The following is a 72,089-nucleotide window of genomic DNA, read 5'->3' as shown; positions in this document are numbered from 1 at the left end:
ATGGCAACCATGACTTTCTCTAGCATGAGCCTTAAAACACTTCCAACCTCTGCCCATCACTTAGTTCCGAAGCCACTTTCACATTTTTAAGTATAGCTACACCCCACCTTTCAGTACCAAAACTTATGTTAATCTGTTGGGCTGCCCTAATAAAATAGTGGTACTAAATCTCCTATAGTTCAAAGGAAAGGATCACAAAAGCAAAATTTATTGCTCAAAATTTTATGAGCTCACTAAAGAGAAAAACAACCATAGACAAGACATATCTTACATCGAAACAAAACACAGTGGTTCTACTATGTCTTCGTAGAGAAACTAAGCACAAAACAAAATATCCCTTTTTTAGTTCCTAAAGAAAGCTAATGGCACCACTGTCCACATGTTGATCCTGTTGTACACTCACTAATTCTCACTGAGAAAATACCTTTTTAATTAGCAAGACATTTTCTGAATTCTTGGCTTCAGTTAACCACCTCACTCATGTGTCATTGACCTTAAGTAAGGTCAATGAGAGTTGAGGGCTGAGTGTTCTATTATAGCTTTTACTAGGAAACGATCACAAGACATGCTGTATTGCCTGAGGTCAATGGAATAGTCTTTGAGAAAGAAGATCAACATGAATAATTCCATAAAATGTCTCCTTTCCTAAGCTCACAACTTCAACATTTTAAACATTTGATTAAAATAGTTCTAAAAAATCATTGTCTTAAATATTAGTGAAATAACTGAAGGCTTCTCTAAAACAGCATCTGAGTTCATCAAAGAGTGTTTATTAAACATGTTCTTTAACCTACTTAACATGAGCTTCTTTAGAAAGGGGGCTATCAAATCATCCCAAGCAGAGTGTCTGAATCTATCATCTACAGACTGGTAAGGTGCTCTCATCCACCTATAACAATGTAAGAAGTACACACAAAAACTATAGGGACATATGTATGGAAATTATTCATGATTTTTTATAAATATATCTAATGTGGTGAAAATTCCCTAGCATCAGTTCTTGAAAAAAATTTTTCCCTCTCTTTCAGATTATGAAACTTCTAATTTTCAAAGATATATGTATTTTAAAACTTTGTATAATGAAATTATGGAGATCATTAAAATTTTAATTTGTTTTAATAACTTCACTTACCAAGTGTTATTCTGCAATGATATATCTAATTTTTAAGTAAACATTACTTTGTAATCAAAGTCATGAGAATTACTTCCTAAAGATACAATACCAAAGATTTAAGTACAGATTTTATTGATAAGTTTACAAAGAATTAAGATGTGCTGTAAAATTCTGAAAGGGTAATGATCTGAAGGGCAAAAATTATATAGCAGATACACTAGCATATAGCGAAATCTCTCCTGTGTTTATATTTTCAAACTTTATCCCTTCTCTCCAATGATACATTCAACTCATCTGGACTTTGTAGGCTACACTCAAATATCTCTATCACACTTGAGATGTTAGGATCCAATAAGCTCACAAAGGTTTTCATTTATATTTTTAATTTTACAACCTGGGATCTCAAAGCTCACTGTATACACTCTTGGGTTTAGTTAGAGGCACCGATGATTTGAGCTCACTTTGCAAAACGCTCCACTTACCCGGTGTTGTTTCTCAGATGATAGCTTAAACTCTCAGATGATAGCTTAAATATGCTGCGTGTTTAACTAGACACTTTCACGTTGTTTTTAGCATCACTAAAGTAGTATAAATATTATAATGCATTTCCCATTGTATTCTAACCTGATTTCAGACCTCATGTGCAAAGCTAGTCTATAATAGTGCTTATGTCAAAGTTGTTGGGTGTGTGTATTCATTTTTATAGCTATTTGCTTTGCACTTTCATCATTTGAAACACAACACAGTATGTCTGTGAAACACAGTCAAATTTTGCATGCATAACCCCCTGCAATATGCAAAATCATTAAACTTTGAAGCTCATAGGGTTAGTGTTGGTAACTTAAGAAGAAATGTGTTTGGAACTTTACCAAACCAATAATGTTCAAAATGTAGTTTAAAACATTTGTTAAAGTCATAATGTGGGCATATAAGCACATCCTTAAAACATAGTCATGTTTTGTATTTACTGGACATGCAGAGAGATCAAAGCTTTTGTCATAAATGCTTCCAGTAATGTTTGAAGCCCTTCCTTGAGGTAGAGGTCTGTTTTTTGTGTTTTTTTTGTTTGTTTTTTTTTGTTTGTTTTTTTTGCTTCTTAAGAGTATAAAATCACATGCAAAAAAAAAAAAAGACCAATATATGAATAGCATATTTAGAATCTTAACCAGTGCTTCCTAACATTAAATTGTACATTTAAGGCTTTGATATAAACCATGGTTAAAATAATGAAATGATTGTCTTACTTTATGAATGCAGCCTGCCAACATTTATTGCACACCTACCCAGTACAGAGTATTGCAGCAGGTATAAGTCTGCCAGAATATTAAATCTGCAACTTTAACATTCTTTAGCAAAATCTGCACTTTTTCGTGCATGGAAATTAGTAAAACTCTTTACACTTTTATTATGCATCTCAAAACATATCTAACTTGACTGAGCTAAAAGTTAAAACTCAGTACCTATAGATTCTTGTCTGACCACTAAATGTTGTAAAGAATAAAATCTTAGGTCATTTTATAGGTTCAATTGTTGATTAAAAGCCCCACTGCCAAATGTTTAACACATAGGATATGAATAAACACATATGAGTCCCTTATACAACAGGGATGTTTTGAAATCCCTGATAAAGTTCTTGATACTTTAAAGTCCTTGATACAGTCCTTGATTAAAATAGGATTCGGCATCCTATTTTAATCTGATATATTCCAAATTTTTCTTCCCAAAAAACGGTCAGTTAGGAAGGAAACGATGTTTCACATATATAAATCCAAAGGGAACCCATTTGCAGAAACTCTTTACCTCTATGAATAATTATAAAGATAAAATGCTATTAATGATCTATGCTTCCAAACAATAGTTGGACAATCAGAAAGTTACGGTAAATATGAAGAGCTTGTATTACAGATCTGTGTAAATATTAAATGTACGTACTCATAAGACATTCTCTGGAAATGGGGTTATAAGAGTGTCTTATATTTTTCATCAGTTCATTCTGATTATTCATCTTCTCTATGGACTAGGGAAAGACTGAAAATGAAAGTCCATAAACAAAGGAAGTTACATTCCTCCATCCCACTCTACTACTAAATCCCAGAAGGGGACTTTAAGTGCAAAGGACAAGGAGAGGTTCTGTGCTTATTAAGAGCAGTACAGTCGGAAATTAGCAGGCAGCCAGCAAGTAGGATTTTTCCAATTTGGGGGCTTATACAAAAGGATTTTGTTTTTCTTTGTTTAACTCACACTTAAGCAGAAATATCTCGTTTTCAAATTGCAAAGATGAGACAGAGGAGGTTAGGAGATTGAGATGAGATGTTTTGGCAAAGAGGTTTCAACCTTGAACATAGAAATTCAGACAATGCAAAAGCAATGGCGATTTTGCCCAAGAAGGAAAAACATCACTCCACTGTGAATAGTTAGGAAGTGTTCATTTTGAATTGTCACAAATATTTATACAGAATATAGAACAGCCTTCCTGTATTTAATTGCATTTTAGGAGGAAAAGGAAAATCTAACAGAAGTCATAAGCAGTTGTTGAAATGTTCCACAGTAGAGTATATGCCTTTGCTGAGAAATGAAAGTTATATTATGTGCTACCTTTTCATCTGTTGCATGTCTCTGCCAGCTGCAGAGACATGTCAGATGCCATTATTCTGCAAATTTTACTCTCTCCCTCCATCGCTAACCTCTTGTTGACAGTAATCAGAACTTGATGGAGAGGCCTACGCAGGTGTGATATGATAGTTGGTGCTAGTGTGATATAGTATGTGACAGTTTTAGTATTACATCCTGTAGGATGATACATCATCAAATAATGTTTCGGATAATCTTTAGTCTTTCAGCAGAAATGTAATTGTTACTCATCTAATAATATTTCCAGATGGCACAGTCGGTGAAGTATGGGCTAAAAATAAAGGATGATTGGGCTAAGAAGGTGAAGCCAGAGCAAAATGTGAAATAAAGAAAAGCAAATGACCAGGGATTAAGCAGAGGCACAAAAATCTTTCAAAACCAGGATTCCTAGTTTGGGCTGTAGTGACGAAATAAAAAAAGAAAAAAAAAGTTCAGTGTTATAAAATAACATTTTTATAAAGTTAAAAGATAACTTGAAATGCTTCCCTCATGCATAGGTTTTGTTTCTAAAGGGCAAGAGTTGCAGAAAATGTAAATTGTTTTTCTTTATAAATTTCAAGTGGGGTATCCAATTCACAGAAATGACAGTCTTGCAGACAGCACCTGATGATTGATATCTAAATATTGCAATATACTATTCTATTGTTTTTCACAAATTTTAGTTTGGCAAAGAGTACAACTCAGGTTTCTTATCAAAAATCATCTGTTTGCCATTGTTAAATAACATCTACTTTCTAACTGGCATTTTATTTATACGCTGGAGGATACAAAGACTTATTTACTGACAAACTTGTCAACTCTTTTCGAAGATTCAGTGCATTTGCTTTATAATAGAGGGCATGGTCTTTTGAAGTATTGAGCCTCTTAGTAATTACAGTGCTTCCTGGAACAACCAAGCATATGACACCTACAAGATGCATTTTCCAAACTTACAAGCAAATATTTAATGAGCAAACATTCTATGACACTTGAACATCCTGAATTTCTATTCAGTAAAAAAAGTTTTTCATGTTTTGAAAATGAAAAAGTGAATAAAATTGCCCTAAATATTTTATGATCTCCAGAAGCAAAGTTTATATAATGTTCTAATAAATTATCTCTTATTTTTATGCTACATGCCCAAAAAGTTATAGTTTCTTATGAAGTGGCAGAATTTGTATTGCTTTATTGTTAGACAGATTTCACTTCCTGGTGTTTTTTACCCCAGTTAAATGAGTTGGGACAATCAAAAGTCTCAGACATCAACTTTTGATAATTTTTCATAAAAAACAATGAACTTAAATCCTTATCTTTGACATAAGAAGTAAAGAATGATGACTAGTTTGGTGAAATTTTTTCATTTCCATGTATTATTTCTATATAGCAAATGCACAGCATAAGAATATGTGTATAAATATGTTGCTTTTTTCCTATCATTTAGAAATGATATTGGGAGGCCGAGGCAGGCAGATCACAAAGTCAGGAGATCCAGACCATCCTGGCTAACACGGTGAAACCCCGTCTCTATTAAAAATATAAAAAATTAGCTGGGCATGGTGACGGGTGCCTGTAGTCCCAGCTACTCGGAAGGCTGAGGCAGGAGAATGGCGTGAACCTGGGAGGCGGAGCTTTCAGTGAGCTGAGATCCCACCACTGTGCTCCAGCCTGGGGGACAGAGCGAGACTCAGTCACAAAAAAAAAAAAAAAAAAAAAAAAGATAATGGGTTCAGGTAGGTTTTCTAATGCAAAACCTGAGTGCTTTATACATTTCTTATGTACCTTCTAAGCACCTCTTGAAATTACAAATGGAGAAAAATTTCACTTTAGCATTTTTTAGAGGTAAAAAATTTCAACTTCTTGGAGGAGCAATAAAGTGATTACATAAATTCATACAAGTCTTAAAGCAAATAAATAAGACAGAGAGAAAGAGAAATTAGAATATTGCCTCAGATATTTCTAATGCCTCAGGATTTAATTTCTGTCAATATATTAGTGCTATAAATTAAAAGTAGCTTCAAGTTTTTAATTGACTTGATTATAAGCCAACACAATTTATTCATAATAAATACCTGTCCAAATATTGAATTTAAATTATTTGAAATATTTAAATTTATCTATCTATCCATCCTAGCCATCTGTCTGTCTCTGTTTATGTCTGCTTGTGTGTCTGTCTGTTTCCTTAAGGCCAAGGAGAAGGAAAGTAAGGGGTCTTGGTGGAGAGGGGTAGTGGAGACTTACCCCATTCTCCATGGAGCTAGTAAAGTGATTTCCACAGTCTTACTTCCAAATGAATTATCAAGGCAAGAAGGATGAACTTCACATACTGAGCCCAATTTAGATCTCCCTGTGTTGAAAAAATAAGCTAAGATTGAGCCCTAAAAGTTTTTCTTAGAAAAGTGGTTAATCAGTTTGATTTAAACATTCTAACATGTATGCATAATGTAATTCTTTGACAGCCATGGGAGATTGGTTCCAACACCCTGTGAATATCAAAATTCTGGAATGTTCAAGTCCCTTATATAAAATGGTGTGATATTTACATGTAACCTACGTCCTTCTGTACACATTAATCTCAATATTACTTATAATAACTAATACAGTGTAGATGCTTAGATGTTATGTACATACCTGTTATACTGTATTATTTTCATTTGTATTATTTTTACTGTTGTACTATTTTTTAAATTTTTCTTCAAATTTTTTTTATCTGTAATTGGTTCAGTCAGCCCAAAGCAGAACCCAAGAACGTGGAGTGTAAAGTATATATAAAAACATCATGTTGTGTATCATCAATATATATCGTTAGCCATTTTCATTTAAAATAAATTTACAAAGAAAAACTGTTGGGCTTTTTTCTTAATTTCTTTAATTAGAAAACCACTCAAGGCTGTTCGATACCTTAGCTGTAATTTCTATGGATGTTAGGGGAAATTCCAAAGGTATGAGATAAAATGAGGTAGTATTAAATATGCAAGTTGTAAGGAAGGATTGTACATTCTGTTTTTTTGTATACATGTGTACTAAAATTTTTAAAAAGTTATGCTTTTGTTATTAATTTGAACTCTGCATCCATTATCTTATAAAATCTTTACAAAATAATCTCAAAGGTGGCCTATCACTTTCACAAATTTAGATATTATAAGATCACAACCCAGAGAGGTGACTTAATTTGCCTGATGTCACACAGCTGCTAATTGGGTGAACCTCGATATATGAACCAAGCCAATTTTTCTCCAAAACTAACATATATGACCTTGCTAATGAGGCCCTAGGCTGAAGATTTTAGTAAATTGCTCAAGAACAAACCAAATACGGATATTCTTCAACACCCCTTTTTATCTTATTCTGACCTGTGCCTCACTCAAGATCAATACACAGGTTGAGCATCCCTAATTTGAAAATCTAAAATTCATAAGTTTTTGAGTGACCACATAATGCCACAAGTGGAAAATTCCACACCTAACCTCATGTTAGGAGTCACATATTTTATTTATAATATTATAGAAAATTACCTTCAGGCTATGTGTATAAGATATGTATCAAACATAAATGAATTTTGTATTTAGGGTTCTACCCCCAAGATATCTCATTACATATATATAAATCCCGAATCTGAAACCCTTCTGGTCCCAAGCATGCCAGATAAGGGATACTCAACCTGTATAAAGAAAGGAGTGCAATGAAACTAGCATCCTGGATTTGGGTTATACATTTATCTACTAACGAATAATATTCAGAGACATGTTCCAGAATTTCAATTTTAGCACACATTTTACCCTCTTGAAATATCCTAGAGGAGAAACATTACTAGAAGTCTATTTTCTCTTGCAATTATTTTTTGCAACTACTTTTATGTAAGTTTAACTCTTCCAAGAGTAAATACATATATATATGTATTTACATATATATAAAGAAATATATATATATATTTATATATATAAAGAAACCAGTTCTTTGCCTAGTTTAGAATTTATTGATCAATAAAATTTCATGGAACTATGTACAAATATCCAGGGCAGTGCACTTAACCAAATCAAATATTTAGATGTTCAAATAAAAAAAGAAGAAAGGAAGGAAGGGAGGGAGGAAGGAAGGGCGAGAAGGCGAGAAAGCAAGAAAGAACTTTTGACTATCATTAGAAGTCAAATATCGAAGTCTGGGAGTTTTATGGCTGGATAAAGTTAGTCCCTCTCTTTGGATATTTCAGCGTTTCATTCCAGGTATGAATAACCCCAGAACAGGGAGACTCTCTGCAAAGTACATTAGCTCTAAATTACTAATAAAAAAAACAGATTTTATTTAGGGGCAGAGTTGGTATGGGAATTGAAATTCCAAGACCCCACATTATTTTCACTTAGGGATATTGTGTTAGGCAACAGCAAAGAAAAAAGGAGCAGTGGAAAGGCCAGTAGTCTTAACATCTGACAGCAGAGCGTGTTCGAAGTGTGAACCATAATTCTCCCAGGGACTGGAGTCTGGATGTCCGCCTGCTTGATCCAATCCCATAATGTAAGAAAAGAAAGGCAGTTGACAGAAACAAGCGATTTTATGTCTCTCTGTATGTTTTTTCTTCTCCCCTCTCCCCTCCCAAATTGCCCACTGCTATTCAGGTATTCCATGTGAGGTAGACAAAGGCAGTTTTCATTAGTTGGGTCCACATGTCGTTGTTCCTGCCCTGCAACAAAACAAGCAAACCAAAAACAGTGGCTTTCCCTCGCCTCCCCTTTCTACTACGTCGCTGTTATGACTAATTTCACTGTTGGGAGCATATTGAAGCAGCGAAAAAGCAATGCGGTGCTTTGACTTAGTGTATATTAGGAAACTGTGATAAAAATGGTAAAACATTCTTAGTCTTAGAAAAACTATCTCCTGCTCCATCACCTCCCTCCTGGCCTCATCTACCAAAAAGACTCATATTTATAACTGTTTTTATGATACCATGTTTTCTGACGTCTTCCCCATAAAAAGGAAAATTCTGAGCTGTGTAAAATACTAGCATGTTCATTAAACGTATTTTCAATGTGTTTCAAGCTTTTTAATATACAGAATCCTTTATTAGTTTATAATTACACAGTACGTATGGAGCAGAAGAAATGCTGAGGTCTGCAGTGCTGTGAAGTGGAGCCAATCAGCCGCCGAGGGAGCCGATTCGGAAGTCACTGTGCATAAAGATGGGGTAGGATTCCCTGAGACCCACAAGGACATGTTGAGGGACTGGGTTTGTTCAGCAGAGTGAAGATGGAGACTGGACATTCAAGTTTAGTTGCAGCCAACAAAGGGCACTTTTAGCATCCATGCATTGACTGAGAAGGAGGAGAGACGAACGTAGTGGAAGGAATGGAACTTGGAAGGAAAAAAGTCATTTCGAAAGGAAGTGTGAGTCTGCTCTGGAATGTGAAAATAAACTAACCAACGAAATCACTTCTTTCTCAATCTTCAAGAAAGCATTATGGATAAAATCCACTTGGTGGATGCAACTCAGTTTTGAGTCTGGCTTTCGGACAGGGACAACACAAAGGCAAGACGACCCACAACAAGCCCTTCATTCCTGGATTCCATGTCCAGCCTGGTAGCCTTACTTATCACCTGGGTATAAGGGAGGCCGTGAGTGTGGTAGCAATGAATACTTGGATTTGTTTTGCAACTTCTCTACAATTCTTCATGATTCTTTAGAATCGTGGTTCTCAAAGTTTGGGACAAGATATCGTTGCATGTTGTTTCAAAATTCTTAAAACTTTTAAAAACACTTTGAATTCAAAAGTCTCCCTGTCTCAATTATATGTATTTAAGACTATAATTATGCTAGTCTACAGTGTTATAAATACTTGAAAGCTAATCTAACAAATAATTTAATAAATAAATTCAAGTTCATTTCAGATGGTATTAAATATAAGTGTATATATCTCACGCAGCAGCTCCTTGTGAGCATTAGCATGGCAGAACTCTAGGTATGGTCAAAGGAATACACTGCATTTGTAAATATCATCCATTAGAATTAGTTTGCTAATATTTCAGATCAATGGGTCTTCCAAAATTCCATATTAAAAACTGTAAATAGTAAGAATCTTCCAAAAAATAAATCACTCTGAATCAGAAAAGAGGGATATAGGTTTCAAGGAGTGGATAGAATATTTAAAAAAAAGAAAAAAAATTGTAATAAAACAGTTGTTACATTCTGAATGTGGTGATATTCTATACTTGCATATGACAAACAAAATCCACCTCAAAACACTAAGTCAACATTGCTTTGACGGTCCCTCTTCTTTTGTGAAGTTTTTATAGAGGAATATGCTTTCTTCTGTTCCTGCGTGGATGAGAAAATAATAAAAAGAAATTCCTAGAACAAATATGGGGTACATGATGGGATTCATAGCCATGTGACAATAGTAAGACAAAGGCCAGGAAATAGAGAGAAAGCTATCAGTAGTAAATTCAAACTTCAGACAGAGTTTAGAATCAGCCTAGATATGCAGTTCAGAATTTTACTTTAATCAATTCAAAATGAGCAGAGAGATGGCTCAAGGGACAGTTGATACAGATAAGAAGAAAAAAGGAAGCTATGAGACACTGTCTCTACAAAAAATAGCTGAAGAGAAAGTCAGCCAAGCATGGTAGTGCAGGCTTGTAGAGCCAGCTACATGGGATGCTGAGATGGGAAAATTACTTGACCTGGGATACTGAGGCTGCAGTGAGCCATGATTATGCCACTGTACTCCAGCCTGGGTGAGACCTTGTCTCAAGAATAGTAATAATAGTAATGATAATTAAACCATATATATTTGTATGTATATCAAACATATATATGTATTTGCATATATATGTACACACACACATATGTAAACAATTAAGCACCAGAAGAAGCAACTTCAAATGTATACAGGCTGATCTAATGTCCTCTTTTTCTTTGTGGCTGAAAAAAATTAAACATATTTAAAAAACCCATGAGCCTGAGAATTAGAACAAAATTCTAATAGAGATTAGCATGAGTTAAGAGCAGTCTGTCTTGCCTACATTCAGAGGATGGACTGAATAACTTATAGACAAGACTGCAAATCCAATCAGGCTTACCATGTCTACCAAAATGTCTCTTTGAAGTTTCCCCAACAGAATAAGAAAGGGACCCAAGGCTCTTGTTCTTAATAAGCTGTCAAATAAGAAGACGGTGAATTTTTTATGATGAGAACTTTGAGCTATATAAAATCTTTAGTTTTAGATCTAAACACATGATCCTTGAGTCAGGAAAGAACTTTAATATCAACCTACTTATGGTTATAGCTTTACATGGTGTTCCCGGGAATCTGAAGAACAAAACACGAGGCAGTGGACCAGTGTTTTCAGCATCTTCTCTAATTTGGTCCCAGTAATGATTTTTAAAATTGTCTTAGGTCCTCCATCTGACACTTTAAATTCTCGTATTTCTCATTCTGCTTCAGTCATTGCTTAAATTAGTTAATTTTTGTAAAGCGTTTAGAACACAGCCTGGAACCTCATGAGCTTTATTACATAAATGTTGTTAAATAAATAAAAACTGTCTTCCCCAGGCGACTCGGAGTGCATGGTCCATGAACCTTGGCAACTCCCTTGCTGAATCCCTAAGCTCGTTTCCTCAATTGTATTCTATCCCACTCCCTTGAAAAAGGTCTAGAGTTTAAAGTTAAAAAAAAAAAGAAAAATCACTGACACCTCTCTATCTGAAACAGGGCTAACAGGCATTCCTGGGAAAATTCACAGAACTAGGTGGACAGTGGTCAGTCACATGGGAATCCTTGAACCCTCCACTTCACTCCAGATTCTCTCACAATGTGTGGAGGGATTATTAAGGGTCTTCAATCCTCACACTTGCACTCTAACGCCCCTTTTTCAGCAGCATTAAAATAGGCTCTACTTTCTCCGAACAAAACAAATGCTTTATTCAACATTAAATTCTCTTTCAACAAACTCTCACTTTTCCTCCCTTTCAGAGACAAACTTGGAGAAAAAATGTTCTGGCTGGGAGCAGTGGCTCATGCCTGTAATCTCAACACTTTGGGAGGCCAAGGCGGGCGGATCTCTTGAGCTCAGGAGTTTGAGACTAGTCTGAGCAACACAGTGGGGCTCTGTCTCTACAAAACATTTATATATATAGGATACATTTATATATATAGGATATATAAATGTGTGTGTGTATAGCCTGGGGTGGTGGCCACACCCACAGTTCCAACTACTTTGGGAGCTGAGGTGGGAGAATTGCTTGAGCTTGGGAGGTCAATGCTGCAGTGAGCCATGACCATGCCATTGCACTCCAACTTGGGTAACAGAGACCCTTTCTCAAAAAAATAATGTTCTAAACTTTGTGTCTCTAGTTTCTCAGCTCTCCTCAGCTGGGTTGATAGTTTTTCTGTCGTGAACTTGACCCTGTCGGCCTTCACCCTTCACTTTTTGCTCCCTGGACCTCCACACTCAGGGCTGACCTTAGGATTCTTCTTTGCCTTCAGGCGCCTGCGCATAGGTGCTTTTGTCTCTGTCATTGTTAGGCACTGACCTGTGCCTCCTCTGAGGCCATAAGTATAGGTCCTTAATCCAATAGGACCTATGAGAATCCAATAGGACTCTCTTTTAAGAAGAGAAAGAGATACCAGAGATTCAAGTGCACAGAGAAAAGACCATGTGAGGACACAGTGAGAAAGACACCGTCTGCAAGCGAAAGAGAGAGTCCTCAGGAGAAATAAAATCTGCCCATTCCTCAATCTCAGCCTCCCAGCCTCCAGAATTGTGAGAAAATACATTTCTGTTTTGTAAACCACCCAGAATGTCGTATTTTGTTATGGCAGCCCTTGCAGACAAATACTATCATCTTCCTGTTTCTATTCCTATAACCTTACATGTCCCAGTGTTCTGTTTACAGTCAACTCTCCTCAGCGTCTGCATTTTCTCCACTGGCAGCTGCATCCACTTTCAAGTCTTCAGCTGTCATCTCTGTGTGACTCACTTGCAAACTGGTATCTTCAACCCAACAGTTTTCAGTCCTAATCTTCCAGCAGCACACTGGAACACCTTCCCTCATGGGCCCTGCAAGTCCTTCAAATTGAAAACGTCTACAATTGAATTGATCATCTCAGCTCCCGCCCCGCATCCCCAAATTACTGTTCCATCCATTCCTGATCATCATCATTTGTTCCTGTGCAAGCCAAATCCTCACATCCTCACCATGCTCCCATGGCTGATAAATAATGAAGCACTGAGTCTTTTTCTTTTTTTCTTTTCTTTTCTTTTACTTTTCTTTTAGGTTCAGGGGTATGTGTGCACGTCTGTTACATGGGTAAATGGCACATTGCTGAGGTTCGGGTACAACTGACTCTTGTCACCTAGGTAGTGAGCATAGTACCTGGTACGTAGTACTGGTAGGTAGTACCCTCAATTCCCCCCACCTTCTAGTAGTCCCCAGCATCCACTTTTCCCATCTTTATATCAATATGTAGTTGTCAGAGGTATCTGAATCAGAGCAACTCCATCTTGAATAGAGGCTGGGTAAAATAAGGCTGAGACCTACTGGGCTGCTACATTCCTAGGAAGTTAGGGATTCTTAGTCGTGAGATGAAATAGGAAGTCAGTACAAGATACGGATCACAAAGACCTTGCTGATAAAACAGGATGCAGTAAGGAAGCTGGCCCAAACCCATCAAAACCAAGATGGTGATGAAAGTGACCTCTGCTTGTCCTCACTGCTCATTATCATGCATTAGCATACTAAAAGACACTCCCACCAGTGCCATGACAGTTTACAAATGTCATGGCAATGTCAGCAAGTTACCCTATATGGTCTAAAAAGGAGACAAACTCTTAGTTTCAGGAACTGTCCACCTCTTTCCCATAAAACTCATGAATAATCTACCTCTTGTTTGCCACATAATTAAGAAACAACTATAAATATACTCAGTCAAGCAGTCCAGGCCACTGCTCTGCCTCTGGAGTAGCCATTCTTTTATTTTGTTGCTTTCTTAATAAACTTACTTTCATTTTACTCTATGAACTGGCCCCTAATTTTTTCTTGCATGAGGTCCCAGAACCCTGTCTTGGGTCATTGTTAACATACTCACTGTTTAGCTCCCAATGAGAGGTCCTTTAATGTCTACCTGAACATCTCTCTCAAATTCGATCACCCCTCACAGTTCACACCACCAGCCACCCATCCATTTCAGCCACCCACATATCTCGTCTGGGTTACTGCAACATATTCCTACCCTGTTTCACACTGACCACTGCTCCCCTGATGGCTCTTTGCCACTGAGAAATATAAATCTGATTATGTTTAATTCCACCTTCAAGTATTTCGATTCCATTTTAATATTTCTGTGCTTAAATGCCTTTTATGATGACATTTGATGCACATCTCCTTTTTTTTTTTGACAACCTCTTATAATCTGTATCCTTCAACTCTGCATTCCCTTCCATTCTTCTTGTTTGAAGAAGATAGTCTCTTGAAGTTTAAAAGAAGTCGATTTTAAACAATTTAAAGATTGATCTAGGTAATATGTGTTGTCACCCGAGGTGTTACAGATTAACTTTTAAAAATGTGGAGATTCATAAGAACCTAAGCATTAGAGATAGGGATGGTGGCTCCCAATAATGGCAAGAGGTATAGTATATACTAATTTACATATTAGTAATGCTTTCTTGATTGCAAAAAAAACAGAAAATAACTCTTACTAATACTTTGGTGGGAAGGGCACAGCAGTAGCTCACGGAATGAAAATAAGAACTCAGTGAAGCAGAAAGCTACTGAAGAAACCAGAAAAATACTAGAAAATCAGCAGTAGGAACGTGCGGGTTTTGCCTTGGAAATTCTGCCTTTTCTGAGACTCTGCATAAGTGACACAGGCTTTCTGCCTCTCCATTCCACATCTCTTAAATCTGGGGATGGGAACTTGATTGTTATAGCTGGAAACAAGTGTGTGCCCCGGGTCAAACAGCCAAGTCCTTTTGACAGGGCCTTAGGGCAGAGACAGGGACACTGGCACCTTCATACTCATTTGTAACTGAGCCATCTTCAGAGGACTAACTTCCATCGAGAAATACCCTGATTGGGTCTATTACGTTAGTTGTTATTTGCTATAAATTTTTGTTTAAAACAAGAACTGCACAGCATTGGTCTTGCGCACTTTGGGGTTGAACGAATAAATGACATTTTCAGAGTGTGCTTTAGCAAGTGACGTTGGCAGAGGTATCATATTACAAGAGTTTAATTAATTATTCTCATTGCCAGCTGTTGGAGAAGAAAAGCGTAAAAGCTTTCTTTTGCTGTGCAAAAGGATTTTTTCTATGTGTTTTCAAGACGATTCATAATATAGCCTGAATGGACAAGAGGAACAGCATTTTTCTATATTGCATTAGAGTGAACATGTCATTTCTTTTATATCGTGAAGTGGTATGTGAACGGGGTCTGTAGATTGTTTTTGCCTTCCTAGACATGGATTTTGGCCTTTGGCATGCCCACCTGCTGGGGCCACAGTCATCAGCTTGACACAGGAAATGTGGGACTGCTGAGTGGTACTATTATAGCTTCTTGTCTGGAGCCCAGCCTGCCAGTCCCCTGCCACCCATCTCTCCAAAACCCCTTAACTGGAAGCTACTTGGGAGCTTTTTGTTACTGAAAGGGCTCTGAGAATATAAAACAGCTGGTCATTTCTAATGTCTTAAAGATGCGCACATGCTCACTTTTTATTTAATGTCCTCCCAGTAATTCGAGCAGATGCTAACTGCAATGCAACATGAGTCATCTGAAAAGTATGTATCTCAATAAGATTTTGAAAAAATAAGAACTTTATATAACTTTTTTATAAACCAGGCTAAAAATATATATACAAGCGACTGTAGAGCCCAGGCAGATTTCACCTAAAAGCAAATGCTTAGTGAAAATTTAATTGCATATGCCTGATGTCCTTCATAGTAAAACCTGTTGTTGTTTTTTACTGAAATAGGGGAAAGTAGTTTTAACTATCCAAATGTAGTGTCCTCAAATCTAATCAATTTGCAGTGTGACAAAATAATCTGGTGCATTGCCAATTCACCAAGGTGTTTCAACCATTTGGAGATAATGCAAATTATTTAAAATGTAATTATTTCAAGTGTTTTAGAAGGGATGTAATTAAATGGCTTAAATATAAGAAAACGTATGTACCGAAACAGTACATTGAAACAAAAGGAGTATATATTTACTTAATTTTTAAATGAGCTAAATATCAACCACACTACATTTTACAGCCTTACAAAGGTGACTAAAACAATCATTATCTGACTTGCAACTTTATGTGTTCATTTTCAACATGTCTTCTAACATGAGCATGTCACCTAGACTTTGACATTGCCTCACTCATTTTGACATTGCCTTTTCTCTCATTAAAACATTGACATTATTAAAAGTCTCTACTACATATGGCTTCTGGGATCACAGGTATAAATACCCATTGCTTTCAGAGAAAGAATCAAAAATAAAGTCATGACTATAAACTTTTTCTTCCCAGTTGCTCTGTATCTAGGTCCTTATAAATAAAACATTTGAATAATGCAGAATTACAAAGAAATCATGCCTCTGAATTAAAGAATGTAAAACGTAGATTTCGATGTGGCTATGAGTAGCATAAAAATAATAATAATTAAAAAATAGCTACTATTTTGAACAAGATAGAAGTTTCCTTTACCACATGAACCTAGTTCTGAAGTAGCCATACCAGAGGTATGGATGCAGTGTGTAGTGGCAGAGACCTCGGCTTCTCCAGCCACGTCATTTCTTAATGCATAATTTCCACTCCCAAGATCATCCCATGATTGGAGATGGCATATGAAGCTTTGAGTAATCTGACTACAGAGTAGCCAATAGTGAGAAGTGTACACTCTCTTGGTTTATCCCTATTGTTCAGACCAGTTATGCCACTCATAGCTACCAGAACATCTGGAAAATGTACTCAAGTAGTTGCCTGGGGATGTGTTCTTATACAGAAAGGCACCAAGAGATACTGAGTAGATCCATCTAATTCTCCTCATCTCAGTTTTACTCAACATGATACACGTTGAGCTTTGTGATGCTGCATTCACTGTACAGAATAAAGGAAATTTAAAATCTAAAAGTCATGGGCAGGTATGGTGGCTCACACCTGTAATCACAGTACTTTGGGAAGCCGAGACGGGTGGATCACTTGAGGGCAGGAGTTTGAGACCAGCCTGGCCAACATGGTGAAACCCCATTTCTACCAAACAATACAAAAATTAGCTGAGCATGGTGGCGGCACCTGTAGTCCCAGCTACTTGGGAGGCTGAGGTGGGAGAATCGCTTGAACCCGGGAGGTGGAGCTTGTAGTGAGCCCAGATCGCACCACTGCACTCCAGCCTTGGTGACAGAGTGAGACCTTGTCTCAAAAAATAAAATAAAAAAGTAAAATAAAATATAAAAGTCTCAGTAGGGTAGATAAAGGAATGCTAGGGTGGAACATTGAAGTTATTGTTTGTGGAGCCCAGTGCAAGGTTTCTGTTTGCAGAGGCTGGTTTAGGAAAAGCACGTTGTTGTATTTTAAAGCATCAACTCTAAGTTACTGAAAGAAGGCTTTTGTCTCTGGCTCCATAATGGAGCAATGAACAAAGGTTTACATTCCTTGACTGGCACATTTAGCTGCTTTTTTCATAAGGGGTTTTCCAAATCGAGGCACGGGAGAGTGAAACCTAAGTGAAAGGTGCTGCCTTACTGGACCATGAGGCAAAAATAGAAGTTCAGGTCTGATAAAACATCTTGATCCCCAAGAAGAGGAAATACAGAAGTAGCCAAAAAATCTGTATGTGGATTTTCTCCAAATTGCTAGCTTACCCTTAAGCTATAAAGGTGCAGACGAAGTCACCAGGACACCCAGGAGAATACAGTAGTCAAGAGAATAAGCATCTGAAGTCAATTTCAGCACTCACTCTTGGAGGTTGCAACCAGCCAAGGTGAAAAGATCTCGGGTCAATACTCCAGGTTTTCTATTGAAGCCCCAGAATGGCTGGGACCTAGACAGAAAAGCTACAGGCAGGAATAAACTACGTCCTAAGAGTAAGAGTAAAACGTAAGTAGATCAGCCCTAAGACATTCTAAAATCCCACTCGTAAAGTTTCAGTGAATGTAAACGTGAAATAAAAGGTCACTACATACTTGAAAAAACCATCCATCATGAGAAAAGCTAAAAAGATAATTTCAAAATAATTGTATAATCATATGACTGAAACACAGGTTTGGAATCATTAGATACAGAAAACAAAATAAGTTGGTATCATTCAGGATATGCTAGATTAATTTGTGGTGACAGATGACCCTAAAAGCCAAACCTTGAGAGGACCAAGGTAAACCACTAGTATTCAAACTTCCAGAAGGATATTTAAGTAATAACAGAAAAGCTCATAAGCATTGAACTATGTAATTACTATTTCTGATGTTCTCTATTACTTTGTGTAAATCTATATTACCATCTACAATTATTTCCATTCTGTACAAAGTACTTCCTTCACATATTTAAAGACTTTTTTTTTTTTTTGGCCTGGTGTGGTGGCTCACACCTGTAATTACAGCACTTTGGGAGGCAGAGGAGGGCAGATCACTTGAGCCCAGGAGTTTGGGACCACCCTAGGCAACATGGTGAAACCACGTCTCTACAAAAAATAACAATATTTGCCAGGCGTGGTGGTGCGCGCCTGTGGTTCTAGCTACTCTGGAGAGCAAGGTGGGAGGATCGCCTGAGTCTGGGGGGTGTCAAGGTTGCAGTGAGCTGTGATTGTGCCACTGGACCCCAGCCTGGGCAACAGAGTGAGACCCTGTCTCAGAAAAAGCAAAACAAAACAAAACAAAACAGAAACAAGAAAAAGAAACAGAAAACAAAGACGACATTTCTTATGGAGCAGGTGTGATGACACTAATTTTTCAGGTTTGCATGTCTGAAAATGTCTTTATTTCACTTTCATGTTTGAAATCTATTTTCGCTTTTCATGGGCTTCTGGGCAACAATGTTCATGGGCAACATTAAAAATGTTGGTCAACTGTTTGCTCACTTGCATTGTTTATGATCTACTGTAATCCCTGTTTCTCTGTATATAACATGTCTTTTTCTCTTCTGCTTTTGAAGATTCTCTATAACTTACTTTCAGTAATTTGATTGTGATATACAGTTTTCTTCTTGCTTCTTGTACTTGGGGATTTTCAAGCCTCTTGCATCTCTGGGTTTGTAGTTTGCACCAAGTTCGAAACCTTTTTAACCATCATTTCTTCAGATACTTATTGGGCCTAACTTCCCCCCTGCCTTGTGAAAATCCAATTATGCACATGATATCAATAGATTGCTTGAAGCTCACCCACAGTTCAATGATACTCCTTTTTATGATCATTTTCTTCTGGGGTTTTTTTTTATTTTTAGATGGAGTCTACTTTGTCCCCCAGGCTGGAGTGATCTCGGCTCACTGCAACCTCTGCCTCCCGGATTCAAGCAATTCTCGTGCCTCAGCCTCCCCAGTAGCTGGGATTATAGGCACGGCTACTTTTTTGTATATTTATTAGAGATGGGGTTTCACCACGTTGGCCAGGCTGGTCTCAAACTCCTGACCTCAGATGATCTGCCCACCGTGGCTCCCAAAGTGCTGGGATTACAGGCATGAGCCACTGCACTCTGCCTGTTGCTTATTTTTTTATGGTAATTTTTGTTATGTCTTTAAATTCACTAATATTCTCTTCAGCAATATCCAATCTGCTGTTAGTTACAACCAGTAAATTTTACTTTTCCGACATTATAGTTTTCACCTCTAGAAGTCTGACTTTTGCCTCTCTTGTATCTTCCAAGTTTCTGCTTAACATTGTGAATATACAAAATGCAATTTTAAGAACTGCCCTCACGTCTTTGTTTACCATTTCTAACATCAATGTCAGTTTTGAGCGAATTCAATTGATTGAATTCCCCGTCCATTTTGTTTTCTCGCTTTGTTGCATGTGTGATCATCTTTGATTGGATGCCTGACACTTGACTGTACTGTGTTGAGTACTGAACATTTGTGTTTACTGGCATCTGAGGAGATCCTGCTGAATGACCTTCTTGCACTTTGTTCTGCAATGCAGTTAGTGGAGACAGTGTGACTTGTTTGGGTCTTGCTTTTATGCTTCGTTACATGGTTCTGAAGTAGAGTTACATCGAGGGTTAATTTTGCACACTAAAATGGGAGGAGGCTGGGCGCGGTGGCTCAAGCCTGTAATCCCAGCACTTTGGGAGGCCGAGACGGGCGGATCACGAGGTCAGGAGATCGAGACCATCCTGGCTAACACGGTGAAACCCCGTCTCTACTAAAAAAATACAAAAAACTAGCCAGGCGAGGTGGCGGGCGCCTGTAGTCCCAGCTACTCGGGAGGCTGAGGCAGGAGAATGGCGTGAACCCGGGAGGCGGAGCTTGCAGTGAGCTGAGATCCAGCCACTGCACTCCAGCCTGGGCGACAGAGCCAGACTCCGTCTCAAAAAAAAAAAAAAAAAAGGGGGGGGGAAGAAATTCTTGGGTACTCTTCGTTACATGGTTCTGAAGTAGAGTTACCTCAAGGGTTAATTTTGCACATTAAAATGGGAAGAAATTCTTGGGTACTCTACTCAACATGCTTTGGATTAAGGTTTTACAGTGTAGTTTATGGAAGAGGCTCTACGCCTGCCCTTGTGTGCATACTGGGCAATGTTTGATTTCAGCTTTTGGCGTGGTTCTTTCTCAGACCTCCAAACTTTGCTCACATGGATGTGCTAATCAACACTTTGATTAACATTCAAAGTACTTCTGCATATCTCCAGATTTCTCCCTCTCTCTTCCACTGTGTCCTGAGAACTCTACCTACTTTGGGGCCTCATGACTCTCAGTTCTAGTCTCTTCATTTTAGGGAATCTTCTGGGCTGTTCCTGAGTTTCCCCTCCATAAGTCACCACCTTGAAATTCTCTTGAGAAAAAAAGGTAGGGAAGTCAATAGAATCCTCCTGTTTTTTTTTTTTTTTTTTTTTTGCTGTCTCTCAGGAAATATAATTAGGTCTTTCATTGCTTAATTTTGAGTATTTTGAAACTAGTCTTCTGTATATTTTTATCTGATTTTTGTTTTCATTTTTATTGGTGGGGGCATGAATCTTATCCCATTTATTCAATCTTGGTAGGAAATGGAAGTCTCACACAAGTAATTTGAACAGGGAAAATTTAATAGAAATAATGTTCACAAGTACTAATGTGCTTAAGTAACAAGAGGGTCAAAATCAAACACTAACAGGTAGAAAATCTGCAACAGCAGAAAGTAGCCACCACCTATTTTAAGGAGTATGAACAAAGGAAGAACTTAAAACACTAGAAATGCCTAGTTCCCTACCTCCCCAAGGCTTAGATTCAAATCCTTTGGAGAAGGTGTGTATGGCTGTCACAGAAACAAGCACTCAGCTGGTGGTTAAAAAGTTGGTACAAACTGCTGGCCAGGGCTGATCCACAAGGCTGATTAGATGAGAGAACTGTTGAATTAATCACTTATGCCTCATATCCTTTTTTTTTTTTTTTTTTGCACAAACAGTACCCTGGAGGCAGAAAAGGAAGCACTTTCCTTTGCAATGGCAGTAGAAGCCTCTCTAGTGCCCTCTATTGACAAAGCCTAATAGATCAGTTATTTAAAGAAAAACTTCAACAGAGCCCAGCAGTCAAACGTGTTACAAAGCAGAGAGAACGGTCCATTTGGAGCTGAAAATTGATAGATTGGTAACAGGGTCAACGGAATATGCTGTATGGCAATAATTAAGAATGATGTGCTGCTGTATGAAGCGACTTGAATATCATAAACTTAAAACGGAATAAGAGAAACCAGGCACAGGAGAGTATATGCTTAATAATTTCATTTATATAAATATCACAAAGAGGTAAAGATGATAATCTCTGCAGGTAGAACTGGAATAGTGTTACATTTCACAGAAAGTCATTGAGGACGTGTATGAAAATAGCTTCTGGAGTGCTTGGTTTTTTTATTGCTTTGTTTTCATTTTTATTTTCTATTTATCGATAAATTAATATTACCCTAGAAGAGGAAGTACAGCGTAATATTTTTGTGATACAAAGCAAGCAAAAGAAAACAATATATTGCTTATACTTACACATATTAGTAATTAAGCCATGTTATATATTAGCGTGTTAATAATACATATGAAATTCAGCATAAGGGCTTTGGTTTGGGGGAAGGTGAGTGGAAATAGAGTTAGAGCAGAGGCAGTTATTGGTAATATTTTAGATTGTATGAGAAGCTCCCAGGGATTATTATATTTGTATGCTTTATAACATAATGATATAAGAAAACTTTAACTGAATTGTGTAAAAAGTTCAAGAAACCCTGAAAATTGGACAATTTTGAAATTGTTTCCAAAAGAAATCAGAAACCTTCTATGCCAATTCTATTTTAAATATACAGAGCTATTAGGGGCAATTTATACCCACATACTCTGTGTCTTCAAATGTAAGGTGATTACTCCATTTTTGCTATTGGAATATCCAAAAAGTGCTTTTTAGCTTATATGAACATACAATATTTGCAGAAAAAAAGTCCTACAAAGTGAAAATGTCAAAATTATTTTACATGTGATCTATTCAGTTTCCTTCATATTGCAAAAATCATGTATTATTTAAGTAGTAGATTATGTATATGTGTATATATATGCATATATTTAAGTTACAGTTAATGAATGGATTTATCTAAATCTACATATAAATCTTTAGCATCATATCTTTGTCATGCTAAAGTTGCTCTATTAGTTTAACTGCACATGGCGAACATACCTATTTGATTACTCTGTGAACACCAGAAGTAGCGTAACCAGTGACAACTGATGGAACTTTTCATTAAGGATTGTTGAAAGCAACACTTAGTAGACTTGAACAATAATGAAAACAAGTTCGAATAAGGACAAAATGTTTGAAAGCACTGTTTAGACTGTCTTCAAAATAAAATAATATAGAGAATTCACCATAAATGAATAACTTCAGTCGAATGTAAAGACTCCATTTTTATTAGGAATACCTGTGGCAAAGTGTTTAAAATTTAAACATATAGGGTAGGTTTTAATTGTTTATTTTGAGTGAATGGTCAGACTCCCTGCTACATTATATTATCACCCAGAAAACCTATATGCCTGATGTCTGCTTTCAATAATTGTTTGCCTTAATACTTTTCCAATAAAATAGGGATAGTTGTTAACTTAAACTTAACTTGCCAAGTTGTTTGCTTAAATAGCTATCACTATTTTGTATATTGCTTGTTTAAAGAAAATGTATGGTGCTAAGATTAAGATTGATAGGCCAATCTGTTGTGGCTTGTGAATTTATCGTTCTGATTCAAATTGCAATCTAAAGATAGTTGTAAAAAATTTCACATTGTTTTCTGAACTATTTCAGATGAGACTTCCCTTTATTTATGTAACTTGCTACATTTTTATACTTCATTCTTATACAACATGACCAACTTTTCATGTAGTGTAAAGTGAAAACTTCACAAATACTCAATAAGTTTGATTAATGAGGACTCCGACCGGTCATTTAGATAGAAAAACTAGTTTAATTGTAGATTGTAATGACTTCATTGTCAGTGCACACGAAAAGCAACCTTTTACTTCACATGGAATGTATCTTCTGACTTCAGCTATATGGAACGGAAAGCCCATTGTTTTCTGACAATAACAAGACTGAACAAGTAAGAAGTTTTTATAGTATTTATCAATTCATATATAAATACATTTAATAAAATCAGATAGAAAGGAAGAGTAATAATTTGTAAAATGTATATTATATGTTATAGGTCATAAACAAAGGTAATCATTTAAAAATACATAAATGTATAACACTTGCTTCTTAGGTGCTCCCAGAGCAGTATATTTTAAGATGGTTTTAAATGTAGTGAATGCAGAAATACCCCAACCTAACTGTTCAGAGTTGGACCAATTAACTTACCATAGGCATATTAGGTCTATATCTTTAGTATCAAATAGAATGCCAAGGCGAGCATCCACATAGATTAGGCTACTAACATTCTTCTTTACATAGCTTGCATATTTTCAGTTTTTCAATTTTATATTTAATTTTTTAAAAATTTAATTTATGGGTATAAACAGCTGCAAAGACCTAATGTACTTGTATAACTGAGTTACAAGTTAAGTACCTCACCAAGATAAGAACAGTGCCTACATATATTTGGGATTTAGTAAATGCTTTCCGTTCATCAATATAAGAGATAAGAATATTTATATTAATAAAATAAATATGACAAAATAATTCCATCTTTCTCTTTTTTTTTTTTCTGCGACGGAGTCTCACTCTGTCACCCAGGCTGGAGTGCAGTGACATAATCTCAGCTCACTGCAACTCCACCTCCCGTGTTCAAGCGATTCTCCTGCCTCACCCTCCAAAGGAGCTGGGACTATAGGTGCATGCCACCAGGCCCAGCTAATTTTTGTATTTTTAGTAGACACGGGGTTTCACTATGTTGGCCAGGCCAGGCTGGTCTCGAACTCCTGACCTCAAGTGATCCGCCTCCCTCAGCCTCCCAAAGTGCTGGGATTACAGGCGTGAGCCACTGTGCCTGGTCCCCATATCACTTTAACATTCTCCCTATTTATTTATTCAGCAAAGCTCATTTGTGCTGCTATGTGCCAGGCACAGTCTTCACCACTGATGGATACAAACAAGAAACATTGTTATTGGGAGAGAAATATAGTAAACTAACAAAGTAAATATAATTAGCTTAAAATTAATAAAAGCATTGGGCAAAATTAAATTAGGGGAGAGGCACAGGGATAGTCAAGTTATTGATAAGGTTTCATCTTTCTAGCCAGGGGCTTGGGGAGGCCCCACTGAGAAGGCTTATTTGAGAACAACTGCAAGGAGGTGAAGCAGTGAGCTAATGGGAGATCTGGAAAGATGGTGAAACTGGCAGAAAGAAGGCAAGTACAAAAAACCCTGGGGTGGGAGCATTTCTGAAATTTCAGAAAACCTGCAGAGCTGAGTTTCACTGAAGCAGGATAAATGAGAGTTACAGGAACAGGAGATGAAGTCAGAATACGGAGAGTCAGAAGGGAAGGCCTTAGGAGCCAAAATAACGTCCCTGATATTTACTCAGAGATGAGAAACCACAGGACTGTAGGCAGGCAACCGGGCCCTTAGTGGTCTTGGGCAATTATCCTTTATTCTATAGCCTTTCATTCTTCTAATTTCACAGATGACTATTTTATTCCTTTTTTATCCTCAAAACTTTCCCTTCCCTGCTATAATCTCCAGTGTCCCACCTTCATTCTCAACTGATGACTTAAATCACAGAAAAAGCCACAGGCTACAAGAACAGATCTCACAATACACAAGCTCCCATTACTGCCCCATCTGCCTGCCTTCCTTCTCACTTGTCACTGTGGAGGAAATGACTGTGCATCTTCTCGAGGGCAAAGCCATTGAATATCTCCCTGCTCCTTTCTGGATCCTGCATCTTTCCTTCTTATCTGGCCAATTCCCTCTGGGTGGTGGCAGGCAGAGGCTGTGTAAGGCCACATGGCGATGTGAGGGTGATGCGTTGATCTGAGTGCCTTGGCTTCTTTTGGTGACTGACATAAATCGGGGTCAAGGGCAAAGGGGAGTTCATTCTGATTATCCTAAGGCAGCTAACTGTGGTGAGAAAGTGAGTGTTGAAGTTACAGAGGACGAATTGGGGTTCTCTGCTTTGCTTCTTCAAAGGTAGAGACAAAGATAAGCACAGGAGAGACTCCTGCCAAGAATACCACAACCATCAGCCATGGTCACCATAGGGTAGTTACCCTGAGCTTTCTTGTTCTGAATTCAACAATGCAGGCTCTTCGGCAGTGCTCACCTGTACATGGCAACAAACAAAAATCTGCTGTTGTGTAACAGCTTGGACCAGGAATGGCTTGTTCCTATAGGCCAAATAAAGCACTGTGAACCGTCGTGATAGGCAAGATGGAAACATGTGTAACTCTCCCAGGAAAAGCACAGTGTGGGCCTCTAGAATGCTCCTCTCATTCCCATCCATGAGGAGTATTTGGAGGTGCCAGGGACTCTCAGAAATTGCCTGGGAGCCTCTCTGGTAGATGAGTTCATGATACGCAAAAACATCTACATTCACGTGAATACGATAGGGCTGACGTACTGAGACACTACTGTAATATTGAAATACCAACAGTACACAGCATTCCTAATACCTATGCACATGCCCTCAGAGTGGGATCGTTCATGGATTCCCTCCAACGGGGGATAAGTGGAAGTGGCTGCTGGGACACGTAGGTGACGCAGAGACATTGGAAAATTAAGCTGATGTTTTCTGCAAAAGCGAAGACTTCAGTACAAGACACTGATACAGGAAGACCTCAAGATCCAAAGAATGAGTTCTCCTCTCCACTGCCCTGCGAGGCACAGGTATCATGAGCCCTGGTATAGGAAACTTCAGTAATTGTTATGAGAGAGAACTCCTGCTTTTGGGATCCGATTTTTTTCGGGCTATGACGATCGGATGGGCCACGCAGAATACCCTGCTCCCATAACGTAGGTCAGAGAACAAAATGAATCTTTTCTCACAGATGGCGGGAATCACTCAGAGACGGATCCCACTTCATGTCGGAGCAAATCCTGGGCCCCAAGCATTGACATCTAAGTATGGAGAAGATTAAAAAAACAAATCAACGATGCGAACAGCACAGTATAATAATGAAAATAAGAATATAAGTTAAATAATGTAGAATCACCAGAGAACTTACATTCAATGAAGGAAGAAGACATAAAAGGAGACAGTAAGGGATGCCGCAAAGTGAGGGCAATAAATTGAGGACTGAACTATTAGAAACCAGCTATGTAGATTTAACTAACGACTGAATTAATGGCACAGAGTACAGTTTCTCAAACTTTGGCATTCTTCAGAATTGCCTGGAGGTACTGTTAATAGAATACTGAGTTCCACTCTCACTGTCTCAGATTTAGCGGGTTTGAGGCAGATTGAGAATGTATTTGCATTTTGAACAAGTTTCCAGGTGATGCTGATGCTGCTGGTATGGGGCTCACATTCTGAAAACTATTTATATAGGGGCTAGAGAAAAATCAGTAGTAACTTAAAGACGGTAAGAAAAATAGAGGGGAGAAGTTATTAAAGATAACATTGTATTAGTCTCTTTTCACACTGCTGATAAAGACATACCCAAGACTGAGTAATTCATAAAGAAAAAGTTTTCCACGTGGCTGGGAAGGCCTCACAATCATGGCAGAAGGTGAAAGGCACGTCGTACTTGGCTGCAGACAAGAGAGAATGAGAGCCAAGTAAAAGGGGTTTCCCCTTCTAAAACCATCAGATCTCGTGAGACTTATTCACTACCATGAGAACAGCATGGGGAAATCTGCTCCCATGATTCAATTATCTCCCACCAGGTCCCTCCCACAACATGTGAGAATTATGGGAGCTACAATTCAAGATGAGATTTGGGTGGGGACACAGCCACACCATATCAAATATGCAAATGAAGAAAGTTTACTTATTGAAAGAAAACATTGAAACTGAAGTTTAAAAAGCACACCTTATAGGATTTTTAAAGTCGACTTTTGATCTATTGTCAGATTACAAATAAAAACTACACCACAAATGAGATTATTTTAACTAGCTAGATGTTATTTTAAGACTAAAGTGTAAACATTTATTTTTTATTTTCCATAATTCTTTATTCATCAGGCGAGACTGGCAAGCCATCTAAAAGGCAGAGAAACTGAGCTGGCCTCAGACAGGGCTGGAAGACAATGCAATAATGTTGCCTACCAGAATCTTTGGGAAATAATTCTGGAGCAAAGACTTCATATTCTGCCAAGTCAATCATGCATAGATGCACAGGCTCACATTCTCAAATATGAACCACCAAGAAAAAGAAATTATTTTCTGTCACTTAAGTCTGATCAAAGAACAGTTAAATAAAAACAACTCAAATAAGGAGCCATAATAAAATGAATTCTGTTAAGTACTGAATCAATTTAAATTTAAAACAGTATGAAATTATAGTGGGAACTATAGCTATAGAATTGAATAACAATGTTACAAACCTTGAAAATGTAAAAGCTAATATAATTGACAGACTTTGGTTATGAAGAAGAAGTGTGAATATATTCATGCCCTTGTTTTCATAGCACAGTCTAATATTGAAAGGTGATTATAAATAACACACAATGATCCCAACTTTCAACGTCTTTAAGGAATTTTTTTAACATCAGAAAATAATCTAATTGGATAAATATTTTATGTCAGACAATTCCATTTCCTTTCAATTTTTAAGTAAAATTAACACGATACTTTAATATAATGCAAAGTATTGTTTTAAAATGTCATATGTTGCATGATGATAATTAAAATAAACCTTTATCTATCTATCTCCTTTACTATCTATATACATTTATTTGTGCATATTTATACAAGGACTTTTGGAACAAAAGTTTAATCTACATATTTCTGCTGGAAAGACTGTATTTTTTTTCTCTATATTCTAGTGCTTTTCATATTGCTTGAATTTCTTATGTTGAGTATATATCAGCTTTACTCAAAAACGATTATTTTCCTAGGAAATGTAAATAAAATTAACAAGAAATTTCTTGTGGGAAAAAGCTAATTGAAGTTTTTTGATAAATGAATTAAACATATTATCTTTCTGGGATCAAATACCAATGTAAATTATTTAATTACACAAACCATTAGAAATATCTCCAGAGCATGCCATATCTGCGATTAAACCATGTGGAACTCAACAGTATAATCATGCAAAGCTGAAAGCTTAAGTGTGCCTGTGTGTGGGTTTGGGGGGTGATTTTACATTAGATAGAGCAGTTGAGTCTCTTAGAAGAAAGCTCAACATTTTTTAAAAGAATTTTTCATATTTAAATGGTGGTTGGGGAAACTGGATGAAGTCTAGTGTTTTATTAACTTACTTATAATTAATAGGAGAATAGCACTGTTTCCTATAATTCATAGTATACAAAAATATATACAGAAAAGATGAAAATAGAGCTGCTCAGTTGCCGGATGTAGCAGTAAAGAGCCTCACGGACTTCATCTGTCTTCTGCTCCTGGAGTGTCCCCTGAAAACCTGTTTGCCCAAGAAAGTTCTTTGGAACGCGAGAGGGGGGCAGTCCTCTGAGTCACAGAACAACCAGAAAACCAGAAGAAAGGAGAGCTTCAAGAAAGAATCTCTTCCTGGCTAACACGGTGAAACCCCGTCTCTACTAAAAAATACAAAAAACTAGCCGGGCGTGGTGGCGGCGCCTGTAGTCCCAGCTACTCCGGAGGCTGAGGCGGGAGAATGGCGTGAACCCGGGAGGCGGAGCTTGCAGTGAGCTGAGATCTTGCCAGTGCACTCCAGCCTGGGCGACAGAGCGAGACTCCGTCTCAGCAAAAAAAAAAAAAAAAAAAAAAAAAGAAAGAAAGATATCTGCTCTGTTTGAAATAAACAGTCTGAGTATTCTCCATTGACATCCCAGGCCTATTTCGCTTAATACGTTTTAACTTAGAGAGTTTTGTATCTCAAAAACTTCATTCCAGCATTAATATTCCATTAATATATATGAGCAACAGAGCAACTGGTATAGGAAAAAGGAAAGGAAATGAAATATATAGATGTTGAATAATTTGAAATGTTTCAACACGAATCTTTACAGATATATGAATAAATGTATAGCTACACACGATATGCATTTGTTTTAATTAGTGAACGTTTCAACCAATAATTGTATTTTTCTAATAAATATTAAATTGATGAATTCTGTGATTTTAATTCATTTTAATATCATTTAGATACAGAAATCATTCATGAAGTCAATTAACAGACACATACTGGTTCTGTGTTGACTACCTGCTTTTATGGACACAGGAAAATTATGCAACTCACATTACAGAATACTTTGCAAAGTGGACAAGGTTGCCAGCCAGGAAACTAAACAACAAAAGACCAAACTCTGGGCAATTTAAGAGGTACTGAAATTATCAGAAATAACCTAAATTTTACCTGTATTTCCATAAAGAAATTTATACCGTGTCAAGTACATAAAAATATAAATCCATTATGGGTAAAAAGCGTGGAATAGTGCAATTGTTAAACCTGTAAATGTTTCATATTACTTAGGCAATAAGCAAAAATTTCGTAGGATTTCATAAATCTTCTCCAAGAAGATTTAATAACTATACCATTATTGTTTTTTTAAGTAGGTAAACATTTGTCAGTGAAGCCCAAATATTGTTCTTTCAGTTTTACTTTAAAATATATGCATTTTAAATTTGACTTTAGGCATATGTTAAGGAACAGTAGAAGGTCAGTCATGGATAGGGTTCTTGGAGAACGCTAATAAAATAAGGAAAATGAAGAATATAAATTAGAGTTAAATTCAAATTATTACATCTTTTTATGAGAAACCAGAGATAAGCTTGCTGTTTGGAAATTGCATAGCTGGGATTACACTATATGGAGACAGTATTCATTTGCTAGGGCTGCTGTAAAAAAGCACCCCACATTGGGAAACTGAAACAAGAGAAATTTACTGATTCCTGGAGACTAGACGTTCGAGATCAAGGTCTCAGCAGAGTCGGTTCTTCCTGAAGGCTGTGAGGGAGAATTTGTCCCATGCCCCCTCCTGGCCTCTAGTGGTTTGTTGGCAACCTCTGGTGTTCCTTGGTTTATAGTCGCGTTGCCTAATCTCTTCCTTCATTTTCACATGTTGTTCTCCTCACGGACATGCCTGTGTCCACATTCCCCATTTTTATAAAGACAACAGTAACATTGGATCAGGGGCCTACCCCACCCAAGCATGATCTAATTTTAACGAATTACATCGGCAGGCACCCTGTTTCCAAATAAGCTTACATCCTAAAGTACTAAAGGTTCGGACTTGAACATTTAAATTTGGGGGGAGTACAACTTAACACGTAGCAGAAACCCTCTGTGTTAAGTTGAAGAGATCTAAATTCTGATACACAAGCAGAAATCTGATTAATGAAGTTCAGATATTAATCCTGCTTTGTATGAAAATTACAGGATAGTTAGACTTATTCTTAAGGCAGAAATTGGGGCAAGAATGCCAATGATACATTGGTAATTGGTATTGGTATTGATAAAAGACAAAAACATGACGGCAAAAAAGAAGAAGAGTCATTTGACCTGAAGAGTAGTAACCCCATCCTGGTTGTGTAAGCCCAGTGACCCTAAGTCCAAGTTCTGGAAGCATACAGGAGATGCCAGACTGCTTTGTAAGTGATCTGGCAGGTATAACAGCAGAAAAGTAGGGGGAAAGGTGACTCTGACACAGAAAAGATCAAATGAGCACTGCAATAGACCTTATCCTTGGGGCCTTCAACCATCAGAGTCCAATAACTTCAAAAGCTGGGACTGATGAAACCTAGTCACTAGGATTTCACAATAGTCCTCAAGGAGAGGAATGACACTTTGATGTTTGTATTAGACTATTCTTGTATTGCTATAAAGAAATACCTGGCCAGGCGCGGTGGCTCACACCTGTAACCCCAGCACTTTGGGAGGCCGAGGCGGGTGGATCACAAGGTCAGGAGTTCGAAGCCAGTCTGGCCAACATAGCGAAACCCTGTCTCTACTAAATACACAAAAATTAGCTGAGCACGGTGGCGGGCGCCTGTAACACCAGCTACTCTGGAGGCTGAGGCAGGAGAATTGCTTGAACCAGGGAGACAAAGGTTACAGTGAGCCCAGATGGCACCACTGCATTCTAGCACGGGCAACAGAGTGAGACTCTGTCTCAAAAAACAAAAAAAAAGAAAGAAAGAAAGAAAGGCTGAGTAATTTATAAAGCAAAGAGTTACATTGGCTCACGGTTTTTCAGGCTTTATAGGAAAAACAGGTGCTGACATCTGCTTTTGGTGAGGGCCCAGGAAACTTCCGATCATGGGGGTAGCTGAAAGGGGAGCAACCATCGCACATGGCGAGAGCGGGAGCAATGGCAGGGGCGGTGTCAGACACTCTTAAAGAGCCGGATCTCATGAGAACTCACTCACTATTGAGAGGAGAGTACCAAGCTATGAGGGATCCACTTCCACGACCAAAACACCTCCCACCTGTCCCCACCTCCAGCACTGGGAATTACATTTCAACCTGAGGTTTGGAGGGGACGAATATACGAATATCCAAACCATATCAATAGCACTTGGCTTTTAGAGTAGTGGTCTATTTGAAAAGCAGTTTACTGGGAGTTTAGGATCTTTTTCCAATCCAACTGTGCTTTGAGTAACAACAGGTAACTTAATATAAATTGGGCTGAGTTCGGGAATCAGTGGTCAATAGTACAACCCGAGTAGTCGCAATCCTAGCCCACTCAGGTTAAGAGCTGGAAATGTAAAAAATACATGTCACTTGGCCTTTGGGGATTTATTGCCCTGAACTCCACTTAAGGCCTTGCAGTAAGAAGAAAAGCAGAAGTTCTAGTCCAAAATAGAACGGTCTACCTCTTTCACAGGTAGTAGCATTGACACACAGCAGCCATGTGCCTGTGGCAGGTGGGATGTTAACAGATACCCCAGAGAATAAGAGTACAATGGCTAGAATCTTGGCAGTCTTGTTACCTGATAAGATATCCCAAGATGGCATGGATGGATCTTTATTTATACTGCTTCCTGGGAAATGAGGCTGAAACTTGCTGACTTGCCTGACTTTCAGAAGACATGAGCTAGGGTATTAAGAGGCATGTCTACGCTTATCTGATAAAATCTGATGTGGTGTATTTTAGAGATACAAAATAATACCTGAAAGTTCACAGGAATGGCTTGCCTTTAGCTTGCAATGTAATTTGCCAACTAATACCTTGACACACCCCACAGAGGTAACAAGGCGTGTCCTTAAATAAGCAAGCTAGAAAGGCCGTGCTTCCCTACACAAAATGTACTGATTATCTTCAAAGGAGTAGGGCGAGGTGAACAATGGGGTAGCTGTCATCATTCTTTGACAGAAGTATGAGCAAATTAACTAAGACATCTGAGCAGGCTCATTGTTAGGTATTTTCAATCAGGACTTAAAAAGCTATTTACTGTCTATTGGATGTTGGCAGTCAGGATTAAAGACTGTAGGCAGATAATTTAATAAAGCTTGTAGAACTCTAGCTACCATTGCTTCCTATCAGAAATCCTGCTTCTCTGCCCATGACTTTTAGATTTGGGCAAAAGATAGTCTCCTTGCATGGCATTTCCATCAGCCTTATTACCCTATGCAGCAGGAAGGATACAACAACGCTGTGGGTTTTTAAAGACTAGCCTTCTTAGAAGTAATGCACAGGCAATCAGCATGTACAACCAAGGAAACCTTCAAAAGGTAGAGTCAGGGAAAAGGAGTTGTAAGGATAGAATCAGCCTCTACTTTTTTTTTTTTTAAGATAGAGTCTCACTCTGTTGTCCCTGCTGGAGTGCAGTGGCATGATCTCAGCTCATTGCAGCCTCCACTTCCCGGGTTCAAGCAACTTTCCCACCTCAGCATCCCAAGTAACTGAGACTGCAGGAGACTGGCACCACACCTGGCTAATTTTTGTATTTTTAGTAGAGATGGAGTTTTGCCATGTTGGCCAGGCTGGTCTTGAACTCCTGACCTCAAGTGATCTGCCAGCCTTGGCCTCCCAAAATGCTGGGATTACAGGCATGAGCCACCATGCCCAACCATACTTGTTGTTAAGTAGGTGCTGCTGGAATCGTGTGGTGAAGGAACTCTATGTTGGATTTATTTTACTTATTCTGAAACAGCTTTTCCACACAGGAGGTAACTACGTTATTTCTAACTTGTCCACAGAAATGTAGAGAGTGGTTTAAAGTAACATACTGTTTCCCTGTGAAGGTGTGGACATCTCTGTTTGAGTTCCAGATTTGTGATCTGGTGAGGATGGTGGTGACAGTGGACAGTGTTCTAGATTCAGAGTATCAGGCAATAGTGGATTCAATGAGATTTTAATGGAAGTGTATGAACCATTTAGCAAAGTTTTATTTGCCACCAAAGCCATGGAAAAAAGAACTGGCGTGATTAGCAACTCCTCTCTGCAATCAACCACAGGAGGAAGAATGAAAAGATATCTGATCTCCCCAGTGGAGGAGAGATTATAGGAGACAGCCCTTGGGACAATGAATTAGGATTGCATGTGTGGGGGATACACAGGTGTATCTGTGCACTGAGGTAAGTTAACATCTGGATACATATAACTCTAGCTGCCAATATGTTGCTCAGAAGTACCCACATGAAAGTGGGGCAAGAAGAGATCAGGCTGGCTCAGGGAAGCTGCCTCCCTTCTGTTGCTAACCTTACTCTTCCACTCATTAACTTGTGGCAGCACCAGAAATAATGTGGTGGATGCTATTTTGTTTTGTCTTTCCAGAATTATGTCTTAGGAAAAACCATGGAGAGGAGAGTGACAGCATCCCCTCACTCAAAAGCATCGGTAGTGTTGACTAGGAAGTTTGATTGACTGGTTCAAAGACTGACACTCAGTGCACCTTACTCTTCAAGGCATTCGTAGTCCAGGCAGAAAGAGTAGTCAGAACCGTCTCTCCTGTGACTCTCAAGATTATGAGTCGTGAATAGTCATTGCTTAATATTTTAAGAACACAAACAAGGGCAGTGGACATTTGGAACTAATCTCATGTGGTAATTTGGAGAAAACATGAACTTCTTATTTTCTGTCTTCTCTTCACAAACTTATGGCTCCAGCACTAGACTCTTCTAAGTGGAGGAATCGAGAATCTAGTGGCACATGTGGTGAGTAAAGGGATCTGTTATTCAACTGTAATACAGTTTAGTAAAAATTTTTATTCAATCAGTATATATCCTATGGTAGAAACATGGTAATATAGAAAGCCAGCCTTCCTTTACAGCAGTAATTGCAACCATATTCTGGTTTTCCGGGAGTGGCACTCTCAGATAATTCGAGGCACCAAAAGAGGGAGTCTATTTACACCAATAAAAATATTGACATTGCTTACTGGCCACCTGTGACTAATCAGTCTTAATGTTGTTTATGTGAAATAATATTGTTCTCTAATATGGGAGGCATACCTCTCATTCCAGAACCCTATGTTAGATTGCACAAAAGAAACACTGCACCTGGATGAACAGGTCCAGGAGTAACACTGCAGCTAAGTATCAAAATCAAGGCGTTCACACATCCCCTTTTGCAATGAAAGGAACAGCTCACATAGTGGTAAAATTCCATAAGGATAGCTAATACACTGTGGGAGTCTGAATAGCTCACCATTTCACCAGGAGTTGACGGAAAGTGTATAATACATTCCCAAGCCCAGAGACCTTTACTGGCCTCTATCCCTCTGAAAGAACTATTCCACTCTGTCTCACTTGCATATGCCTCTGAAAGCCTGGAACCAAGTGAATGGGCACCAATACTTCTAGTAACTTGGTCATATCTAATAGATGGAAAGAATTTTCCTTTCATGGCAGGTACCACAAATTGGTCTCTAGATGTATAAGGAAAATTGGAATTGGAACCACTAAAACGTATAATTGCTCATTAAGCAAATAATATGTGTGTGTATATATATTTATATGTTATATATATTATATATTATAATGTATATACACACACTATATATACTGTGTATATATGTGTGTGTATATATATAGTGTATATACACACTATATATAGTACATGTAGGTGTGTATATATACACATATATACACACCTACACACCTATATATACACATATATACATATGTATATATATATATGTGTGTGTGTGTATATACACACACACACATATACACCTGAGGGATGAGTTACAAGTCGATCCTAAGATAATTTAGCAAGAGGCTATTTAAAATTTATTTTGGGATCAGGGAAGAAATTACTATGAAACAAGAATATTGTTAATATGCAATTTCCATTGAAACGTTGATTAGAATCACGCACTGCATCAGAAAACCTGGGACAATCCGATAGCAGATGTCATAGGGTCCTAAAGAAAACCAATCATGTGAAAATAGTGCCCTAAACCCAGAGACTTATTATATCTTATTGTTGCTGAAGGGTGTAAATATGTGCTGTTGTGTGGGGAGTGTTTGACCGGACATCTTCAACTATTCTCACAACATATGGGATTTAGCAGATATACATAAGAAAGTGGCTAAGGTTGTAGATTAGTCCTTAGAAATGTTTCCCTGATTTTCCTCTGCCTTAGAAACATAAGAGCTTACATAGTAAATATTGTTTGTTTCTTATCAGATGTTGTGGTATTTAGATTCTTACTTGGTAGATATTGCCACCAATTTGAAGATACGTTCATGTATTTCAGGTAATCAAATATATCAGTGGTTTTGAAAGAGAGAAGTCTCTCCTCTGCCCCAGTCAAGAGGTAATGGTTCATATAAGCCATTACCTGTTGCATAGCCTGTGTGCTCCATGGGAAGCTCTGATATAAGTTACAGGACTGTGTCTCTGTAATTCAGCTAGTAATCTGATACCTAAAACTTTAGTTAATTTTCAATGACCCTTGGTGCCTGATGGTTCAACAGCGTAATTTCTGCTAACTTGTGAAAGCATAAACATAGTGATATACTTGATGGTAAAGGTCTCTTGTAATGGAAAGATGATATGTAGAAAAGTAAAATGATCATTCAGTCTTTCTAGAATAACACCTTTCAGTCTGTGTTTCATGGAGTCCTGGTCAAGAGTGTGCACACAACAGAGATTTTAGACTCATTTTCTATTATGATACTTCAATAAACAGTGAGTAAACACTCACTCACTCACTCACTCACTCCCAAGCTTGAAAACCATTACTCTAGCTTCTCTGTGTTGTGCCATTTTATTAGGTCAGACCATCTGACAGCTACAGGACTAGATCATATGGTCTCAGCCTTTATAGAAATGCATCTAGTGAATGGCCTTTTGATATTAGATTAAATCTATGGATGTTATACAAAATAGTGTTATACAACATGTTTTTTTGTATTGCATGAAAACATATACAACAAAATGTACCATTTCACTCGTTTTAAACATACAGTCCTATGACATTAAGTACATTCACACTGTAACACCATGATCAATTTCCAGAACTTCTTCATCTTCCCTAACTGAAATTCTGTTGCCGTTGAACACTCACTCCCAGTTGTCCCTCCCTCACGCCGGCAACCATCATTCTACTTTTTGTCTCTATGAATTTGACTGCTCTAGGGATCTTATATAGCATTTGTTCTTTTGTAACTGGCTTATTTCATTTAGCATGATAACCTCAATTTTTATTGACTTTGTTAGCATGTGTCAGAATTGTATTTCTTGTTTAAGGCTGAATAATATTCCATTGTACGTTTCTACCAGATTTTGTTTATCAACTGTCCTCTACTAATAGACACTTGGGTTGCTTCTACCTTTTGGCTATTGTGAATAATGCTTCAGTGAACGTGGGTATATAAATATCTCTTTGATTCCCTGCTTTCACTTATTTGGATGTACATCCGGAAGTCAAATTGCTGCCTTATATAATCATTTAATATTTTCAGGATTCACCATAGCATTTTTCAAAGCGACTGTACCATTTTACATTGCCACTCATATTGTTTTTAGGACAAACATATATCTCCACATCTGCATTTGCATATATATTTTCTCTTTATGAGGAAAGGCCATGGGTGAAGTGTTTTTCCATTGAAAACGTTATCAGCAATAGTTTTTCCTCTCCCGAGCAACCTACCCCGCATTGGACACTGTGAATCATGTGTTTATGTTGTTCTTTCCGCTTTGATCTCTAAGAAACACAGAGCCAAGTTTTCGGCCCACCCCTAGCAAGCCCACACCTAGCACTTTATGAATAATTTTTCCCTGGCTTCAACCTCCTTTCATAATTTTGTTTTATTTGGCTGAATTTGCTCACCTTCTTTTTAATGATGAACCATATGAATTTGTGTTAGCAGCTGGAACAAAGCAGGCTACAAATAAATAAGCACAGAATATTTAAATTGCATCGTATTTAATTTCTTTCCACTTGGAATATTTTGGCATTTGAAACAGATACCTGTATCTTGCTTTTTTCCAAGTTCAGCGAGAATTGTAATGAAGCTGGAATTTGTTCGAAATAATTATACTCTATTTTGAGGAAGGGCAATGTATGTAAAGGTCAAAAGCTAGTAGAAAAATTCAGATACAGAGAGAAAAAAAGACCAAGTTTTTAACTCCTTCCCAGTTGCTAAGGAGTACATGTATATAGTTTTAATTCTACTCTGTTGATTAAACTATTAACATGGCTAGGAAGAAAATTGTGTCTCTTTGTCAGTCCATAAGCTTGACGTTTTCAATGCAACTGATGTGAATAGGCAGGGAAATAGTTGTTTAAAGGCGTTTCATGTTTTGAAGTGCTAAATTAAGGTTATAGGGTGGATTTCTATGAGACTCCTCAGGAAGCTTTTTCTTAGGAGCACCCGGGAACTATTGCATGTAATTAGGTGAGTGGAGTGTCAGTTGAGTACAACAGGTCTCCTCCATGTGTTCATGTCTTCTCATCCCTCCTGAGCAAGGATAATGTTGTGACCTCAATTCATTCCAGATTCTGGAAGATAAGGGGCTATGTGTAAGGTTTTATGAGCTTATGGATTTGGGGTTCAGTAGGGCGTGAGTAGAGAGTTCAGACATTGATTATTGCAGAGCACAGAGCAGTTTCTCCTCACCCAAATCAAGTTATTATGACCTTTATGAATCTTTCTAAAAATCAGCTCATACTGCATTTGTTTTCAGTGGGAAAAAATAAATATAAAGACAAATCTAATTTTGTTTCACACCAGTGGACCATCATTTTTTCGTTTTTATTATTAATATTTTCCTACAATTTAGACTGAATACTGAATTTTCCCCTTGCTACATGTCTCACAACAGTGAACCATCCTGCTTTTGGCAGTATGGCCTGCTACTTCAATTCTTAAAACAAATATAGAGAATTTTTTATTTTCTCTTTTCTCCTTTGCATAGCACATTATATCTCCTCACTTTATATTTGCTGAATAAATGACTACGATCAGAAACATCCCATAATGCCTGGCTGCTCCTAAATTAATGATGTCTGCATTTAAGCGTAATAAAACTCAGAGAGAATCCCTCAGCCTCAGCATGTGCTTACTAGGAAGCAGATGGATTGACATAGAAATAGTTCACATATTCCACAGCAATGACGGGAATTCTGAATCTTCTTTTGCACCAGGGGTAGTAGAGGTTTTATTATTTGTTTTCCATCTGTGAATGTGTACACGTTGTTTTTGTCATAAAATAAAGTTGCATTGACTACCAGGCAAAAATAGACAACGAAGGATCCTGATTTCAAAAAATCCCCCATTTCATTGCTGCAAAATAACTATACATCACTTCCTTTTCCTATCTGTTCCCCTTCTATCATTTCCTCAATGACAGGAAAATTCAACCACAGAAACACAAAATAACCAGTCAATACACAATCCTGAATAATTGCATAAAAATTAGCTAGCAGATATATAACAGTTGCAGATATAATAAATTATTATAACTTTTTAAAGACAAAAATCTCAGAAGTTGGCCTGGATTGTGGATTTGTCAGTTTGCACATGGTTGGGCCAGGCCATAATTTCTTATGCATATTTCACATTTCAGGTTCTATCACTATAAAAAATGAATAGGTTAATTTATCCATTATGCTACAGTCAGTGTCAAAAATTCAGAAAGTGAATACAACTTTTATTCATCCAATATAAAGTAATTATTTTTATATAATTAATCCTCTTAAACTTTTTCCTCAAATTCTTGAAGGCTTAAATGACTTAGGTGTTTAAATGGCAAACACAGACTCAAGGGTTGCTAAAAAGAAAAGATCACCAGAGCCGGAAGAGGTAAGAGGGAGGAGAAGGTTGAGTATTTGGGTGGACTAAGCTGAAATAACAGTTGAGGGAGTAGGTACATCTAGTCAGAAAGGAAACTGAAACTCAAATATCCCCTCAGGAAACACTGCTGAGAGGTAAGGAGTCTCTAGAAAAACCCTGTGAAAATACGTGCCATGCCATTATTGGAATCACTTTCAAATTAGACTGCTCAAATATTCAAAAGAATAATCTAAGAGAGAGAAAAAAAAAAAACTGCATTGTTGAAGAGCTAGACTAAGTGACCTGACAGGTCTTTTTCATCTCCACCTTAGAGAATTCTATTATCTGGTCTATCTATATGATAACCCTCTTTAAAAAAAAACTGCACTGCATTAAATTACCTATATACTTTCAGTGGAAAATAAAAAAGATGTGTACAGTGCACAAATAGCAGCCTGTGCAGATGTTAGCCAGGAAAAATGATTACAATTTAGAAAACAGAGATATGTTATCCTAAGAACCACAGGAGCATAGAAGATTGGCAAGATTCTAGGAATTGATTTTGAAATGACATTTAATCGAATATTGAGTCAGACTATCACTCTAGCATTGTTCTTTAGCTGTGTGAGCTCAGTTTTTAAATCTATAGCATGAGAAAGTCAATCATATATTACTATGGTCCTTACCTCTCTCATTATGAAAAGTTTACAATTTAAATTATAAACGACAGTGCTGTGATAGCAAAATCATATTTTGACATAAATATTAAAGTGACAATATTTTTATGTGTGAAGTTCGTTACTGGAAAATTTTACATGTAATGATGCAGCAAAACATCTGGAGAGAAGAACTCCATTGTATTTTCCCAAGCAAAATTGCCAGGACTTTATTTCTCAATGAATGAAATTCACTGGGACAGAAGGCATCTTTCCCTTGCAGTATTGTGGTGCCAAAACTCTTCAGTGAGTACACCAAGTGCCTCATATGTTCCATGTTTGTTCACATTTCTCTATCTCAGATGACTTCTGCTCCCTCTTTCTCTTCTTTAGATCCCTGTCTTCTGGTCCGTCATGCACTTTTTTTATCCTTTCATTATATTCACATAATCAATTTTTTTTTTTTTTAGAAATTGCCCCTTTCCCTCACTATAAAACTTTGTTTACAACTCTCATCTTAAACTTAAAATATGGCTTCATTTAGCAAATCTTTTATTTTACTTGTTTCTCTCTTTAGCCAGAATCTAATCCATGTCTTTTTACAACCTATATTCTTCATTAATTCTGCTTCCTAGTGCTACTTTCTATAACCTAACTTATATGTCCATCCTTGCAATGAAAAGATTCTTCATACATCTACAAAGTGGCCATCAAATAGAAAATTACAACAATGACTTTACTAACCTCAACTTTCTTCAACATGCATTTACTTACTCATACATGTTGGGTTCCATTTTAGGTACTGTGATGTAAGATAATTTGCTTGAAAGCATGTGGTATGGAAGTAGAGCACAACATTTTTTAAGTAATCACACAGGTAAATATAAACTTTCAACCCTGGTTAGCATTTTCAAGAAAAGCACATTATACTCTGATAGCACATAACAAAGGCACCTGAATGTGCCTTTTGACCTAGAGGAAACATTCCTGAAGAACTGACATCTGAATTGAAGGACAGTGTACCCAGAGGTAAGTCTCAGAAGCATTTTTAATAGTGAGTGAATTGTTCAGCTTGAAATTGTCAAGTGATGACTTTGAAAATAATTTGGAGAATAAAAGAACAATATAAAACAAGTCAAAATAAAAAGCAGACAGATCATGACTGAATCCTGGGGAAAAAAGCTATTATTTTCTCCAGTTGAGAAACAACGGTAGATTGGCATGAAGTAGTTGTTTTTGAAGACAGAAAGAAATGAATGAGCTTGAAAGATATTTATGAGGTACAGCCAACAATGACGGGTTACTTATGGAAGACGAGGATGAAAAGGGACATAAAAACCTGACTTCTACCACTGGATTTGGTGATATATGGGTTACACAGAGAATGAATAGAGGTCAATATTAATAAGGAGCTTTGTCTTGAAATCTTTCAAGGGTGCAGTGCCAGTGGAAACCCAGATGGACGTCAGAGAGATACCTAGATGGATATTATGATCTAAGGTTCGGAGATAAGAACATATCTGGCTATGAAAATTTTGAGGTTTATTCATATATGTTTAATTGTCTGGGATTAATGTGAAAAGTCAGGGAAGGAAAGCCCAGCAAGAGCTTCTTGAGTGCTATCATTATATGCTGAGATGAACAAACAGGTGCAAAGGAGTCTCCGAGGAGTGAAAAATGAGGAGGGTGTGTTGCAGTGGTCCAAAGAAGAAATACTTCAAGAATCAAAAGAGTTACTCCATAAACATCCCAACTAAAATATTATCCTCGCCCTTTCATCAATTGCATTTCCTTTATTTTTTCTTACTTTTTAACAATATATTTTCCTACATGTTTATTTATTTTCTGTTTATTTTCTGTCTTCCCTGCTAGAAAGTAAGCTTCGTAACAGCAGGGACATTTTTCTGTTTATCACCATATCCCCAGCGTCTGAAAAGGGTCTGGAATTAATGCTGACTGAATATCACAGTACTTCACAATTTCCAAAGCTGCTGAGGAGTCTAACAAGGCCTCTCCCACCGCATTGAGGGAATGAGAGGTCCTTACTTGCCTCACAAAGTTCTTCTTGGTAGGGTCTTGGAGTTGTGGAGTTGGGGGGCAGGGCGATGAGAAGTGAACAAGGGCTGAGGGAGTGGAGAAACTAGGAATATAAACTTATTTCAAGATATTTGACTGTAAAGAGGAATCAAAAGGCAAGGTTATTTTTGGAATACAATGTAAGGACAAAGAAGCATAACCAAAATTGAAGGTTTGTGGGAAAGATACAGTTGGAAGAAAAATTCTGAAAGGGAAACAGTAGTGGAGATATCCTGAGAAAAGGGGGATAGGATGGATTATACAATGGGATAGTAAGTCTCTTCTACCTGCCCATAAAGTTGTATGAGGGGGCTGATGTAGGTGGGTGGAGCACTATACAAAAGTGGGAAGTTTTTATAATGTCAGATGGTGGTGATAAGTCCACATTTAAGTTAGCTTGGAATCAAATTACTACCAGCGTTTGCACTGAGCTTTCTTTGAGTATGGGACTGCCAACCCACTTTCTACGAAGAACCAGTTTTAAGTCCTAGAAACACTGTACCTATCAACTATCCTAAATTGAGAACAGGGCATAGGATACTGTTGAGAATAGAGGCATGAAGAGAAAAATACATCCTATCACCAATATATAATGGAAGAGAATCAGTTGGTAATTTCTCTATGAGCAGGAGCGGGGGCTAACATGCATGACCAGGACAGTGCCATGATTAATGTGAGAATGGTTACTGGTGATAATGGTTAATGGTTGACTCATATGATGCGTTATAAATGATGCGAGCAAATATTTATATTGTAACACTGGAAGACAGGACATAATGAGATTTTGGGTCACTGTAAGTTGCCTTTTCAAAAATAGGTAAAGTTTTTGAATTATGCTTTTTTTTAAAGAGGGATCTTGCTCTGTTGCCCAGGCTGGCGTGCAAAGGCCTGATCTCTGCTCACTGCAACCTCCACCTCCCAGGTTCAAGCGATTCTCCTGCCTCAGCCTCCAGAGTAGCTGGAACTACAGGCATCCGCCACCATGCCCAGCTAATTTTTTTTGTATTTTTAATAGAGATGGGGTTTCACCATGTTAGCCAGGATGGTCTCGAGCTCCTGACCTTGTGATCCACCCAGCACTCCCAAAGTGCTGTGATTACAGGCGTGAGCCACTGTGTCCAGCCGAATTATGCATTTTTCAAGTAAAACGTTCTCTTCATAAATTGTGCTAAGCAGACATAAACAGACATTTTATTTTCTCTGTTGTGAACAAAAAAATTACCAGATCACATCTTTTAGAGGAAGTAGAGAGAACTCCAGAAATAGCATTGACTCTTAGGCATCTCCAGTGCAAGCTTTACACAAATATCCTTTTCCAGTCTCACAGTTAATTTTTCAAGTGTACACATACCAGTTACTCTTTTGCCATTTTTTTCTCTGGTGATGAGTATGGTCACCATTTTTTCTTGCTTATATTACACGTCTATCTCATATGTGTATATAGTTTGGCTTTCTTTTTAAACGTACCTGTCTATATTACTATTTTCTTTAGAACATTAGGAAATAACTAGGTATCCACAACACTACAAATAATGTTTGACAAATATTTTTTAAAATGAGAAATAAATTACCTGCACATTTGTTCTCTTTTGTCTCTCTGTTAACAGTATTTTGACTCAAAGCCTTGCTACTGTCTTGTCAATTATCATAATTCAGAGAAGATCTTTTCCCTGATAAATTGTATAAAATGCTGCACATTCACAGATATTGAAGAATTTATCATAATGTGAAGAAGATTGATCATTGAGTTAAAAAAGTACATTCTCAAGATGTCTTATTGAACTTGATGCATCTCATCATTGAAAACACCAATAATCAAAACATTCAACGTCCTATGATAAAAAGTTTCATCTAACTAAAATAAAACTATTGTAAATAAATTACTTTGAAATGAAAATAGCATGTAAAAATAAGACTATAGAGTATATATATATTAAGCAACATTTTCAAAATATTTAGCAAATTCAAAAAAAAAACTACTACAATACATTATTTCTAAATGAGTCCTCCTATGAGAAACATTTTATGTAAGAAAACTAACTTATTCTTTTCTTTAATCTCAGAGATCCGAGTTTCCCTCATTAACTAGTTTCCACAATAGGATCAGAGTCCAAGGGAAATCCTAATTTTTCTTATTACTTTTTTTTCATAATATATACTCCTTTGAACTCTTGATTTTTTTTTTTTTAATTGAAAGGGCAGAATCCTCACTGTATTGTCTGTTGGAAAATAATCAAGTTAGCCAAATCTACACATAATGTTATCTAATAAGATAACTAGCTAGAGAAATAGCAATGCCTAAACATTCAATTTTTAAATGACTTGTACAGACATTCAGTTATTCCCCATTCTTGTTAAACAGCTATTTACATTGAAAGTGCATTTTAAACCAGGAAAAAAATAAATAAATGTGTATTAAGAATACTGTACCCTGCATGCAGTGATGGAAAAATAGAATGTCATGATAATGTTATGGATTGAGAATACTGTGTTGCGAATACTGTGTAATTGGCTAGCAGCATTATTAACTATTTTGTTTCACAGGTAGGATTCAGAGTCCTTATAGGTTAATCTTTGCATTTCCTGCACATGACCTCACTGCTGAACCATGCTAGCAGTGCTCACACAGTAAGAATCTTAGCTCTGCCAGTGCCTGCCATGGTGATGAAGAAACGCAGAACACCCACATTAGGGATTGATCAGAGTACACCAAGCTGTCCTAAGCTAAACTGAAGAGGATTAGACTCCCACATTTTACTTAAACGGAAAACTATTATCACCATGTTAAGAAAAGTTATTTTGGCCAAGCACAGTGGCTCATGCTTGTAATCCCAGCACTTTGAGAGGCCGAGGTGGGCGGATCACTTAGGTCAGGAGTTGGAGACCAATCTGGCCAACATAGTGAAACCCGTTTCTACTAAAAATACAAAAAATTAGCCAGGTGTGGTGGTGTGTGCCTGTAATCCCAGTTACTCAGCGGACTGAGGCAGGAGAATCACGTGAATCCGGGAGGCGGAGGTTGCAAGGAGCCAAGATCATGCCATTGCACTGCAGCCCACGTAACAGTGCGAGACTCTATCTCAAAAATAAAATAAAATAAAATAAAAGTTATTTTATTTTCTTTGTTTCATTTTTGTTACTTTCTATTTTTTCTTTTTTTTTTTTTTTTTTTACAAAGCACTGTGTACTCAAAGAGAATTAGTAAATATTAAGCTCTCAAAGTACAAAAAATCTACTTACTGGGACAGTCATAAGTGCAATTCATACTTTAAATATTTTACATGATATTATGGTGCTTTGAAGAGAGGACGCTGGTATTTTGAAATCAAGTCCAAATATTTTAGCGATACTATCATTAATAAGGAATACAAATTCATACTAAAATACTGTTTTACTTTTAGTCCTGATATTCACTGTAATAAACAGCAGATTTGTAAGCAGTTTTCTATGTTCATAGAGACTATGCCAGTAAGGATTGATGAGAATTCAGGGGATACATTATTAAAAAAGAGACAATGAAAGATAAGACGAAAGGCCAAATAATCCAATGCCATTAGCTCTTGTCATCTTGCGCTATGTATTGTCATTTAGAATTAAACTAAAATTAATGATCCAATGTACATTAAACCAGTGGAAGTTAAGCATGTTAGTGTGGGTGAGGATCTGAATAAAGAAGCAGATAGAGTCCAATGGAAAGAGCCAAGAAAAATTAATTAGATGACATCAACTACATGGTGATGGTGAAGAAGGTTATGAAAAAAGGTTGAAAAAGACCAGAGGGATTTCCAGGTAAAAGGAATGGCATAGGGCATATTCTCGCTTTTTTCACTCAATCTGTCTCCATAATTTTACTCTTTAAAGAAAGGCTTCTTGGATAAAATTAAAAATTGGGATAAAATAAGTGGTTTGATTTTTTAAAACAAATAGACACTAGGATTCATGACAAATAGTACATCAAGTAAGATGAAAGACATTTAAATATTGATCAAAATCACATCACACATACGCTGAAATAACCAAAACCATTTTCCTGACAATATTTGGATAATTCAGTCAAAATGTATTAGACATATCTCTATGTATTATAGTGATATAATATAAATCTTCCTAGATGGTTACCTTTTTATATTTGATGTCACTCATAAAAAATATCTCTGGGAAGCAAACTTTGGCATCACAAGGCTACGTTAAGATAAATAAGGTAATTTATGCAATGATTTCATTGAAATTATTAGACATTATGTGAAGTCCTTTTGTTCCAGTGTGTTTTTGTCAAAGTATAAATTAAAATTGTATTGATATTTGAAACACCTCCAGTTGCCTAACACTAAGTTACTATTAATTATTTTATTGTATTTAACATTCAGCTAGAAGTAAAATCTATATCTGTCAATTTCTGTGCTGATTTTTTTCATAAATGTATAGAAATAAAATAGGTCATGTTAAGGTTCTTTCTTATTAGTATGATATGAAGGTCTTATTTCCTTTGCAAATCACTAAAATCAAGGCAACTAATTGCATAACAAGATTGGAAAGAATGTGCCATAATTGGAACCTTTGAAAATGAATATAAAAATGTGTAAGTTTTAGAAACTGTGCAGTTTTCATTCTCACTTCAGCTACCTAGTGCGCTTCCTCAAAGCTGAGGCTAGCACTTAAACAACAATGTAGATGGCGTACTTTTCCATTCTTAGTGGAGATTTTGAAATAAATGCTCAGTAGTAGATCAATCATGGATGAATATAAAGCAATGGCCACCTTTTCACTTTGTTCTGCTTTATAGGAGAAATCTGAAACTGTAAGAAATCAGTAAAATATATATACAATGTCACTGTTTATCGGATATCATGATTTGTTTTAAAAATACTGAAATATTTGCATTCTATATTTCTTTGAATAAGTGAAACAACCTACTACATGAATCGATTGAACTGGATATTAATTCAGCTCTGATTTTTTGAAAAAAATTATAAAATGCCTTTGAATATAACTAGTGCTTAGTCTACTTAGCTACGCATTTAATTATCTTTTTTTGTGGGCTTTAAGAAGACCATCTATGCCTTACCGAAAACTAATTGTGAGTTTGATGATCTAAAACAATACTTTTTAATTCACTGGTTTAATTCATTCACTCATGTAATTAATTAATGACTGAAAGTTTAAAGCGTAACCCTCCAAGAAAGGTGCAACATGAAGTACTAAGTGCCTGATACTACAAAGACAGCACTTTAAAAAACACATAAAATTTACATCAGTTTTCTGTTCACACCGAGGGACACAGAAATCTCTCCAGCCCTCCAAGCAATGATGGTGGTTGATTCTTTGCAGCAGACACGACATCTACAGGTGGCTCAAAACACTTCGACCCAGAGGAGAGACTATCCACGTCTCTCATCATGATCTTCCACCCGTTTTCTGACCCCAGAAGTCCTAAACTTAATAATCTTTGTTTTTCTTTTTTATTTCATAGAGAAGGGGATCAAAATTACAGTTACTTATATCCATTAGGTTGAAGATCAGTAATTAGACATTATGATAAGTTAGGAATTTTCACCTTGGTGATATTTATACATAAAACTTACGGTATTATTCTGTTCTCACATTGCTAATAAAGGCATACTTGAGACTGGGTAGTTTATAAAATAAAGAGGTTTAATTGTCACACAGTTCTGCAGGACTGGGGAGGCTTCAGAAAACTTATGATCATGGCGGAAGGGGAAGCAAACATGTCTTTCTTCACATGGCAGCAGGAAGGACAAGTGCAGAGCAAAAAGGGGAAAAACCCCTTATAAAACCATCAGGTCTTGTGAGAACTCACTATCATGAGAACAGCACGGAGGTATCCACCCCCAGGATTTAATTACCTCCCACCGGCATCCTCCCAGAACAGGTGGGGATTATGGGAACCACAATTCAAGATAAAATTTGGGTGGAGACACAGTCAAATCATATCACCTGCTGAGCAAATTAATAATGTGAGCAAAACTGTTGCACTGAGATTGTTTAAACTGTTCAATAGGTCCACGTGGTTTTGAATATGTTCCAGTAATTTCAGAATTTCTGGTTTCTCCAGACATAATTCATTGCTAGATGATTGCACATATACCTTCATTATGCACGCAAAATCACTAAGCCAAGAGAGATTAACCAAAACATTGAACACTAATGTTCAACACATTGATACACTGAACACTATTGTAACAGAGACAACTGAATCTAATCTACAGTGCTATGCTTTCCACTGAAGTCATTTGCTTAAAAATTACATGTGAATTGCCAATATTTCTAATATCATCATTAAATCAGTAAAACAATTGTGTATGCCACAATTGAATATATTAAAATACATTTCACAATCACTTTTAATTTTGTATATTTACAATTGTATACATATTCTCCATGTCTTAGATTTATGATCTTATAAAAAGAAAAATAAATTATTTTATCAATAGTAATATTAACATTTTAAGTAAAAATTTATCTGTGAAATTATTTTATCATTAGCATATTAAATAATAACAAATAAATCTCCTTGAGAAATTAACTTGTACCTTTACCTGAGGTAAAAACAGTGGCCCTTATTATAATGAGTTTTTATAAGATATCTAGATATCGCCCACTGTTTTCACTTTAGATGGGCATTTATTTCTTCATTAAAAATGTCTCATATTTTGTGAATTAAACATTTACAAAGTTTCTAACATTGTTATTACAATAGCAAAAGAGTCAGGCACAGTGGCTCACGCCTGTAATCCCAGCACTGTGGGAGGCCAAGACGGGCAGATCACCTGAGGCCAGGAGTTTGAGACCAGCTTGGCCAACATGGTGAAACCGTGTCTCTAGTAAAATACAAAAAAATTAGCCAGGCATGGTGGCACGCACCTATAATCCTGGCTACTCAGGAGGTTCGCTTGAACCTGGGAAGTGGACGTTGCAATGAACCGAGATCATCGTGCCACTGTTGCGCTCCAGCCTGGGTGACAGGGTGAGACTGTGTCTCAAAAAATACATAAATACATAAATAATACATTTTTTAAAAGATAGTAGCAAAATAAAATTAGGTGTTTTTGTTTTGGAATTTCTATATAGAATACATTACTTTCAGCCAAACAGTAACCAATTCTAGAAAAGTGACCTTTCAAATAGAAGTTTTGGCTCCTAATTCTTTATTATGTACATTACTTGTTTAGTATGTACATGAATTATGTGTGTCTATTCAAAATACTTTGCTTTTATCAATGGCATTTCATTCAGATTTATGTGAACTTTTTGAGAACGTGCTATAAAAATATTTACATGTATTTCAATTAGATCTCACCATAAGCGGTATAGGCATTTCTTCCTCATAAGGCACAAAGCAACTTTGGCCCTGCATTGAATATCCCCTGAGAGCTGACTTCCCAACAGGCGTTAGTTCAATAGGCATTTTATGCTAACTACATAGTTTCCTATTAATTTTTTTTTCAAATAACATGACTAGAATAGACATAAAATAGTACTTTCTTATCATTATATTTTTACCTAATCATAGTAAATTTTCCCACTCACTTTCTTATTAAAAAATACCAGGTAGTTTTTCCTACATTATCTTCATTATCTTGACATATTCATTTAACAATCTTTTGGGAGGCTCGTAGTGTATGACTTTAAGTTTTTGTTTTTGTTTTTTCTTTTTAGAAAATATCAAGAAAAAATTATTAAATATATTAACATCTATTTAAGGAAGCAGATATATTCCTTACACTTCACAATTTCTTGGAGATTCTTTTTAAAATAGCTTAGAATACTACACTTTCCACTCCAGGGAAATCATTCCTTTTTCCCACTCAATCTATGAGTAATCAAAAATATGTGTTTATCATTTATTAAGCCAACCATCATCGGCAATACCCCATGGAATTCATGTTTTAGATTTTAATATATTGTTCCATAATTTTTCCCTCAGTTTTAATTTTTTTATATATGCAGCCTAAGTGCAGGTGAAAAATAGGATGTTTTTCTTCACCTTTTTAGGGAAAATGGTATTAGTTGAAGGCTTTGGGTATAAAAAAAAATTCACATTAAATAGGCTTTGCATAGGATTTTGGTTTAAACTACCAATTTAGATAGAACTTCAATTTTAAACCATAATTCTTCCCAGACTTCCTTAAAACTCAGCCCAGGTGAAGAAAAAAGAAAGACATTTTGACTAAGTTGCCTCATGACTGTTTTTAATGAACATTTTGCCAAGCTCTGCTCATGAATACCAAAAACACATGTGATCTAGCAAAAGATGGAACATAAAACCTTAAATATCCTGTCCATATCAAGAAGATTGAGAAATACTGATCCTTTAAAAACAATTTCTGATTTTATGTGTTTTTTTTTTCTTGTCACAATGTGAGCACAATTTAAATGTCTCAATGCCCAAAGCTCCCGTATTAAAGGTCTCTGAGAGCAGAGACTCATGTCTGAGGTGTGACTCAGGGGGAATCACTTCCAGGAGAAAGACGCAAATGCCAGTGCCACGCACGTAATGAAGCTAAGTGGCAGCTGAAAAAAATTCATCAAAAACGTGAACTCCACAGGAGACGCTGACTCAATATGTCAGTTAATTGGATAAATTATGCAATCATCCAGTGAGTGACCTCTCAGCAGAGCAGGATTTAATGATGACAATTATTTGGGGAAAAGGGGAAGACAGGGAAGGGTCTATGTTATAAAATAAGTTATTTAACACATAAGATAACACCTTAAACCTGAGTCCTTTTCAAACACTTTCTGTTTCATGGTGTTAAAGAAATAAATATTAAAATCTTACCTGTTGGAATGTTCTCTGGCATTTAAAAGAGAGAATAATGAAAAGTAAAGGACAGACTTCAAAGTAACTGGCACTTTATATGTGCGTTTAATCTAAAAAATCCTAAAGCATCGCCTAGTAACATAGAAACGAAAGAGCTAATATCCCATATATCTCGAGGAGGGAAAAAATGTTGTATAAACAAAACTCGAACAGATAATTCCTACAGTTAGGTTTCCAATTATCTGTTGATGTGGGCCAGTTCTTGTGACACATATTATTAAAAAACCTTTTAGGATGCTTGTTGTACATACCATTCTTTATATATACATATATATAATTCAGAAATAAGAACTTTAAAAAGTCAATGTATAAATAAATATTTAGTGCATTTGTAAAATAAGGTCTACATGTTTTAAATAACATAGTATGTAATATAACGATAAAACAATATTTTACTGACTTTTTAAATTATATATAATTGTGATTTATAAGCATCTAAAACTGAGGTTATCCCAGGTTAATATCAGCCCTCTCCCAATAGAATAATCATGCATATCATCTTTTGAAAGACTAGAAAATAAAAGCCATTGACATTGCTTCAGCTATATATGGTAATTGGAGCCATGGTATAATAAACACCAGCACTTATCTTATATAAACACAGAGGAGAAACACAATTCCAGGGGAAGTCACAGCTTTTAAAGTTATTACTTAACTTTCTTGTCCATTTACAAAGATGTACTTTCACATTTTCTTTATTCATTTTGTTTATTTCAGTTTTTTTTTTTTATTTTTGTTACTGAGTAAGCAAAATATATGTAGTTTTTCTTTTACTACATAATTCTGTCTAGTGGGCAAATCACTAAACAATGACTAAATTAATTCATTTTAGGTAGGATAATCATGTATATGTCATGGTAATTACCATGATAATTTTTTATCCAATCAAAAAGTTTAAATTTATTTGCAACTTTTTCATGAAAGACTTTTTACAAAATTATTTATTTATTTTTTAGAAAGGGTCTTGCTCTGTGCAGTGGCATGCTTCTGCCTCACTTCAACCTCTACCTCCCAGGTTCAAGGGATTCTCGTGTCTTAACCTCCAAAGTAGCTGGGATTACAGGTATGTGCCACCATGCCCAGCTGATTTTTATATTTTTAGTAGAGACAGGTTTTTGCCATGTTGTCCAGGCTGGTCTCAAACTCCCAACTTAGAGTGATCTGCTCACCTAGGCCTCCCACAGTGCTGGGATTACAGGCTTCAGCCACCATGCACAGCTGGCTTTGTTTCTTCAAACTTAAACTATCTGTTACTAGGATTTTTAGGAAAAGATGTAGGCAGAGTACTGAAATGAATATATTATCACTATTATAATTTAGAATATCAAGTAATCTTTAAAATTAGCCTTTTAAAAAGCATGCTTACTTTGCAAAATGTTTGGTAAAACTATTTTAATAAATACATGAGCCCCATATTTTAATAAATACATGAGCTCCATATTTAATAAATACATGACACTAAACTTTGGTGTCAGGCTTGTGGAACGAGCCCTGCTGCATGTCCTTCCTACCTGTGCGATCTTCAATTGAATGGGCCTTCCTCATACTGGTAACAAACATGGGGACTAAGTGGATGTTGGGAAGATTGGCCTTCAATTTCCAGTTTCTTAGCAATATGAATGATCAACCTCAGATCCCTCAATTCTTAAAGAATGGTGACATCTGTATTAAGATGCTGAATTATCAACAAGAATTTTAAATAACCAAACATAACCTAAAAACATTGTATATAAATTCATGGGCACATATGAATATAGTGTATATTTATATACTATTTATATATGTCTATAAATAGTATGCTGTATTCAAATTCAGGCAGATTTATCTGATGTTGATAATTAAAAATAAAAATATTATACTTTTTGTCAAAAATGTATCATTTTTACTTACTTTACCTTTCTTGAAAGATAAAATATAAAGAAGAAAAATTTTCCCTCCTTATAAATATTGATATTTTTACCAAATTAATTAAAATAATTCCATAAGTGTTATTACCGCTACTATAAAAATGCTATAAAGTATGCTTTTAAAATGATAAAAAACGTGTTCATCTATATTTAAGTTTAACAAGTAACGGTTTTACATAATATATTAATGATTCTGGAACCTACTGGATAGCGTAAAAACAAAAGCATAACCATATTTTCTTGCTAGCAATCAGCATTGAGTCTCAAGAGTTAAACTAATAGGATTGTTGATGCTTTCATTTCTTTATGAATCTTATGTAACCATTTATTATGAACTTTTTGCTACTATCAAAACATCTAATATAAAATATCAATAATAGTCTCTGCTATGTGAGATATTTCATTTTTTAATATACATATATATATACACATACACACACCAATGAAGGAATTCTTTGGAAATATGTATACACACACACACACACACACACACACAGGCACACGAATAAAGGAAATCTTTAAACTGGAAAATAAAAAGCTCAAGGGATGAATGGTAAAAGGGGAAGAGAAAGAGAAATCCAACTCAGAGAGGTTGTAGCTTGCCAGAGGTTTCTTCTCCACAATTTTGTCAACTGATAATTTCTCCCAATTTCCTGTGCCCTGTAAAATATCCCTACCATCGCTACCATTGCCCACGCCAAAAATTATCACATATTTTCTCATTTACTTGTTGTTTTCCTGCATTTTCTGTGACATGTAGTCATCATTGTGACATCAATTATTAAGTTTCTCTGAAGAAAGTCTGTAAAAACTTGCCACATTTTTTTCAAAATTAGATTTTCTTAACTCCATTTGATATGAGAACAAACTAAAAGAGAAACAATTGGAGCACTTCTCCCCCTACTAAATCAATACACACTTCACATTTCAAAAAAGACTCAACCTTTGTTCCTATCTATTCCTACAAATTCCTAAAATGTATTTTTATGCAAAAAAGGACTCATTTTTTAAAATGTCTTCTGGCTACACTAACCCTGCTATGACGGCAACATTTCAGGTGTCTTCAGCACTGATGCATTTTCCTAGGTCTAATATTATCTATAATATGTTTGTTAAACTCTACCTTTTCTACTTGATCAAGTTTCTCTAAAGCGGGACTTTTTTCTATTCTATTTACTATTCAAAACACTTGAAGCCATAGTAGGATAATACTGGATGACAATAATTCATAGTGGAAAACGAATGAGTAATATTCAAAGGTTGATTTGCAATGGGTTGGTAGACAACATATACTATTACATATACAATAGTGTATATTTTTCAGATTAAAACAAGTTATATCTTTCATCTCCATGAGATAGAAAACAAATAATGCTATATAAGTGAATTGTGTTATATTATCACACATATATTACATTATGCTCCTTGAGTACTATATATAATTCCTCCATTATTAGTATACTTCATGAAGACTCGTTAGTTAAATGAAAAGAGATCAATTAATATTGCATGTCTCAGCAAAAATGTGTTCTAGGAGTTTGAACATACTCCCCATCTCCTTCGCATCATTAACCTTTCCTTTTTCACTTGTGTGACATTTTTCCTAGCAACTGTGTAGCATGAAGCCCTGTCCCAGCAAGCACAGCATCTGTTTGAAGGACATCCAGGGAGGAACAGCCAATTGTGCCGCGGCCAGATTTGTGCTCCACTCCCTCCCAAGGGAATTGAGGAGGGAGACAGGCATGTGTGTGGCTGCCCACGTGCCAGCCTCGCTGACTCGCTAGCTAGGTGTCTGCCCATAGTGTCATGCTGAAGGTTCCTTGAACCAGTGCTCAGAAGATAAATGCTGTTTCTTTTGTTTTTTTCCTCCTCTTCAAAAAGACACATGCCTTAATAACTTTAACGCAGCTCATACTAACAAGCGTGGCTCTACTGCAATATGTTTTATTATGAAGCAAATAGATAGGTACTACCAACCTCCAGAAGAGCTCAATTCTAATAAAAAGAGAAAACTTTCCAAAGATGAATGATGATCAAAATAGCCAAGAATCCCTGGAGGTGTGAAACCACTCAATTCCATGCCACTAATTTGTTTACTAGTTCAAGCAAACAGACATTCTTATTAGCTGATGATGTTTATCAAAATCAGCTTTCAGCTAGTTGAAAAATCATGGGTGAAAATAAATGAATACAAGTAAACAAAGATAAGAAAAGGAGTAGACAGAGGCTTCAGAAATTAAAAGCCTGAACATTTCTAACATCAGTGAGCACTTCTAGTCTTTGTGGGAATTAAAATGTCACAATAGAGGTAAACACAAGGAAAAGCACCGCAAATCTGTCATACTTATTGTAAGGGCAAATATCCTTGCTCTCATTAGAATTTCCTCAAGTTGCAGTGTTTGAGAGCAGCTGCAAAGTAGCTGCAAAGAAACTAGATATTACTTTCTTTATGAATAGCACTTGTATAAAAGAGGGGTGATGTGCCATATATCTCTCTCCAAAATATATATATATATATCAATGTAAGTATTATAAAAGTGCACCCCTAGTGCACTTGTATAAAAAAGGGGTGATGTGCCATATACTTTGGATACATATATATATACACACACATAAAACAAAATAAGTATTATAAAATATACTCTGTACATAGTGTATATATATACTCTATGTATACTATGTATATATGTAAACTATATATAGTGTATATATATACTCTAGATATACTATGTATTATATAGAGTGTATATATACATTCTATATATACTCTATGTATACTACATACTATATATAGTGTATATATACACACTATATATATTTTATATATACTGTGTATAATATGCTATATATTATATATATACACACAACAAAATAAGTATTATAAAAGAATAGGTAGCTCACCCAACTAGGAGAGATAGCTCATGCCTGTAGTTCCAGCACTTTGGGAAGCCAAGGCAAATGGATTGCTTGAGCCCAGGAGTTTGAGGCTACAGTGAGCTGTGGTGGCACCACTGCACTCCAGTCTGGGCAACAGAAGGAGATCCTGTCTCCAAAAAGAAAATTTAAAAAGAAAAAAAAAGAAAGAAAATGAAAGAAAGAAAGAACAGGTAGCTCAAAATTCCAGGTTCAGCTGTATGGAGAGATGATGAATCTAGAACTACATTTTTTTGGCAGCTGTGGATGGGTAATAATAGTGTCACCATGTTTATTTAAATGATATTATTTAAATCTAGTTTCTCTTCTGTTTACTATCTACTATAATATATTTTTTCTCAAAATATGTCATGTCAGTTTTTAAAGCTGTTATTAGAAATTAGGAAACTAGATACCAGTGGTCGATACAATGCCAATTTTTAAAAATCACTGGATTATCATATCCACTATTATATCTACTCCTAACTATATAAACTTAATATTTATTTGATGGCGACCAACATTTTATTATGTTTGGACATAACCAGATAACACTTGGTTTCTGGATAACTTTACCCCGGTCACCCTAGCCCCCAAAATCAGTACAACATTGGCCAGTTAGAATACAGTAATTAATCTAGCCTTGCGCAGGGATCCCCAACCCTCAGGCCATGAAAAAGTATTGGTCCGTGGCCTGTTAGAAACAGGGCCACACAGCAGGAGGGAAGTGCTGGTCAGTGAGTGAGGCATCATTTGTATTTACAGGCGTTCCCCATTGCTTACTCTGAGCTCTGAGCTCTGCCTCCTGTCAGATCAGCACCGGCATTAGATTCTCATAGGAGCACAAACCTTACTGCGAACTGTGCATGTGAGTGATCTAGGTTGTGTGCTCCTTATGAGATCCTAACTAATGCCTGATGATCTGAAGTGGAACAGTTTTATCCCGAAACCATTCTCCAACTTGAGGTTCGTGGAAAAATTAGCTTCCATGAAACTGGTAGTCCCTAATGCCAAAAAAGAATTTAAAAAATCGAATAAAAAAGAGAAAATTCTCCAAATATGAATGATGATCAAAACAGTCAAGAGTCCCTGGAGGTGTGAAACCACTGAATTCCATGTCACTAACTTGTTTACTGTTCAAACAAATGGACATTCTTATTAGCTGACAGTGACAACTTTCAGCTGATTTTGATTTTTCAGGTCAGTGGGAACCACTGCCTTACAACATTTGTTTTTAAATTCTAGGGGAAAGGTCTCAGTGTGTGTGTCTCTAGGGGTGTGTGTGTGTGTGTGTGTTTCGTTGTAACATAATTATGATAGCACTTTATTGGAAGGATTTTTAATACACAGCTTGGCCCATTTCTTCCCTTTGACTGAAGGCCTTGAAAGAATGGTATAGTCGAAGAGAGCAATACTAAATAGCCATGGCCTGCCACAGTAAAGAATTAATTAGATGTGATCACCAATTGAGCTTATTTTCTTAGAACTGTTAGAAACTGACCAGCAGAAGCACTTGCCTTAGAGCTTCTGACAGATTCCATTGAGATCAATGAAACGACAGCTAGAAAGTTAAATGGAAGCCTTAGGTCAGTTGATGGCTTTTCTTCTGCTATTATAGATGTATTACCGGCAATCTCTGCTCGTAGATGACTTTAACACCCCATCACACTCAACAAGTGTGGATTATGTCCTATAAGGATGATATTTACAGTATTGAGAAAGGATGTAGTTTGGAATGTTCATAAGTGACTCACAGAGAATAAAACAGCTCTGGACAACATCTTCTCAACACAGAACGGCTACAGCCTTGCTGTAGAGTGAGTCCAGCTGCTACGTGGGAGGGGAGTTGGATTCTTAATAACAAGGTCAGCATAACACAAGTATTTGGTGAACAAGAAGGAGGTAGTAATGAGGAAGGAGAAAATGCTTCACAATTTAAACAAAAGTCACCGTCAAAAGGCACTTCTTTTTATTGAGTACCTTAATATTTTAATAATAATTTTAACTGTTACATGAAAGGTTCTCTAATTTTTTTTTTCATATTTGGCATTAGTTTATGGCTTTCTACCATGCATGTAATGGAAAGCCAACTTTAAACCTGGAGTAATTGAGAGGATGGGCTTGCCAGAATAGAATATCCTAAAATGCTTTCATAATGTCTAGTAAAAAGGGATTACAGACAAGAAGAATGATATGAAAACAAGGGAAATGAGCAGGATAAGGAGAGGCTGTGAACTGGAAGCCAGCTCTGCAGTGTTCAGTTTTATCTGGTAGGAGCTGAGCATTTACCAGCTCCATGACGTGGCAATGGCTGCTTGATTCACCAGTGGGAGGTGGGGATTCCAGCAGAACCGCCTTCTGTGTAGTTTGCAAGCACTGTGCTCAGTTTTCTGACATTTCTGTTGACTTGGTTCTAGGATATTATTTAGAAAGTGGTTTCAGAAAACATACTAGGCAACAAAATATTCATAAGTACTTGAAGTTCAGGCATTTGTCTTTAGGTGTACAGTATTCTTTTTTCTGGAGTTCAGTATAAACCACTAGTTTTGATTTGAGGCTCCAGCTTCTGAAGAAGTGGATACAACCAATCAAGTTCTATGTGTTGAGATGGCAGTAGCATATTATTAACCAAAAAGAGTCATTGGTTATTATTCTATGGAGACCTTAATGGAATATAATTCTAAAGATAAGTCTTAAAATATTTGTTTATAAAACATAATTTATTGGGGGAACTGCCCTAAAGATGTTCTTCTTTCATTTCCATTTTACCAAATGTATTTTTTTTTTTTTTTTTGAGATGGAGTCCCGCTCTGTCGCCCAGGCTGGAGTGCAGTGGCCGAATCTCAGCTCACTGCAAGCTCCGCCTCCCGGGTTCACGCCATTCTCCTGCCTCAGCCTCCCGAGTAGCTGGGACTACAGGCCACCTCGCCCGGCTAGTTCTTTGTATTTTTTAGTAGAGACGGGGTTTCACCGTGTTAGCCAGGATGGTCTCAATCTCCTGACCTCGTGATCCGCCCGTCTCGGCCAACCAAAGTGCTGGAATTACAGGCTTGAGCCACCGCGCCCGGCCTACCAAATGTATTTCAACAAAATGCAAATAAATGTAAGCAACCACAACTGGGCATAGAAAATTTGCTACCCTTCTTCTGATTTATTTTTTCATATTACATAATAATAATATAAATTGGAAGTATTTTGAAATGTCATTACCTCCGTGTTATCTGCAAGTAATTTAGATAATCATATCTGTTTTATAATTCTTTGTTTTCTTCTATTTCTCATTAGCTTTTACACTCATAATTTTTATATTTTTATTTGATTTTAAGCATATTGAGAAGATTCTGGCATTTTCTATACATTTTCATAAATTGACACTGTACTTTTATAACCATGTTAATACTGTGTTTTGCTGGAGATGCTTGAAAGACATGTTTTGTTACATAAAATACAATGTACTGTTTAGAGGCACATTTGCTTTGATTTAATAGCACTGGTTTAAAAATAGATAAAATCATATTAAGTCACAATTAATATTAGTTGGTAATTGATAATTATTAAGTCTATGGAAGAAACTTTCAACATTGTAAAATTTGTTTCCACATTTTTAAAAAGCTAATATTTTATTAAAAGTCCTTGTAATATTGGTTATTTTTAATTTGTCTTAATAATAAGACTTTTTTGTCATTACTCCATCAGTGACTAAATGTCATGTACCAATCAAATAGCAAGCCAAATTTAGTGTTTAGGAAACACTACATATCTCCACACATATAACTCTTTTTGGTGAATGAAAATAAAACTTCACTGAAAAAATGAACATCAGTTTGACAAATCTCTTTAAAATATTTTATCCAGTTGCAAACTGCATTATGTTAAATAATTTCCTAGCTTTGTCTTCTCCATATAAATAATCAACATCCTTTGACCCTTTCATCATCATCTATTGCCATTATCTGAACTAATACAAATTCTTTCTTTCCATTCATTGCTGATTGGGTCACTATAAGTTTGTTTCCTCTCTAACATCAAACGATGGGGCCCAAGCTTAATGAATATGACTTTTACAATATGGTGCAAGCCCTGACTGATGTCCTTGAATTGTATCATTGAAATAACAGTTATTCCTTCTTAAATGCATATATTAAAATTGCACAGTGACATTTTGGACCCCACACTAGTGTTGTTTGCTTAACTTTTCTGCTTCAATTCACACATGACAGGCACATTAATCAGCTCTACCACTAAGCTGCTGTCCTGAAGTTCAGTGATGTTAAGAAAAAAAAAAAAAACATAGCACATTTACTATTTAAATAAAGTATTATTTATGTTTACTTTCATGCAATCAAAAATGGCCAATATACAGATTCTGTTAAACTTCAAAATATCATTTTATTTGATGTTGGTATGACTTCATTTAAAGTTAGTATAAAGTGTCATTAGATACAGCAAAGTATTATATAAATGTTAAGTTTCACTTTAAGTATTTTGAAGACCACTTTCTCTTAAAGAATTCTGAAAATGTTTTATATTATATGGCTTTAAGAAAAATCTATCAAAATATCAGCCCATAATAGATAAAAATTAATGGCTAATGACTGATTCTTTGCTTTTATAAATAAAGGTTTTTTGATGCTAATTCTTCTGAAAATGTCTTAATTCTACTTGAAAAGCATTGGCAAATCATTTAAGATGACATTATGAATACAGATTTAATAAAGAAAATCCTCTAAATTCAGAATAAGAAGCCTCCTAGTTTGAAGTTCTAAGACTGAGACTTTAAGGGTTCATATTATATTCAATTTGACATCTGCAGGAGCCGTGGTCTTTATTTTACTTGCACAAACAGCAAGGGGAGATAACTCCACCTAAGGGTCCTGGGTATATTCCACCAATAGACAATGCTGCATGATTGACAGAAAGCTAATAAGTATGATTCACAGCTTACTTACCACTTGAACTGACTAATCCAAGATCTATAACAACTTTACTATAATTAAATAAACTAATGATAAACTAAATAGATAATACATTAGATTTTAAGTCTGAAGTTTAAATGATGCACTACAGAGATAGATTAAATAGCAACTTTGTATTTAACATAGAAAAGTGATGGTAATAATACTCATTTAAGCCATAGGAAATTACTGTTTTATAGGTGAAAATCATTGAATATGGGCAATTTCCTATGACTTAATCTACAAAAGACATTTAGTGTTTCAATCAATAAGCCAAATGTCAATTTGTCTAGTTGAAATCTTGCTCTCCTTCTTTACTGGCTGTGAGATCACAGGCAAATTACCAAACTCTCTTTTCCTCAATTGTCTTGACTATTAAAGGTAGATAATAATATCACTTATTTCAGATAATTGTGAAGACTCATGAATGTACTAAATATGAAAAAATGTAGAATAGTGTCCATTATTATTTAAGCTTGTCACCCAGGCTATCATTATTTTTTACAATAAATCAACAATAGTGCATGAATGTATTTAGTAATAAGAACTGTGAGAATGTCAGGAAGATTTTCAAGAAAATCTCCAAAAATTCCTTCACTAATTAATTTGCAATCGGATCTTTTCCACATCAATCTAGGCTCTTTAATGCATATTTCCTGATATCTCTGTAAGTGTAAACGTTTTTCCAATTTCTTTTCTATTAATTAGTATTCCAGTACTTTGAAAATGACTAATTACTTGGCTCAAGTACATTCCTTACTCCTGACTTCACAGATAAAATCATGAGCAGTACCATCTTTACATTTTAACTGAGATGAAACTAATAATTTAATTTTATATTTATCTTTCCATACTTTCTATATGATGGCTAGTCATTTCACTATGCTGAGTTTTAGTTTTCTAATCTGTACAGTTATAATCTGTAAAGTTTTCTAATCTGTAAAGCTATAACTGTATGCAAAAGGAATACACAAATATGATGTGGCATTCAGCACGCTCTCTGGAAATAAAAGAACAGCAAGCAACCAAAAACTATGTAAGAATGTTGTATGAGAAAAGGGAAAAAGTTGTATAAGAATGTGTCCGTGGAAAGAAAACTTAAATTTACATTTAAAAAATCACAATTCATAGGAATAAATACAGCTCTATTGGACATTCTACAGTAAGACAACTGCTTTTTCAATGTTTTCTAAACACAGAACACAATATAGGATTTGGGCTACAATCCTCGCCTGAGGTCCTTATTTAAACAATTTATTTGTTATCTTCATACAAGTGCTAAGGTATCTGCAAATAATCTTATCAAGACTCTAAACTTGTTTCAAAAAGGCTTGGGATGTGGAGGTTTACTTTTGAAGCTTCTCAACTGGGAAAACGCTTTCCCTTGAGAGAATTAAACAGCTTAGAATGTCAAACTTTGATCTAAGCTGCTCAAAACATTCAGAAGTAATGTCAAGACAGCAATTTACTTCTGCTTTCATCCACAGGTGTGAGCCTCAATAGCAAAACACAGAAAACCCAAAACATAAAATTGTTGCAGAAAATATTCTCTGGGGTGCTTTTCAGTAATTATCTCATTTAGTCATGAAATATATTGGAAGGATAGTGAAGGGTAAGTCAAGAATTCACAATTCAGTTGGAATATTTTATGTTTATTGGATAACACAGATAGCAATTCAAATATGTGGCTTTGTTTATTTTTAATAGCTGCGTATAAGATACGTCTAATTACAAAGTAAGGAACGGGACCACAGTTTCTAAAATCCATTTCAAGCTCAACTAGCTCCAAACAAAATAGTTCAGTGCTCCATGGTTGCATATTTCTTCTGTGTAATTTTATCTCTGTGATGCAGATGTCACTCTGAGGTTTCTAATATTGACACAATAGCCTTAGAAAACCCATCCTTCAAGGTAGTGGAAATAAAAATAATTTAGTCAATAAATCTGAAACTTTCAAATTCATGTTTCACGTTTTTCACTTGTTTGGTTCTTTTTGTCTTTTCTCTTCTTTTCCTCTATTCCAGCCTCTCCTGACACAGGGTCCACCTCCTGTGGCTGCCACTCGTCAATGGCAATTCCTTTTTATGGGGATTTGGTGGCACTGTGACACTCAGACATCCAAGATGTCGTCCTGTCCCTTCTCTCGTAGCTCGAGTCCCTTCAACTTTCGAATATGAATACAAATATCAGGACAAATCAAGGATTTAAGTAGACCTGCAATGTATTTTCCAATCCAAACATAAGTATCAATATGCAAAAATCAAAAGCTTCCTTGACTTGCACAAAAAGATATCCAAGCTGAGTGACATTTACTTGATAAAAGGTAGGTAAGCATTGTATTAGTCTGTTCTCACACTTCTGTAAAGAAATACCTGAGACTGGGTAACTTATAAAGAAAAGAGGTTTAATCGGCTCATGGTTCCACATGCTGTGCAGGAAGCATGGCTAGCCAGGACTAAAGAAACTTACAATTATGGCAGAAGGTGAAGGGAAAGAAGGCACATCTTCCATGACTGGAGCAGGAGAAAGAGAGGAAAAGGGGAGGTGCTACAGACTTTTAAACAACCAGATCTTCTAAGAACTCACTCAGTATCGCAAGAACAGCAAGGGGAAATCTTCCCTCATGATCCACTCACCTCCCACCAGACTTCTCTTCCAACACTGGGAATTGCAATTTGACATGAGATTTGGGCTTAGTCACAAATTCAGATCATGTCAAGCGTCTCCCTATGCCTGTCAATTTTGTAGACACTATATGTACTTTTTAGAGGAAGAAAGAAAAGAAGAAAAAGATGAAGGGAGGAAGTGAGACAGGGGATGCACATTGCTAGACTCATTTGCTATTGCTGAATGACAAATTCTTTAACATAGAAGCTCTAAACAAGAAGAAATTAGTACGCACATTCTTGAATGAGGAATATGGGCAGGGGTCAATGAAAAGTTCTGCTCTGTATTTCAACAAATGGACATACGGAAATCAAGATGCTGATGGAGCTCGGGCCCCTTCGGTAGCTTTAGACCCTCTTCCAAGCTTTTGTCACAGAATTCAGTTCCTACGGTTGCAGAGTGGAGGTTCCACTTGTCTCTTAAGTGTTATGTCACTGTCACCTTTTGAAAGACACTCTTGGGTCCTATCCCTGTGGCTCTTCCAAAATGGGGCATCATACGCCTTCAAAGCCAACAGGACAACCTCACTCCAGCCTTCTACGAAGGAATATTATATAATGTAAAACATCACAGAAATGACTATTCCTCATCTTTGTCAAAAATGAAGTAGCCAGGAGGATGGCTGTTCTATTATTTTCACAGGTCCATCCCAGACTCAACGGGGAGACCATGCAGGGAACGCACAGCAGGGACTGGAATCTTGAGGACTATCTTATAATTCTGCTTACCACACTTGTCCTTGTTTTTTTTTTTTTTTGTTTGTTTGTTTTTGAGAAGCTTCAATTGAAGGGGCAAATTATTTAGATATATAGCAATAGAGAGTAATACACATCTAAATAAACAAGCCAAGGGATCAGCAACCAAGCCTGATGAACAGAGATTAGACAATGACTTTGGGAACTAAAGAGACAAACACACTTGGGTTCAAGCCTAACAGTGAGTTGGACAAATTATTTTAAGTTCTGTAAATAATGGCATTCGCATTGCTAAGCTGCAATGACTACCTTGCAGATTTATACAGGATATTTAATAAATAATGTAATGCTATATTTTCCCAGGGGGGATACTACTAGATATTAGTGTGTAGTATCTATTATTTACCACATTTTCCTATATGTGATAGACTTGTCATGACAAGAATAAAATAAATCTGAAGCAAATAAGTAATATATGAACAGTTGCTGATAATTTACCCATATCTATCAGTATAATGTTTTCCAGATTGATATAATACATAATAAGTTGGAGTTTCTTTGTCTTTTTGTTTCTTCCTGAAGGTCATAAGATAGTCAAATCATTAGAAGTAGGATCAACAAAGTTGCATAAAATAAAGTCCTTAACTTTTATATGAAATTGTTTCAGGTAACCTTGGCAATCAGAATGCTGTACAGGGAATAATGTTCCTCCTAGGAAAAGGGTCCCTGGCACTCATGTAACTAACTTGAGAGTGACTGAGATGATGAGGTTCACAATTTTGGAACAAAATGTAGATGTAGGCAATTTCACATACATCCCAAAGATGCAGGAGGTCAGAACGGAATATATATCGTAAATCTCAAAAGAGAAAAGTGGACATAATTGTTATCATTTGTCACCAACAGTGTTTCTACCTATTTCTTTGCCTGCTATAAATAAAAAGTAACTCCAGAAGTTGCTGAAGGGAACCTTAGTTTACTATCAATACTGCTTCAGAGGAAAGGGAAATGAAATGTCTTCACATTCTATGAGAAAGAAATATGGTACAAAAAAACTATGCAGCTCAAAGACTGGAGGCATCAGTTTTCTGGAGTCTAGTATAGCCAATCTCATCTGGAATCCACTTCAAAATGAGCAGGAGAATATACCTGGAGTTCTCTCACAGGAAAGTCAGGCATTTAAAAAAATACTATGTCTGCTTCTCTACGGGTGAGACTATGTTGAACACATTAATATCAGAAAAGCTAGTGAATACAAATATAATTGAGTGTAATTTTGTACAGATTACAGAATAAGAAACATCTTTATAAAATTGCATGGGCTGGGTGCGGCGGCTCACGCCTGTAATCTCAACACTTTGGGAGGACGAGGTGGGTGGATCACGAGGTGAAGCATTTGAGACCAGCCTGGCCAACATGGTGAAATCCTGTCTCTGCTAAAAATACAAAATTAGCCAGGCCTGGTAGCATATGTCTGTAATCCCAGATACTCGGGAGGCTGAGGCACAAGAATTGCTTGAACCCGGGAGGCAGAGGTTGCAGTCAACTGAGATTGCACTATTGCACTCCAGCCTGGGCAACAGAGTGAGACTCTGTCTCAAAACAACAAACAAACAAACATGCAAAACCAAAACACAACAAAAAAAAGAAATACTTCTATCCTTGCTCATTTTCTTCCTCTGTGATGAATGCTGTGTGGAACAATTTTCATTCTTCCCTAATCTTTTCTGCTATGAAAATGATTCTTGAAACATGAGAACTATAATGGTACTTCTATTACTTAACATGAAAAGACATTAAACCAAGGTTGTTCATATACTCTTTCGCTTGCATTTATAATAACCATTGACTTAAGTTGGAACATATACTACAAGTTCTGCAGTATTTTCTTTGTTTTGGGTTATGTTCTGTTCATACAATATGCTACTTGTCTTAGAAAATACATTTTCATGTGATTTATGTGTTATGTTATTGTTTGTTAATATTGATACCTTATTTTTTTTTTACTATTATGTTGCATTCTACATCTGAGTTACAAAGACCGTGTGAGTGGCTCACAAAGGAATCATTGCTGCGTAGAAATAATGATGAAAATTTTAGCATAAATACTATAACTTTGTAAAACATGAACACAAAAAGGACAAATTCCAGGCAAGATGATATATGAATCTATATGTGCATTGACAAGTGATAAACGTAAGGATTTCTCATAAGCAGCAGAACAGAAAAATTATTCACAAAAAGAACACTTACATGAGAAGAAAATGATTTTATTGAATTCATGATCCATTTACTCCTGTTCCCCAATATGTGCTCTGTTATTAAGCTTTACCAAATTGTATACTGATGTCAGTGATACATTGATCTCTTTTTTTTAATACACTGTCCTTTTTGCTAAACCAATTGTTTTTATATTCTTTCATAACAAGTCCAAAAACAAAGTTGTTTATTTTTCCACGAAGTGTAGGGAAGGGAGAGCAGGATCATTCAGGCATCATTCAAATCAACACTTCCCCCAACAATAAGTACCAGGTACTGCATTATCTGGAAGCTTGTAAAGTCAGCCATTAAGTTAACACAAACATCATGCTCAGAAGGAAATCAAAAGGAGCTATTGACAAAAATTGCTCTATTAAATGACGCTGCGGGAAGTGGCATAATATCAATGCAACACAACACCAAAAAGCAGGTCCTGTCACATATGTGGAAACAAGGATTTTAATTTGAAAGTGAACAAAACCAATTTGCATCATAATATGCATTAAGAATCACCATTTAATACATGTGAATAATTTGTCTGAGGGAGAATATCTTGACAATTTTTTTCTACATAACACTAAAAAAATGTGGTAGGAAAGTATACATTATTTTTTAATGATTATTTATGAGTTGTGATGTTAGCAAGAAAGGACCTGAGTTGTATGCTAATAGGGCATCAGCTATATGCAAAGGCAATATTTAAATATTTATTAAAATATTTAATACCTGGTGTGGTATGGGTAGCACCCTATCAGAATAAAACAACAAGCCCATGAATCACCTAATGGAGGCAACGGTGCATAGCAGCTGAATTTAGCCAGGCAATACGTAAAACATAAATTACAAATGAAACCACTCTACTTTTTCTCTTTTGGTCAACACTCTGCCTTTTGATTCTCAATCTTAACTTGATCAAGAAGGGTTTCAGCAGTCTCATCTATAAACTTGAGTTTCCACAGCATCTAGAGCATAAAACCCATGGGCTGAAACATAATTCTTTAACTTTCAGGACATGTATTTCTTCTGACGTTTCTGAAATCTTCTGCTGGTAAACCCTTCCTTAGCGATTTCCTTGCCTTCTCTTAGTATGCTCCTTTCCAGTTATTATTAAAACCAACCCTCCTCAAAATGGTCAGAGCAAACTACCTTGAGGCATACACCTCATGCTGGGCCTCTAATCTTCAAAGAACATATTTGTTCTGGATTTTTCTAGAAACTTCTACTCAGCATCCCAAACACTCTTAAATTTTCTTCTATGAAATAATAAAGAATGTGTACTTTCCTCCAATCACCTGAATGCAAAACATTCTTTAACAATACAACTAGATGTCTTAATTGATAAAGTTTTCCTCCATTACTCCATTACTTCAGTCCTCACTGAGTTCTTACTTCCTTGGATTCTAATGTCTGATTAAGTAGAACCAACCAATATAGTACTGTGTGTGTGAGTGTGTGTACATATGTGTGTGTGTATTTTTTTTTCTTTAGAGTGGCTATAGATTTCTCTCAAACAAAATTAAATATACCCTGAAGGAATTTTTATATGCATTACACTCTGTTGAGTATTGCTTAGATTACCATGTTGTGAAACAGTTGCCTACTATCACATCATTTTAAATCTAGTGGATGATTCTTTTCTTGACTTCTTTTTCAGTTAGTTTGTTGTTTATGTATAAAAATGTTCCTAATTGTTGTCCCAATTTGGTATCCTGAAATATTAATGAACGTTTTTATTACTTCTGACGTTTGTTGGTGGAGTCTTTAGGGTTTTATATACATAGATTTACGATGTTGTTATCTGCAAATAGAGATAATTTTACATCTTTTTTTCCTGTTTTGATACTGTTTGTCTTCTTGCCTAATTAATAGGATTTTCAGGACTATATTTAATTATTATATATTTGAGATATTAATCCCTACCATATCTATGGTTTGCATGTTGAGTTCTTATGTTTAAGTCTTTAATTCACTTTGAGCTGGCAAGTGGCAACAGGAGGACAGCCTTGTCTTGGTTCCCATCTTAGAGGAAAAGCTTTTAGCTTCTCACCATCTTGTATTTTGTTAATGGTGGGCTTGTCATATGTGGCCTTTATTCAGTTGGGGTATATCCCTTATATACCTAATTTGCTTAGATTTCTTATCATAAAATGATGTTAAATTTTGTCAAGTGCTTTTCCTGCATCTACTGAGATAAGCACATATTTTTAAATTATTTATTTTAATATCATTTACATATGTTGAACCAGCCGGAAAGTCTTACTTACAATAGCATCAAAAATAAAATGCTTAAAAATAATTTTAACCAAGGAGGCAAAATATTGATAAACTGAAAACAACAGAACATTAATTAAAGAAATTGAAGACACAAATAAACTGAAGGATATCCCATGTTCATGGGCTGAAATAATTAATATTGTTAAAATGTCCGTACTACCCAAGCAAACTATAAATTCAATGCGATTGCTATCAAAATCCCAATGGCATGTTTCACAGTAGTAAAAAAAAAAAATCTAAAATTAATAAGGAACCGGAAAATACCCTAAACAGCTAAAGAAATCTTAAGCAAAAAAGAATCAAGCTGGAGTTATCATACTACTGGATTTCAAAATATACTACAAAGTTATAGTAATCAAAACAACATGGTATTGACACAAAAGCAGACCCGTAGACAAATGGAACAGAATTAAAAGCCTAGAAAAAAAATCTAGGCCTTTATTGCCAATTATTCTTCAGCTAGGATAACAAAACCCACAATTAGAAAAGAACAGTCTCCACCATAAATGGTGCTGGGAAAACTGGATATCCACATGCAGAGGAATATAATTAGAGCCTTATCTCACGTTATATACAAAAATGAACTCACAGTGGATGAAAGACTTACATGTAAGAACTGAAAATGTAAAAGTACTAGAAGTTATCATAGGAAAAAGCTTCTTCACATTGGTATGGACAACAATTGTTTGGCTATGGCCCCAAAAGCACAGGCAACAAAGGCGAAAAATTGATAAGTTGAATTGCATCAAACTAAAAGGCTTCTGCAAAGCAAGGAAAACAATCAACAGAGTGAAGAGATAACCTATAGAATTCTTATCTTAGAAATTCCCAAGAGACTAGATCATAAATATTCTTACCACACAAAAAAATAATACCTATCTTGGATGACGAATATACTAATTAGCTTGATTTGATAATTATCTCACAACATATACATATATCAAAACATAATTGTGCACCAGAAATACATACAACATTTATTTTTAAATTTTACTTCCATAAAGGAAAAGAGAAATGAACAGACAACTTACAGAAAATAAAATACAATTAGCTAATAGCAAATTTCTAGGATTCAACTTTAGTAAGAATCAGCTTCAGTGTTTTACTACAAAATAAAACAATGCAACTAAAAAATATCTAGTTAGAAACTTACCACAGAAACAAAAAGAATATATTATTATTGAGTTCTATTTTAGTGAGACACAGTTGGCCAAGAAGGTAAGTGAAGACTGGGATAGACAGTATGGTACCCCACAAGGCTAATCTCAGACTTTATCCCAGTCTTAAGGATTTGTGAAATTTGCACAGGGACAAGGAAGACTGCTAGGATATAAGGGAAGACGAACATCAGGAATAAAAAAGCAGTGGTAGAAATGAGCATGGAGAGTGTTGAAACAACAAGGAGCCTGCAGAATTTAGTAACAGAATGCCACTTCCTAAGATGGATCTTCAAACAAAGAATGGTGTGAATATGTAAATTTATGATTATTAGCACTGAGAGATCTAAGTTAATGAGAAAATATTTGGCTATAGGAAAAAGGTAAAGTGGTCTCCTCTCGTGGCTGGAATTTCCAAGGACAATTATAATTTTGGCTGCATAGTGTTGTAATTGCTTGTGAATAATGTAATCAATGTGCTGATTTTTGTGGGTGTGTTATGATACATGATTGGACTGTTAAGTGACTTTAGTGTAATAGTTCTTCTGAATCATTTTCCATTATAAAATTATGGATTAATTATTACTAAGAAAATTGTAAATATTCTATTTTTCTGATATTTTAAAAGTTGAAGTTCATAATAACGATGTAACTTTTAGGAATATTCCTTGATGTACTTTGAAGCAGTATTTACTAAAGTGTCTAGGAGATTGCTAGGTGGTCATGTCTGTTTTTTTACATATGTATTTCAAATGTGCTTAGTCATGAAGCCTGCAAATGGTTAGGAACCCAAGACATTTATTCCGAATGTGTCAAGTTCTTGGGAGTGTTTGTCATAAGAAGCCCCACTGAAAAGGAGTTTTTGTCATCTCAACTGTTGTTGCCTGATTAATGCTTTAACAATGACAGTCTTTTGCTATGTTAACCTATTTCTAAGGGCGCGGAGGCTTCTTTGGGATTGCTTCTTCTGAAAGAAGCAATTGAATTGGGTCACTATAAAAATTAAGTACATCATTAGAAATTCTAATTGTCAATGGCCTGGATATGGACCATTTTAAACAAATCTAAAAAAAATTAGAGATCTCTTCATCTAAACAATTGGTGGGAAGATTAAATTTTAAAATAGATTCATAATAGGGTGATGGCTAGCTTCAGTAACTCTCTTGACAAAATTAAAATGAAAAAGTCTAACCTAAATCAAAGTTAAAATTTGTGTGCTCGAATTGCCTGATTTTGATTCCATGAGGGATTTATAATGAAGTCCGCCTGTAATTATGTGCGTTCACCACTGCAAGTTTGGGTTCAATACTTGATCAGGAAGCCAGTCTTTTTGGTTTGATGTTTGTGTCACTTTGGTTCGATATTTGTGTGACTTGATTTTTGAGGGATGCCCGTATACTAATTCTTTTCCTTTCCATGGCCAGATTTTTATTTCCTTTCTTCTTCTATCTGGAACTTTTTATCCTCTGTATGTAGATGGTCAGCTGAGAAGCTGAGACCTTAGAGAAGATGGCTCGACAGAATGTGAGTTGTACTCCATTTGCAGCTAGCAAAATTTATTTAAGCTGTCTTTGTGATGGTTCTGCATCTTGTGTGGACTTCCTTGTACCTCTTTGGAGAGGATTTGTGTATCTTTGGTTAAGTCTGAAACTTAAGCCTTGGTTAAGGCCTTTGTATTTCACTTGGGAGAGTATCTTTTAAAAAACAAAAACAAAAACAAACAAAAAAGATATTTGAAAGATTTTTTTCTTTTAAGAAGCTATATGGCCAGAAGTTAGCTGAATTAAAGGCTGATATCCAATCTGTATTGTCAAAAAGAAAAAGACAAGATTCAGATTTTTTTTGTAAGTGTAATGACTGGCAAATTGTTGGCTGAAGGCAGTTGTTTACAGTAAATAGTCATTACCACAGAGGCTTACTCTTTGCATATTTACATAGAAATGGCACAGTTCAAACACCTAGTGAAATATCTTTCTAACAAAGTGCACCATGAAAGCATTATATGGCCTGATTCCACCTCTTTTTAGGAATCTGGGATTCAGTGTAGGCTCATCCTGAGCCCAATAATCAAATTAAAAAGCCAGCTATACAGCTAGATTG

This window comes from Colobus angolensis, unplaced genomic scaffold (assembly GCF_000951035.1).
Source record: "Colobus angolensis palliatus isolate OR3802 unplaced genomic scaffold, Cang.pa_1.0 Scaffold13, whole genome shotgun sequence".
In the NCBI taxonomy this organism is placed as follows: Eukaryota; Metazoa; Chordata; class Mammalia; order Primates; family Cercopithecidae; genus Colobus; species Colobus angolensis.
The sequence above is the reverse complement of the archived record's forward strand: the minus strand, read 5'-3'. Positions refer to the sequence as shown.